The 72089-nt window shown below is 36.3% G+C and overlaps 2 protein-coding genes across 2 annotated transcripts; both read right to left on the reverse strand.

The window, feature by feature from the left end:
- Positions 1-33277: 33277 nt before the first annotated feature.
- On the reverse strand, positions 33278-33928 carry LOC107009810 (uncharacterized protein K02A2.6-like). Its single transcript, XM_015209138.1, has one exon. It carries the CDS (start codon positions 33926-33928, stop codon positions 33278-33280), a length of 651 nt encoding a protein of 216 aa, XP_015064624.1.
- Positions 33929-33943: 15 nt separating this feature from the next.
- On the reverse strand, positions 33944-34560 carry LOC107009811. Its single transcript, XM_015209139.1, has 3 exons — positions 34444-34560; positions 34121-34296; positions 33944-34079 (listed from the first exon to the last, which is right to left on the reverse strand). Exons 1-3 carry the CDS (start codon positions 34558-34560, stop codon positions 33944-33946), a joined length of 429 nt encoding a protein of 142 aa, XP_015064625.1.
- Positions 34561-72089: the final 37529 nt, after the last annotated feature.

Raw genomic sequence — 72089 nt, forward strand, 5'->3', positions numbered from 1 at the left:
TTTATTGACTTATTTGAACATGGTCATAGTTCCTAATTGATTCTGAAACATATATCGCTCCCAGTGGGATTCGAGCCAAACTGATTTAATTGGGTTTTCTACTAACTATAAATCGTTCACACTTACAATTGTATGAAGTGTCCTTGACAAATTGATCAAAAGGCCCTAGGCATCGCCGACTTATGCTGATTTTTGAATAATATTGGTCTAGAACATTCGGTGAGCCATACATGGCTCACCAAACGACTCAGCATGCTTTTCTGCACTTTTTACACTTTGAGATTATTTTTGCACTAAGTCTAACATATTCCACTCTTTTTTGCAGGTTTTTCTAGACAAAAAGTGCGAGAGAGAAATCAACCCCCTACCCAAAGCGGGCAAGAGGCATTGTAATAAACGAGGGGGCTAACTCGTCTCAGACTTCACTGACTAAACTTCCTTGGACTAGGAGAAAGGGAAAAGGCAAGGGACCCTTAGTGCAAAAATTGGTGGTGGGTAGCTCTGATAGTGAGGGCACATATGCCACCCACCCTCTTTAAGTGAGTGTCATTCGAGTGGTAGTTCTCCCCTCTCTGCATCTGAGTCAGAGGTGTGGAACACCATTAAGTTCCACAAGATCAAGATTTATGTTGGGTTCAGGCATTTTATGTTGTGTATGGGAAACTTGTCCCCAAAAGAAAGAAGTAGTCCAGCTCCTTCAAGCTGGTGGACCATGTGGTAGAGCGGTGGAGAAAAGTCAAATGCATTAGCACTAACATCAATAAGGTTTTAGGTAGTACGATGAACATGATACATTACTATAGAGATAAAATCCAGAAACGTCCGGGTATGACTCCCCAAGGACCACCCTAAGGGTCCTTGGAGAAGACCCTTCTAAGTAGACCCAAAAAGCTGTCAATTGGCAGTGTGCATCGATGAGCCAGGAGACAAGTCGTCGATACATCGATGCTCCATCTATGTCTCCATCAATTCACACTTACCAATTTGTCCAAAAGGGTCCTAAAATTAGTATATGTACCAATCGAGGCCTTTCCAGTATGGGACGTCTATAAACCTACAGGCCGTAGGACGGGATCTCGTAGGTGAAAGTTTGTTTGGTCTGTCCAATTTTTAGTTAAGTGGTTTACTGGGTTAGTTTGCTAATTAAGGGTTAATCGGTGGTTAATTAAGTTATTATAGGTATTATTTAACATTGAACCCTCATTAAACTAGCCTAACACTCTTCAATTCCCAAACTCAAATTCCTCCACCTTCTCACTACTTTCTCTCTAGAGACCAAGCTTCAAGGGCATTAGTCCTGCAAGAATTCAACTTTATCTCCATCAATATTAAAGAATTTTTAAGGTATGGAAGCTCTTAACTCTTGTGAAACCTTTCCCCAAGAGGTTCTTCAAAGTTTATTTCCAAAGTTGATAAAAAAAAACATGGGTTTCCTTCTTATTACGAAATTAAACTTTCAAATTGGATTGTTGTTGTCTTCCTTTGACTATTATCAATATAAATTTATGGATTATTCTTAAATTATGGTAGTTCTTGGTATTTGACTTAGTTCCGTTGAAGAAATTACCATTTGACCCTTTTCCCCTAACCCTAGGTTATTAATTGAAGTTGAATTGGTTAGGGTGGATACAATTGACTTAGTTATTGTGTTGATACTGTTGTATAATGTTATTAAGTATATTTATGGATGAATAAGGTTAAATTGGTGGTAAGATGTTGAAGGTAGATTATGAAGGTGAATTAGTAAGACTTTGGGATATTGACTCCTTACTTCAATGATGGTGGTTTATACTTATTATTGGTGTTCGATTGAAGTATTATATGTATTAGATTGAGACTAAGGTGATGGGATTATTATGTTGCCTTGATATGCATAGGATGGTTGTGAAGGTCTTGATAGGGATATGATCATGAAAGCTTGAGTGTGAACTACTTGTGTACCTTATTATGAATTGATGATGATAACTTCACTAATGATGGTGTCGATGAAAGGCATGTAGTTCTCATTCTATGCCTAATTAGATAATGGCATGTCTATAGAAGGGGTTAGTCTGTATGACCTACACTATGGTTGACTTAAAGGCATATAGAAAAGGACTTTAGCATAGCACCGAGTGAACTAGTTGTGAGATGTGTCCCTTCCCAAGTAGGGAAGGTAGGTTCACCATATTCTCATGAGATAGAGATCACAATGCTAATGGCATAAAGAGGGTCTCTACTATGTCTCATAATTCTTGAACTATGTTACCCCCATAGAAATACTAGCAAGTGGACCCACTTAGAATGCTATATTCATGTTTTAGTTCTACCTTGTGTCGCGCCCCATATTTCGCAAAAACAGGTTTTGTACACGATCTAACAACTCTTTTGGGATTTTGAGGGTATGGGGTGTGAGGGTATGGTGGTGGGTTTGTTGTCCTATGCCTCAAAGGGGTCTTGGTTCCATGAGCCATCATTACAGAACCTTTTTTCGTTCGATTTTCTGTCATTCCACCATATTGCAAAGCTTTGTTGGTTGCTTTTAAAGCCTCCAAGTTGATGATAGTCCTATTCTTTATGCCTTCTTCAATTCTTTCTCCTAGTTTGATGATTTCAGTGAAGCTCTTTTCAGCCACCAGCATCATTCGGTCATAGTATTATGGTTCCTGGGCACGGATGAAGTAGTCTTTCATTTGAGATTCCTCTATAGGGGGTCTGGACCTAGCCTCTTCAGACCTCCATCTTATAGCATATTCTCTGAAGGATTCACTCGGTTTCTTCTTCAAATTTTTAATGTAAAACCAATCAGGTGCATTTTCTATATTAAAACCAAACCTGTTCATGAAATCCGTTGCCATATCTACCCACTCTACCCATTTTCGTGAGTCTTGCTCAATATACCATGCTAGGGCCTCCCCAGTAAGACTCCTCATAAACAACTTCATGAGTATCCTCTTGTCTCTTCTCACACCTACAAGTTTGTCACAGTACATTCGTAGGTGGGCTTTGGGATCCCCAATTCCATTGAACATCTCAAATTTTGGAGGTTTGTATCCTTCGAGCAGTTCTACATCAGGGTGCATGCACAGATCCTCGTAGCTCAATCCTCCTAACCTCTTGTTTCCTTCAACATGCTACACCCTGTTGGTCAAGCTGTCTAATCTCTCAGTCAGGTTTTTTATTAGAATGTCCTTTTGGTGGGACTCTGATTCATGGAGGTCATGGGTCAGAGGAGCGTTTTCCACGTATATTGGATTGAGGTTGTTGTTTCCAAGAGTATATGGGAGATTTGCATTTGGGGTTTTTTGTGAGAAGGTTGGCTTGGTTTGTTGGTAATAGTGGTGGAATGGAACTTTGGGATTTTGGGCGTGGGTTGGAAGAAAGGTATTTGGACGAGTGGGTTCAGGTCGGGATATATTGATTGGAGGATTATTTGGCATGGTTGTTTGGTTAGTGTGAGGGGGATTGTCTATGTTTTCTCAAAATTGGGTTCCAAGAGAGATAGACAGCTTGGCCAAATTGTGCATGTGCACTACCTTTTCTTCCAATTCTAGAATCTTGCGCTCAAGTCTTAAGATAAGATCATTTTGAAGTTGTCCTCCCTCAAAAGCTTCTACCCTTTCATAGTGTTGTTGTCGTCAACCATTTTACCTTTATCTTTGGAGCTTGCTCTTTGAGAAGAAGGAGAAGGGGGGTACCTTTTGATCGTGTATGTGCCAGGATGAAGGACAGATCAACCTTGGGAAATGGGAAAACAATAGAATCAACAGAAAAGAGTTATAGGGTTAGTATAATATCATAATAGCAACATGTTTTTAGATAAACGCCCTAAATGCGCGGGACCTCGTTGAGCCAGAGGTAGGCGTAAGTGACACATAAGTGATACATAATAATTAATTCAAGCCTTATTTGCCAATTTGGTGTTTAGAGTTAGACAATAAAACGACTTTCAATTATTGTATTGAAACAAATTCTATTTATTACATAAATCTAGAGATAACTAAAGTGATAGGGATAACACATGGGGAATAAAGAAAAAAAAAGACTTCATTTATGTTGCTCTACAATGTTAGGCACAATCTGCTTCCTCATTTCTAGGGTAATGTCATAATCGGTGTTGAGAAGGTTGCGATCCCATCTTCTCTCCTTTTCATTGCCAAAACCAGGAAGATCTCCTTCGCACAAATATCTATGATCTGCGTCTTCTAAAAGCCATACGTAATATTCAGGTGTGCAGATGGTCGGTGCTCTTGAATATCGATAGTTATTACATTCTCCCATCTTCGTAGTATAGTGTTCAGTTGCGGTGATTCTGACCCAAAGTCATATCTATAGAGGCTCATGTAGGATCGCAGAGGTATCATTTGGATCTGTCTGAATTGTCGAAGTACTCGAAGTGGTGCGTATGGTTGCACACCGTTCAAACCGATAAGCTCGATAAAGTAAAGTTAATTTCCTCTTATGATGGCACGTCGTGGCTTCAACCAATAATACCTCCATTAGATTTCAACGCCTGAACGCTATTGACACCCAATTTTGACCCACGTCGGCATAAATTAATTATCAAGCTTCGTGAGTTTTTCAAATTATTTAAGTTGATTAGTGTTATAAATCTTGCGAAAAAAAATATAATAATATATATATATATATATAGTACATGTATTTTATGCTTTTGCCAAAACTTTTAGGTAATATACATATTTATATAATTATGTATATAGTTCGTATATCCCATGATTGTTCAAAAAAAACCAAAATATACATAGTTTAGTTTAGTAAGTGTTTTATTAAACTAGTTTAATTTGAATTGTAATTATACTTTGAATCGCTTTTTGCGATTATATCACTAAGTAGCGAAGCTCGTTAATTAAATAATACAAATTCATTTTTGATTTAAGGTTTAGCCTTTATTTTATTTTTATTTTGTTATTTTTGTTCAATTATTTTGGCCATCCCTTAAAACCAATTTTCAGCCCAAACACATAACCCCACTTTAATGAGCCCACTTCTTTCCTAAAACCGGCCCAAATTCCACTCCAGCCCACTTCAAACCTTCCCTTTAAATTCCCAAACAATCCCCAGGCCCAAATTTCCCTCCAGCCCATTTATCACTTACCCATACCCAGCCCAATCCAATTCCCTTCAGACAGCCCACCTCCCTTTAACCCCCGACCCAACCACATTCAACCCGACCCCCTCCCTTTTCCTTTTTCCCCTTCCCCTCTCACGCCCCAAACAACGAAACAAAATCCCCAAAACAGAAAAAACGCAGAAGGAACAGCACCCCAAAAATGGAAACGCGACCCCCCCACGCTCTCTCCCCCTCGCGTCTCTCCCCGCGCTCTCGCCCTCTCTCTCCTCCTCTCTTTTCCTTCCCTCAGCGAACTCCCTCTCCCACGCTCTCTCCCTCCCAATGGACCTCTGCAGCCCTGCCAAGGTAGTACGACCTACAGCACAAAACGACGCACGACGCGGACTCGTCCTTGGCAGCGTGGGATTGAGCCACGTCGCTTGCCGAGGACGAAGGATCAATCTCCGCCCTCAGCCTCCCCTTTTCCGCGATTCTTCAGCTTTTGGAGAGAGATTTCGAATTTCAAAATTCGAAATGGGCTTGAAATCCCGCCCTCGAATCGAAACCCTAAACTCTCCTTCTATATAAACCCCCACCTCTCTTCAAAATGGGGGTTGGAATTGAGGTTGAAAATTTTAGGTCGAAGATTTTCGGTTATAATTTTGAGGCTTGAGGAATCGTTGGCTGTTTCTCTGTTTTTCTTTCCTGTCATTGTCGCCTGAAAAAGAGGTTATATAGGTTAGAAGGTTGGGATTTTGAGAGGGGAAAAAATTTCTTTTGGCTTTCTTGTTTGTTTCGGAAGTGCTAAGGGAGACTACAAGGAAAGTTTCTTGAAGTAAACAGCTCAAGCGGTCCTAGTCGTTTGAGTTTGTTTGGTGATTCATATTCTGTCGAAGCTGTCCGGTTTGCCGTTGGAAGTCGTCACTCCTCTGCTCCGCTCGTTCTTGCCCTGTTCGCTGCACTTAAAGAGGTAATGTCCATCTCGACCCTCGACTCTTAGTTGTATCTGTTGTTCACACTTTATCGTTTAGGTTGGTCCTAGCTGCTGCGGATTTGTTGTATTGCGGAAGTTTGTTTGAAATTTATAGTTTTGTCGTTGTCATCGCTTGTGTTCGTTGCAATTTCTTGCACATGATAATGCTTTAAGGGGATGAACGACGTGTTCGAAGTTTTGATTCGTCGAATCCGTTTATGTTTCACTTCCTGTCTCCCCTCCCCTGTTTATGCTTATGTATGAAAAATTCGTTTTTTTTGGAGCCCTTTTATTTCTGCTAACATGAGTTTTGTTACTGTTTCTTTGGTTGGAATGAAGCCAAGTTTCCTTTCATGTCCTCACTGTTATCTTCTTGGTTATCTGCATTTGATATTAAGTTGATTTAATGATGGGTTGGGCATCAGTGAGGTATCATATTGGACGATAATGATGATGTTTTCTCCCTGGAATTTTGTCGTCTTTCTTTTGTTTTGGTTGACGGCTCAAGTTTTGGAGTCCTGGTAAACTCAAAGATTGTCATATTCCATCGTGTTTGTGCAGCTGAAATGCCACCATTTTATTGAAATAAATGAAATCTTCAAAAGAATTAAAAGTGACTATATGACTGTTTTGTACTCGAATATTCCGTCAACAGGCCTCAAGATGATCGTTTTCTTTAGATTGATCCGAAGCTTGTGATCGCTCGATCACCCTATTGTCCTCTTTCATGTTATGCTAGCTTATCTTTCTTGCTATATGTTGTCTCGCATTTATATGATTCAACTAGATATCGGCTGTGGATCTACTTTGATGTGAAACTCAGCTTACGCATATGTACTTCGTTGAACTGAATATCTCGCATTATAGCATGCTCCATTCAATTTATTCAGGTGTATTGTCATGAAAATGTCGCTTGGATTTGGTTTCCTACTGTTTTCCTCATCTCAGTTTATTGCTATGGAAAGGTTTTAGTCTTGTCATATGTGCTAAAGTTTGGTGTCCTAGCTTTGGTTTTGAACATAATAATATTAAGAGGTCTGTTTTAAGCTTCTTTAACTATCTTTGGCATATAGCTTATTTTGTCTTCATTGCATTGATTTGGGTGGGTTCTCTCGTTATTTTATTTTATTTTGTTCTGTACCAACTTCCTCTGACTATTCCTTATTTGTATTGCATGAATTTGACCTCGAGTTCATTATGAACTCCCGTTCCCTTCTTGGCATTCCTTGAGAAATCCGTAAAGGCTCAATTCTTTCGTCGAGTCAAGGCAAGCGTAGAAGGTTCAAAGGCCTCGAAGATTGAAGAGCTTGAAGAAATGAATTAGAAGATTCATTGATTTTCTTTATTTTGTGTTGTTATTTGTAATGGGCATAAGCCCCTTGTTGTTTCTTCTTTTTATTTCCTCGCAATTATATTTGTATGTTTACATTAGGACAGGTACAAAAATGGATCAAATACTCAAAGGCAGGTGGGTCCATGTTTCGGTCAAGGCGAACAGAACCCGAAACTTGGACCCAAATCTCTCTCTCTCTCTCTCTCCCTCTTTACTATTTCTTTGCGTATTTTGTTTGAATGCCGTTAGTTTAGGGTTAGAAAAACTCCAAACCCCTTCGAAACGTCTATCTATTTTGTCAAACCTTAAAACTAAAGTGGAATCTCAAAACGATAAATATTTCAAACTTATGAAGTTGTCTAAGTAAAACTCTAATAACTTTAATTTTAAACGGAATTTTAAAGCAATAATGTCTTATTAAGTTCGTTTAAGATTTGAGAAATCGAACTTTAAAAATTCAGAAATCGTTAACAAAAGTAGTCAAATAAGTTAATCGCCGGAAAACCGTAAGTTAACGGAGTGTCTTAGGTGCCTTACACCTTCCTAAGACACTAATAAGAATCCCGAACCCCTAAAATATTTCCAAAACGAATTTTTCTGTTTAAGTTGTTTTGGAAATAAATTTTCTTGATTTTTCTTAAAAAATTAAGTGGCAACTCCTAAAAGTCGAAAATCCTTTAAAATAAAACAAACTCTTTTCGAAATCATTTTTTGATAAAACAGAAATGGCGACTCTGCTGGGGAGGTTGGAGGATTCTAACCCTAGGATTAACATATTTGATTATTTGTGATTAATTGTTTAAGTGTTTAAATTCTTTAGATTTTTTAACTATTGCATGCATAACATACATATTTCCGTCAAACGACACTTATTACATTTCCACTAAAGGACAATTATGCGGGTTCGCAGTCGTTCGTTAACCAAAAATCTTTTCGGGGCACCCTGACGAGTGTAGTTGACTACTTGACAGTCAACGATCGTTAATTGTCCCAGCCCAAGTAGTCCGCTTGGGTTACCCATTCCACTCTAAATACAACCCACTCTTAGTCAAACTAGGATAGAGCGAACCCAAATCCCGAAACTAGCGCATTGGCCTAAGACGACCCAACACCCAAGGCGTGTTGGGCCCATTAGAAGACCACCTTGAGTCCAAAACGGCCCACGGCCTAAATGGACGTTCATACTTATGTGTTTAAATTTGAAGGATGTATACGGTGTTCGAGAAATATTTCAAATGACGTGTACAACCCTCAAATCGCTAGGCCCACCCTTGGCAGGAAAGGGTCACATATCTGTTTAGAACGCGCAATATTTGTTTATAACTGCTTATGTGAATATGTTGTTTTATCTGGAGATATTCTAGCTCACTCTTCTTCAAATACTTTTAGAACTCATAAGCACAAATATCAAGTCACTATCAAAAGTGCATCCAAATATTCTTCGAGTCTTTAGTTTCCCAAAAAAAATAAAATAATAATAAATAAATAAATTTTAGTACTACTCTCATATCAGAAAAAGATTCATCATTTCAATCCAAAAGAATCTTGAAGATTTTATCTTTTCCAACTCTTACAAGGAAATTGGAGTTACATCTCAATCAAAAATCAAAGTACGGTAATGAAAGATACCGCCAACTTTGTCTCGAATCCAGTCGACATTTTTATTCACTAATCCCAAAGTCAAGTAGACAAATTCCTGTCTATTTAACCATTTCTTTATTTTGGTGAGCAAGTTTATCTCCGAATAAAGCAACTCTTATGTGTTAAAACCTATACGTACCACCTCCAGGCACTAACATATTGGTCTTTTGAGTTTTTTCATTTGTGAGGTATTTAAAACTGATTTGTGTTGATAAGGCCCACTAAAGATTCCTTCCCCGATCAAATTTACAAAAAGAAAGGACAATAATGGGGGATAACAATGATGAGGTTGAGATGAATGATGTTGTCGTGGCTCAACCCGTCGTCGCTGATAAAAATGAATTGATTATGCAGTTGATGCAACAGATTACCGAAATGAGGGTCGAAATGCAAAGAATGCAAGATTTGCCTAATCCAACTTCATCCTTCAACCCTCCAAGAGATGGAAGACCTCCACTCCGCTTTCCTCCCTCAAACACGGAACAAGTTCAGAACCTTCTCTCTAACCCCACTAAAAATACTCCAACCATTGACTTAACTACCCCCAATCCCCGTCACGACACATCGTGTGAAGCACCACAACATCCTCAAAATACTAACCTTCAAATCCTCCATCTCCCTCAAAACCAAGATACAAACAATGCTCAAACCTTCCCCCATCTTCAAAACCAAAATACTGATCCTCAAACTTTTCCCCAAAATTATCAAGCCACTCAAAATACCCAGAATCCTTACATTGTTCCACCCATACCTCAAAAGACTACCTTCCAAATCCCAACTTCAAATGAACCTTATGCCAACTGTTCCGAGCTTGATCACTATAAGGGACAGGAGAGAGAGTGGAGGTCAAAAGAAGAGCTAGTCAACCTGAATATGAAAGAAGAGATCAGGAAAGCCATGAAGGAGTTGCACTATATTTCCGAAGTCGATGGATTGAGCTATAAGGATTTATGCGTCCATCCGAATCTCGACCTCCCAGAAGGGTTCAAAGTGCCAAAGTTTGTCACTTTTAACGGAACAGGAAATCCTCTAGCACATCTGAAAGTTTATTGTGATAAACTCGTGGGAGTTGGCAAAAACGAAGCATTATTGATGCGTCTCTTCAGTCGAAGCCTAAGTGGAGAAGCTTTGGAGTGGCTTACATCACAAGAGCTGAAACAATGGAAGAGTTGGAATGCACTCGCAAAGGATTTCACAGAAAGATTTGGACATAACATAGAAGATGCCCCAGATCGCTACTACTTGGAGAAGATCAAACAGAAGTCTACAGAAAATTATCGAGAGTACGCTTTTCGTTGGAGAAAAGAGGCCGCAAGAGTTCAACCTCCAATGTCCGAGCGTGAGATCACTGAAATGTTCATTCGTACTCAAGAGCCTGAGTACTATGAAGAATGTTGTGTATGATGGGACAAAAGTTTGTCGAGATTGTCAAAGTTGGAGAAGCTCTAGAAGATGGTTTCAAGACCGGAAAGCTCACCAAATTTACCGCATTGCGATCTAGTGGAAAATATGCTAGAATCACTGATATGGATAAATCAAAAGGAAAAGTGGAGGAGGTAAGTATGATCACGGCTACTCATATGAGGTCAGCTTCTCAAAGGAAATATCAAAACCATAATGTCAATCAGGAAAAATTTCATCGCCCAAAATTCAGAAAGGCTCCTAAAGTATTTACACCATTAAGGGAATCTCAAACTCAACTTTATGAAAGGTTGAAAGCAATGGGTATGCTCTATCCTATGGAAGGAAGACCAGCCAATCCTTTGGGGAAATTTTACAGAGCTGACCACAGATGTGCTTATCATTCAGGAGTCGTTGGACATGACACAGAGAATTGTTCAACTCTGAAGCACAAGATACAAAACATGATCAACAACAACTTGATCAATATTGAGGAAACCACCTGAATGGATGACATATTGGATGCTCAAGAGTGAGTACAAGACATTTCTGAAAAGAGTCATTCGAAGATATTCATTCGAGGAAAAGAATGCCCAATATTGGCCAAAATTTATCATATGAAGTTTTGGTACCTTTCTTTTGAAAATGTATCGCACATTTTTTGTCTGAACTACGTTTGACCTGATTCCTGCTCCAACGGGATACGTAGGCGCCACAATGGCTCGGTCATATTCCCAGTGAAATTTCCATTTCTCTTCATAATGGAAACTGGGACAGAATTTCTGAGAGGATCTCAAAAATTCATTTGAAGTGAGACTTCTTTAATGAGTCAAAACAGAAAACCAAAATTCTGCGGTTGGAACTACGTTCGACCTGAATTCTCAAGAATGAGATACGTAGGCGGCCTATGTCGGCCTCGGTCGTTTTTTTTATCAAAACTTCCTATTTTCGTTAACCCTTGAGGGGGGAACTACGTTTGACCTGCTTCCTGCTCCAACGGGATACGTAGGCGCCACAATGGCTCGGTCATATTCCCAGTGAAATTTCCATTTCTCTGCATAATGGAAACTGGGACAGAATTTTTGAGAGGATCTCCAAAATTCATTTGAAGTGAGACTTCTTTAATGAGTCAAAACAGAAAACCAAAATTCTGCGGTTGGAACTACGTTCGACCTGAATTCTCAAGAATGAGATCCGTAGGCGGCCTATGTCGGCCTCGGTCGTTTTTTTTATCAAAACTTCCTATTTTCGTTAACCCTTGAGGGGGGAACTACGTTTGACCTGCTTCCTGCTCCAACGGGATACGTAGGCGCCACAATGGCTCGGTCATATTCCCAGTGAAATTTCCATTTCTCTGCATAATGGAAACTGGGACAGAATTTTTGAGAGGATCTCCAAAATTCATTTGAAGTGAGACTTCTTTAATGAGTCAAAACAGAAAACCAAAATTCTGCGGTTGGAACTACGTTCGACCTGAATTCTCAAGAATGAGATCCGTAGGCGGCCTATGTCGGCCTCGGTCGTTTTTTTTATCAAAACTTCCTATTTTCGTTAACCCTTGAGGGGGGAACTACGTTTGACCTGCTTCCTGCTCCAACGGGATACGTAGGCGCCACAATGGCTCGGTCATATTCCCAGTGAAATTTCCATTTCTCTGCATAATGGAAACTGGGACAGAATTTTTGAGAGGATCTCCAAAATTCATTTGAAGTGAGACTTCTTTAATGAGTCAAAACAGAAAACCAAAATTCTGCGGTTGGAACTACGTTCGACCTGAATTCTCAAGAATGAGATCCGTAGGCGGCCTATGTCGGCCTCGGTCGTTTTTTTTATCAAAACTTCCTATTTTCGTTAACCCTTGAGGGGGGAACTACGTTTGACCTGCTTCCTGCTCCAACGGGATACGTAGGCGCCACAATGGCTCGGTCATATTCCCAGTGAAATTTCCATTTCTCTGCATAATGGAAACTGGGACAGAATTTTTGAGAGGATCTCCAAAATTCATTTGAAGTGAGACTTCTTTAATGAGTCAAAACAGAAAACCAAAATTCTGCGGTTGGAACTACGTTCGACCTGAATTCTCAAGAATGAGATCCGTAGGCGGCCTATGTCGGCCTCGGTCGTTTTTTTTATCAAAACTTCCTATTTTCGTTAACCCTTGAGGGGGGAACTACGTTTGACCTGCTTCCTGCTCCAACGGGATACGTAGGCGCCACAATGGCTCGGTCATATTCCCAGTGAAATTTCCATTTCTCTGCATAATGGAAACTGGGACAGAATTTTTGAGAGGATCTCCAAAATTCATTTGAAGTGAGACTTCTTTAATGAGTCAAAACAGAAAACCAAAATTCTGCGGTTGGAACTACGTTCGACCTGAATTCTCAAGAATGAGATCCGTAGGCGGCCTATGTCGGCCTCGGTCGTTTTTTTTATCAAAACTTCCTATTTTCGTTAACCCTTGAGGGGGGAACTACGTTTGACCTGCTTCCTGCTCCAACGGGATACGTAGGCGCCACAATGGCTCGGTCATATTCCCAGTGAAATTTCCATTTCTCTGCATAATGGAAACTGGGACAGAATTTTTGAGAGGATCTCCAAAATTCATTTGAAGTGAGACTTCTTTAATGAGTCAAAACAGAAAACCAAAATTCTGCGGTTGGAACTACGTTCGACCTGAATTCTCAAGAATGAGATACGTAGGCGGCCTATGTCGGCCTCGGTCGTTTTTTTTATCAAAACTTCCTATTTTCGTTAACCCTTGAGGGGGGAACTACGTTTGACCAGATTCCTGCTCCAATGGGATACGTAGGCGCCACAACGGCTCGGTCATATACCCAGTAAGATTTCCATTTCTCTTCATAATGGAAACTGGGACAGAATTTTTGAGAGGATCTCAAAAATTCATTTGAAGTTGGACTTCTTTAACAAGTAAAAACAGAAGATCAAAATTCTACGGAGTTATCCTTGGATGGATCTCAAAAATTACGACAATCTAGTTTGCAACTGGGACAGAATTTTTGGGATGATCTCAAAAATTCCACAAATGTCATTTGTTACTTATTGAGGTAAATTGGGACAAATTTTGAGGAGGGGCCTCAATATTCCAGAATGAGCAACCTCAGAGTTAACAGAGCAAGTTATGAGAATTCTTATGTATTGTAGACCGGGAGAAACTATTGAGGAGGGTCCTCGAAAATTCCATCAAATGTGTCATATAAAGGACGGGCGAGCGTATAAGCCAGCTGCAAGAAGGAGCATGGAGACAAGACCAACACAGATCAGTCCTTCAAACTAAGAATTTTTCTTTGGATGCAGGAACATTGAAGTCACAAAATAGCTATATAAATCTATCAAGAATGACAAAAGGCGTCACTGCACCCATCGTGGACTCATCAACAAAACCTTGAAAATCTTCCATCTCATTTTATCTCTATTTCTTTATATTGCCTCGGGTGATTTATAAACAAGTTTTTTTATCTTGCAGGAATATCAAGGCCGAACATTAATGGATTCTTTCAAAGTTGCAAGAAGCAAAGTGCGAGAGGATCGCTAGTTTTGAGTCATGATCAAAGATTACCGTTGGACTCATCATAGCCTAATCTGGATAAGCCAAACGACTCAATCTAGTTCCTCAACTTTACTTTTATTCTTTACTTCATCATCGATACTAATGTTTGGTGTCGAGCTTTGCAGGTGATAGTATTGATAAAGTCGTATATTAAAGCGACATCAAATTCTGAAGATGATCAAGGTGATACTACCTTAGAAGTGTTGCAAGAGAATTTGCCGAGTCCATCACATCAGAAAGATGATGATGACAATATCTCCTTGATAGTCAAAATTATCGAATTGTTACAAGTTTTCGATAAATGATTAAAATGACTGCAACAAACTCAAATTCTGCTGAGTTTGTCAAGGAAGACGAGAGTGTCTTTATTTTTCTTGTGAATGAATTAAGTCATTCACCTCGATAATTCTTTCTTTTAAAGAACAGGATCATAGTCGCGACGTGCATAAATGTCAATTTAGTTTTTAGTATGTTTGTCGCGTAGTAATTTCGGCGTACTTCGTTTCTTGAATATGTCAGAGTCATAATTTTTGTTTGTTGGGTATCTACCCCATAAGTGGATTATGTGTTTTGATTGTCCAATCAAAGACTTTAGCATATAGTTTGTTGGGCGATCCACCCCATAAGTGGTTCGTATATATGCTTTTCCATTTCAGGTTTCTATTTTGAATCAGATGGAATATTATCGAGCCATCCACCTTGTTACAGTCGGACTATTATCGAGCATCCACCTCGTTACAGTTGGAATATTATCGAGCATCCACCTCGTTACAGTTGGAATATTATCGAGCCATCCACCTCGTTACAGTTCGACTATTATCGAGCATCCACCTCGTTACAGTTGGATAATTATTGAGCCAGCTAGCTCGTTACAGGGAACTCCAAAGAGGAGAAAACTATCCCCAAAATCAGTAATTTTACTGAGAACGGGAAGCATTTTATATCGCTCATGTCAAAGACTTGGGAATATGAATTGTTTATTTCAAGCATTCCTAACAATATGAAATTTACAAAGAGAGTCTAGCCAGATTCAAACGTGAATCAAACAGCAATCTCCAGGAAGAGTTTACGATTTTCGTAAAGGACGCTATTTGCATTACATTATCAAACAAGATAGTTATTGTCAATAAAGACAATGCATTACCCCAGAGAGGATAGTTATTTTATTATTATTATTATTATCGATCAAGGCGATATATTATCTGGAGGTAGTCTTGCCGTTATCATCAACAGAGACGATATGAGTATTCATGCATTGCGAGATAAAAGTCATGCATTGCGGAAAATCATGCATTGCGAGTCAACAATTATGCACGACGAGAAGATTTCATGCCTCGTCAAAATTTATACATCGCGAGAAGATTATATGCCTCGCTGAAATTTAGACATCGCGAGAAGACTTCATACCTCGCAGAAATTTATGCATCACGAAAAGAATCCATGCCTCGTTGAAATTTGCACATCGCGAGAAGACTCCATGCCTCGCTGAAAGTTATGCATTGCGAGAAGATTTCATACCTCGCAGGAATTTATGTATCGCGGGAAGACATTCATGCCCCGCAAGAGGACATACCTAGATAAAGAAAGGGAAACCGTGCATCCCGAGAGCAATATTTATCCATCAGCCTCAACTGCATTCTTTTATTTTTGATAAAAGCAAACATCAAAAAGAGCATCAAAGATGACGACAAAAGAGACATCAATATTGCATCAGCATTTACTTATTTATTTCGACATCAAGTATAGAGTACATTGAAGATTATATTGCAAAGCACAAGGCATAAGCTTTATTTGCTGGACGTCAGACCGATCGAGTCAACATCGAATATGGAGGAGAACAATTAAGTGTCGACACGGTAAAAAGACACTGTCTCCCATCCTAATTGCATTTTTAAGCTGACGAGTTTTATCTCAGTCTTCGTCGAGAGCATCCAAAAGGATGAATTCTCCAAAAAACCACAGATGCAGACGACATCAAAAAGGATGCAGCACAACGTGGAACGTTTTCTTAGAATCGAACTGGGACACAGTCCAAAGAGGAATGTCAAACTCTTAGGACGCGAGCAGAGGAGCGACTTCCACCACAATCGAACCACCCCTCTCGAAGCACGCGTTTTTTCCTTAGTTCTGTCAGTTTCTGTCTCGCATCCGGAAGTTTAGTTTTATCGGAAGCAAGTTTCCAATCTGAGTGACAATGCTTCAAGAGCTTTGGAAGTTATGTCCGTGTGAGTTCTTAATTATGGGTGTGAAGAGCGCCACATTCATGGCTAAGAGGTTACAAGCCTCCTTTTATACTCGTTACTTTGTCACTTGTCTAAAACCAAAGGTTATCTAGCATAATAGATTTCTTTTTCCACCGATCGAGTCGAACTACACACAGCCTGATTCCGAAAAGTCTAAGGATATGTATGCGGATTCAATGTTGAAAACTCGGCTGTATTCCAACATTCGCTCTCGAATTCTATTCTCGAGCATTTCGATACCTTCATAATTTGGTGTCGAGGCGGCTTTTGATTCTTTCAAAATCATGCGGTAAATTAAGCTTATCGAACTACAAGTGGCCTGAATTCTCATATAGCCTGAGATATGTAGGAAACCCGTTCAAGGGTTGGGCCATAATTCCTAAACTCTTTGTCAAATCCTTCCTTTAAAATGAATAGGGTTGGTCAAAATTGGTTTGGTCAATTTCATTTTCCTCGAGTTGTTTGCATCAACCCAAGTAAAATGAGGGACAGTTGTTGACACCCAATTTTGACCCACGTCGGTATAAATTAATTATCGAGCTTCGTGAGTTTTTCAAATTATTTAAGTTGATTAGTGTTATAAATCTTGCGAAAAAAAATATAATAAATATATATATATAGTACATGGATTTTATGCTTTTGCCATAATTTTTAGGTAATATACATATTTATATAATTATGTATATAGTTCGTATATCCCATGATTGTTCAAAAAAAACCAAAATATACATAGTTTAGTTTAGTAAGTATTTTATTAAACTAGTTTAATTTGAATTGTAATTATACTTTGAATCGTTTTTTGCGATTATATCACTAAGTAGCGAAGCTCGTTAATTAAATAATACAAATTCATTTTTTATTTAAGGTTTAGCCTTTATTTTATTTTTATTTTGTTATTTTTGTTCAATTATTTTGGCCATCCCTTAAAACCAATTTTCAGCCCAAACACATAACCCCACTTTAATGAGCCCACTTCTTTCCTAAAACCGGCCCAAATTCCACTCCAGCCCACTTCAAACCTTCCCTTTAAATTCCCAAACAATCCCCAGGCCCAAATTTCCCTCCAGCCCATTTATCACTTACCCATACCCAGCCCAATCCAATTCCCTTCAGACAGCCCACCTCCCATTAACCCCCGACCCAAACCCATTTAACCCCCCGACCCAACCACATTCAACCCGACCCCCTCCCTTTTCCTTCTTCCCCTTCCCCTCTCACGCCCCAAACAACGAAACAAAATCCCCAAAATAGAAAAAACGCAGAAGGAACAGCACCCCAAAAATGGAAACGCGACCCCCCCACGCTCTCTCCCCCTCGCGTCTCTCCCCGCGCTCTCGCCCTCTCTCTCCTCATCTCTTTTCCTTCCCTCACGCGACCCCTCACGCGAACTCCCTCTCCCACGCTCTCTCCCTCCCAACGGACCTCTGCAGCCCTGCCAAGGTCGTACGACCTACAACACAAAACGACGCGGACTCGTCCTTGGCAGCGTGGGATTGAGCCACGTCTCTTGCCGAGGACGAAGGATCAATCTCCGCCCTCCGCCTCCCCTTTTCCGCGATTCTTCAGCTTTTGGAGAGAGATTTCGAATTTCAAAATTCGAAATGGGCTTGAAATCCCGCCCTCGAATCGAAACCCTAAACTCTCCTTCTATATAAACCCCCACCTCTCTTCAAAATGGGGGTTGGAATTGAGGTTGAAAATTTTAGGTCAAAGATTTTCGGTTATAATTTTGAGGCTTGAGGAATCGTTGGCTGTTTCTCTGTTTTTCTTTCATGTCATTGTCGCCTGAAAAAGAGGTTATAGAGGTTAGAAGGTTGGGATTTTGAGAGGGGAAAAAATTTCTTTTGGCTTTCTTGTTTGTTTCGGAAGTGCTAAGGGAGACTACAAGGAAAGTTTCTTGAAGTAAACAGCTCAAGCGGTCCTAGTCGTTCGAGTTTGTTTGGTGATTCATATTCTGTCGAAGCTGTCCGGTTTGCCGTTGGAAGTCGTCACTCCTCCGCTCCGCTCGTTCTTGCCCTGTTCGCTGCACTTAAAGAGGTAATGTCCATCTCGACCCTCGACTCTTAGTTGTATCTGTTGTTCACACTTTATCATTTAGGTTGGTCCTAGCTGCTGCGGATTTGTTGTATTGCGGAAGTTTGTTTGAAATTTGTAGTTTTGTCGTTGTCATCGCTTGTGTTCGTTGCAATTTCTTGCGCATGATAATGCTTTAAGGGGATGAACGACGTGTTCGAAGTTTCGATTCGTCGAGTCCGTTTATGTTTCACTTCCTGTCTCCCCTCCCCTGTTTATGCTTATGTATGAATTTTTTTTTTGGAGCCCTTTTATTTCTTCTAACATGAGTTTTGTTACTATTTCTTTGGTTGTAATGAAGCCAAGTTTCCTTTCATGTCCTCACTGTTATCTTCTTGGTTATCTGCATTTGATATTAAGTTGATTTAATGATGGGTTGGGCATCAGTGAGGTATCATATTGGACGATAATAATGATGTTTTCTCCCAGGAATTTTGTCATCTTTCTTTTGTTTTGGTTGACGGCTCAAGTTTTGGAGTCCTGGTAAACTCAAAGATTGTCATATTCCATCGTGTTTGTGCAGCTGAAATGCCACCATTTTATTGAAATAAATGAAATCTTCAAAAGAATTAAAAGTGACTATATGACTGTTTTGTACTCGAATATTCCGTCAACAGGCCTCAAGATGATCGTTTTCTTTAGATTGATCCGAAGCTTGTGATCGCTCTCCCACCCTATTGTCCTCTTTCATGTTATGCTAGCTTATCTTTCTTGCTATATGTTGTCTCGAATTTATATGATTCAACTAGATATCGGCTGTGGATCTCCTTTGATGTGAAACTCAGCTTACGCATATGTACTTCGTTGAACTGAATATCTCGCATTATAGCATGCTCCATTCAATTTATTCGGGTGTATTGTCATGAAAATATCGCTTGGATTTGGTTTCCTACTGTTTTCCTCATCTCAGTTTACTGCTATGGAAAGGTTTTAGTCTTGTCATATGTGCTAAAGTTTGGTGTCCTAGCTTTGGTTTTGAACATAATAATATTAAGAGGTCTGTTTTAAGCTTCTTTAACTATCTTTGGCATATAGCTTATTTTGTCTTCATTGCATTGATTTGGGTGGGTTCTCTCGTTATTTTTTTTTATTTTGTTCTGTACCATCTTCCTCTGACTATTCCTTATTTGTGTTGCATGAATTTGACCTCGAGTTCATTATGAACTCCCGTTCCCTTCTTGGCATTCCTTGAGAAAGCCGTAAAGGCTCAATTCTTTCGTCGAGTCAAGGCAAGCGTAGAAGGTTCAAAGGCCTCGAAGATTGAAGAGCTTGAAGAAATGAATTAGAAGATTCTTTGATTTTCTTTATTTTGTGTTGTTATTTGTAATGGGCATAAGCCCCTTGTTGTTTCTTCTTTTTATTTCCTCGCAATTATATTTGTATGTTTAGATTAGGACAGGTACAAAAATGGATCAAATACTCAAAGGCAGGTGGATCCATGTTTCGGTCAAGGCGAACAGAACCCGAAACTTGGACCCAAATCTCTCTCTCTCTCTCCCTCTTTACTATTTCTTTGCGTATTTTGTTTGAATGCTGTTAGTTTAGGGTTAGAAAAACTCCAAACCCCTTCAAAACGTCTATATATTTTGTCAAACCTTAAAACTAAAGTGGAATCTCAAAACGATAAATATTTCAAACTTATGAAGTTTTCTAAGTAAAACTCTAATAACTTTAATTTTAAACGGAATTTTAAAGCAATAGTGTCTTATTAAGTTCGTTTAAGATTTGAGAAATCTAACTTTAAAATTCAGAAATCGTTAACAAAAGTAGTCAAATAAGTTAATCGCCGGAAAATCGTAAGTTAACGGAGTGTCTTAGGTGCCTTACACCTTCCTAAGACACTAATAAGAATCTCGAACCCCTAAAATATTTCCAAAACGAATTTTTCTGTTTAAGTTGTTTCGGAAATAAATTTTCTTAAAAAATTAAGTGGCGACTCCTAAAAGTCGAAAATCCTTTAAAATAAAACAAACTCTTTTCGAAATCATTTTTTCGATAAAACAAACGCTCCCTAAGATATGTGAACCAGTCCTCCGTTTCCACAGGGGAGATGAAATATTTCATCCTTAGGCGGTGGTTGATAATTTTGTTCCCCATAGTCCCTCTAACAATGTCTACTTTATTAGCTCTTTGGTAGAAATGTTCGATGGCCCAAAGTTGCAGCAGAAAGTTGTACCCCTCAAAGTATCTTTTGCCTTTGGTGCATGCAGTCAAGGCTCTTAGAATTTCCGCAAGTATCATGGGGACTAAGGTCCTCCCACCTTGAGACAACATACGAACCACGTAACACAAGCCAGTGTGGATTTTTTTCTTTCTCTAGGAAAACCAATGAGCCTAATAGGGCGACGACGAATGAATTAAGACAATATCTTTCCCATTTTGCAGAAGAGCAAGCAAATTCTCTGTGAATGTTTTGATGACCTTCCTCATCCCCAAAGCGTGAATATAAGAACTCCAAAGAAATCCAACCTTCTTTCAGACAAAGTAGACTTGGATCATGACGCATACCCATTTGCTTCAGAATAGATCTTGGACTTGGCTTGTGTGGAACAATCATTTCCCGCTCTTTGTATGCGAGACCAAGGAATCCTCCAACCTCTTCAATTGTTGGGGTTAGATCAAAATTCTTCAATTTGAAGACTAACCTCTCAGTGTCCCAGAATTTCTAAAATGCCTTGATTAAATGACGATATTACTCTACGAAGATCAAAGAAGTGAGGCCGCCTAAAAGTTCATTTGCTTCTAACTCTAGATTTTTTTTGAATATCTTCCCACTAAATCTTCAAAATGGGATTAACTTTGATCACCATTTGCGTGTTGGGAAAATGAGGGTGAGCCATGACTCTGCAAACAAAGTAACAAACGACTTCTAAACTCTATTTTTACAACGTTGTCTTGATTTAATTATTATGATCACGTTGACACATAAGTATGCAATTTGTCTAAGGGTGTTGGGGCCCTTTAGACGAGAGGGTGGCTACAAATTATGTGGATTGACACCAAGGGTCAAATGACCTAGGCCTTATGCAGCATGTATGACCTAACCAGGATTTCTAAGAGTTGGCTTGACACGAACTTGAAAGGGATTCTATGCGAGAGGCTCGTGGTTTCGCGGTAGTAAAACTATCTATTACGTCCACGCATATGCCGACTCTCTATAATGGGTATTTGAATAGAATTGGAGTACTTATGAGAGGTGCAGAGGCACGACATCACGAGAACAAAATAAAAAAATGAAGAGGGTCCCAATTGGGGGAAGTATGAGCGGAATGCCAGTTATCAAAGCAATAAACATTTAGCATTTAAATTGGAAAGCGGTAACATATAGGCAATTTATAAAACAGTAAATTAATAAATAAGTATAAATAAATAAAGGAAATTAAACATATAAAGGTGTTAAAAAAATACGCAAATAAGGAAAGAGGGTATGGGCTTACATGTATAAGTAAAAAAATAAGGGAAATGGGAGAGTGTGAAATATGGTAATAAACAAATAAGGAAGGTGGAAAGGGGTGGAACACGAAAAGAACGCAGTAAATAAGGCAACAAAATGATAACTAAACATAATAAACACCTAACAAATAATGAAATAATCAAAATGAAGTAAACCCCATATAAATAAGCATGAAGCACGTAATGGTAAGAACCTAATATCCCCAGCAGAGTCGTCATTCTGTCGCGCCCCATTTTTCGCAAAAACGGTTTTTGTGCACGACCTAACAACTCTTTTGTGATTTTGAGGGTATGGGTGGTGAGGGTATGGTGGTGGGTTTGTTGTCTTGTGCCTCAAAGGGGTCTTGGTTCCATGAGCCATCATTACAGAACCTGTTTCCTTTCGATTTTCTGTCATTCCACCAGATTGCAGAGCTTTGTTGATTGCTTCTAATGCCTCCAAGTTGATGATAGTCCCATTCTTTATGCCTTCTTCAATTCTTTCCCTAGTTTGATGATTTCAGCGAAGCTCTTTTCAGTCACCAGCATCATTCGGTCATAGTATTGTGGTTCCTGGGCACAGAAGAAGTAGTCTTTCATCTGAGATTCCTCCATAGAGGGGTCTGGCCCTAGGCGCTTCAGACCTCCATCTTATGGCATATTCTCTGAAGGATTAACTCGGTTTCTTCTTCAAATTTTGAATGTAAAATAAATCAGGTGCATTTTCTATATTAAAACCAAACCTGTTCATGAAATCCGTTGCCATATTTACCAACTCTACCCATTTACGCGAGTCTTGCTCAATATATCATGCTAGGGCCTCCCCAGTAAGACTCCTCATAAACAACGTCATGAGTATCCTATCGTCTCTTCCCACCCCTACAAGTTGGTCACAGTACATTCGTAGGTGGGCTTTGGGATCCCCAATGCCATTGAACATCTCAAATTTTGGAAGCATGTATCCTTCGGGCAGTTCTACATCAGGGTGCATGCACAGATCTTCGTATCTCAATCCTCCTAACCTCTTGTTTCCGTCAACATGCTGCACCCTGTTGGTCAAGATGTCTAATCTCTCTGTCAGGTTTTTTTATTAGAATGTCCTTTTGGTGGGTCTCTGACTCATGGAGGTCATGGGTCAGAGGAGCGTTTTCCACGTATATTGGATTGAGGTTGTTGTTTCCAAGAGCATATGGGAGATTTGCATTTGGGGTTATTTCTCGGAAGGTTGTCTTGGTTTGTTGGTAATAGTGGTGGAATGGAACTTTGGTATTTTGGGCGTGGGGTGGTGGAAAGGTATTTGGACGAGTGGGTTCAGGTCGGGATATATTTATTGGAGGACTATTTAGCATGGTTGTTTGGTTAGTGTGAGGGGGATTGTCTATGTTTTCTCCAAATTGGGTTCCAAGAGAGACAGACAGCTTGGCCAAATGGCGCATGTGGGCTACCTGTTCTTCCAATTCTAGAATCTTGCACTCAAGTCTTAGGATAAGATCATTTTGAAGTTGTCCTCCCTCAGAAGCTTCTACCCTTTTCATTGGTGTTGTTGTTGTCAACCATTTTACCTTTATCTTTGGAGCTTTCTCTTTGAGAAGAAGGAGAAGGGGGTCCCTTTTGATCGTGTATGTGCCAGGATGAAGGACAGATCATCCTTGGGAAATAAGAAAACAATAGAATCAACATAAAAGATTTAGAGGGGTTAGGATAATATCATAACAGGAACATGTTGTTTTGAGATAAACGCCCTAAATGCACGGGACCTCGTTGAGCTAGAGGTAGGCCTAAGTGACACATAAGTGATGCATAGTAATTAATTCTAGGCTTATTTGCAAATTTGGAGTTTAGAGTTAGACAATAAAACGAATTTCAATTATTGTATTGAAATAAATTCTATTTATTACATCAATCTAGAGATAACTAAAGTGATAGGGATAACACATGGGGAATAAAGAAAAAAAAGACTTCAATTATGTTGCTCTACAATGTTAGGCACAATCTGCTTCCTCATTTCTAGGGTAATGTCATAATCGGTGTTGAGAAGGTTGTGAGCCGATCTTCTCTCCTTTTCATTGCCAAAACCAGGAAGATCTCCTTCGCTCAAATCTCTATGATATGCTTCTTGTAAAAGTCATACGTAATATTCAGGTGTGCAGAATGGTCGGTGCTCTTGAATATCGATAGTTATTACATTCTCTCATCTTCGCAGTATAGTGTTCACTTGCGGTAATTATGACCCAAAGTCATATCGATAGAGACTCATGTGGGATCGCAGAGGTATCATTTGGATCTGTCCGAATTGTCGAAGTACTCGAAGTGGTGCGTATGGTTGCACACCGTTCAAACCGATAAGCTCGATAAAGTAACGTTTATTTCTTCTTATGATGGCACGCTGTGGCTTCAACCAATAATACCTCCATTGGATTTCAACGGCTGAACGCTGCCTTATATATGTGAACCAGTCCTCCGTTCCCACAGGGGAGATAAAATATTTCATCCTTAGGCGATGGTTGATAATTTTGTTCCCCATAGTCCCTCTAACAATATCTACTTTATTAGCTATTTGGTAGAAATGTTCGACGGCCCAAAGTTGCAGCAGAATGTTGCAGTCCTCAAAGAATCTTTTTCCTTTGGTGCATGCAGTCAAGGCTCTTAGAATTTTCACAAGTATCATGGGGACTAAGGGCTTCCCACGTCGTGCCAACATACGAACCACGTAACACAAGCCATTGTGGATCTTTCCTCTTTCTCTAGGAAAAAACAATGAGCCTAATAGGGCGACGGCGAATGCATTAAGACGATATCTTTCCCATTTTGTAGAAGAGCAAGCAAATTATATGTGAAAGTTTTGATGACCTTCCTCATCCCCAAAGCGTGAATATAAGAACTCCAAATAAATCCAACCTTCTTTCAGACAAAGTAGACTTGGATTATGACGCATACCCATTTGCTTCTGAAAAGATCTTGGACTTGGCTTGTGTGGAACAATCATTTCCCGCTCTTTGTATGCGAGACCCAGGAATTCTCTAACCTCTTTAATTGTTGGGGTTATCTCAAAATCCTTGAATTTGAAGACTAACCTCTCAGTGTCCCAGAATTTCAACAATGCCTTGATTAAATGACGATCTGACTCTACGGAGATCAAAGTAGTGAGGCCGCCTAACAGTTCATTTTCCTCGAACTCTCGATTTTTTTGAATATCTTCCCACCAAGTCTTCAAAATGGGATTAACTTTGACCACCATTTGCATGTTGGGAAAATGAGGGTGAGCCATGACTCTGTAAACAAAGTAACAAACGACTTCTAAACTCTATTTTTACAACGTTGGCTTGATTTAATTATTATGATCACGTTGACACATAAATATGCAATTTGTCTAAGGGTGTTGGGGGCCTTTAGACGAGAGGGTGGCTAGTAATTATGTGGATTGACACCAAGGGTCAAACCACCTAGGGCTTATGCAGCATGTATGACCTAACCAGGATTTCTAAGAGTTGGCTTGACACGGACTTGATAGAGAATCTATGCGAGAGGCTCATGGTTTCGCGGTAGTAAAATTATCCGTTATGTCCACGCATATGCCGACTCTCTATAATGGGTATTTAAATAGAATTGGAGTAGTTGTGAGAGGTGCAAAGGCACGACATCACGAGAACAAAATTAAAAAAGGAAGAGGGTCCCAATTTGGGGAAGTATGAGCGGAATGTCAATTATCACAGCAATAGACACTTAGCATTTAAATTGGAAAGTGGTGACATATAGGCAGTTTATAAAACAGAGCATAAATAAATGAAGGAAATTAAACATATAAAGGTGTTAAAAAAATCACACAAATAAGGAAAGAGGGTATGGGATTAAATATATGAGTAAACAAATAAGGAAAATGGGAGAGTGTGAAACATGGTAATAAACAAATAAGGAAGGGGAAAAGATGTGGAACATGAAAAGAACGCAGTAAATAAGGCAACAAAATGATAACTAAACATGATAAACACCTAACAAATAATGAAATAATCAAAATGAAGTAAACTCCACATAAATAAGCATGAAACACATAATGGTAAGAACCTAATATCCCCAGCATAGTCGTAATTTTCTCGTGCCCCATTTTTTTGCAAGAACGGGTTTTATGCACGACCTAACAACTCTTCTGCGATTTTGAGTTTGGAGTCGTCACCTAACGAATTAAGGTGCGTAGGGAACCTATCTAACCTAACTAAGTCTAGCTAAGGTAAACGAGCCAGAGATCAGGGTAAGGGTTCCAATTACCTCGAGGGGAAGGTGTTAGCCATCCCTCGAGGTCCACAAATGTGGGTCCCGACCGTATCTCATGCAATCTATTTGGGGGTTACAAGTAGCAAATAAGGTCACTTCATTTATTAGTTCATTTAAGCTTGCTAAGTGATAACAAATCTAAAACAATTAAGACTATTTTATTATTTTTATTAATTTAAACATGCAAGGCTAGGTGATAGCAATAAATAAACAATCAAGTTTATCTTTATTTATTTAAACATACGAGACTATGTGTTACACAAATCAAACAAATAGCTCATATTATTATTTTAATTAATACTAAACATGCGAGTCTAAGTGATCAAAAATTAAACAATTGAGAAAAAAATTTATTATTATTTTTTTATGAATTATTTAAGCATGAAAAACTAAGTGATAACAATAAATAAAAATTGAATAAAATATTAAAGATAAGCGAGGGGATAGAAAAGAGGCAAATAAATAAGCAAATAATTTTATTATTTTTTATTTTAATATACCCCAAATAAATTACTAAACAATTAAAATTACTTCAATTTTTTATTATTTGAGCATACAATCTATGTGATAAACAAATATTGCAAATATTAAGCAATTAATAAAGAGATAAACAAGAAGACATAATATGCACAAAAGATATAGAAGATGGCTCGATTTAAATCATTATGGTACAGCAAATAAGAAGAAAAATGTGCGAAAGTAAAGTTTTGAAAAATTGAGCAAGTTTTGAATAGAAATTTATTTAGAAAATGTTTGTTTCTCTATAGGGGTGATACCACGATATTGTTAATCGTTCTCCTCCACCATAGAAATAATTTTGTTTTGAGGTTGGTCCTAAATAAATAATATTAGTTTATATTTTTGAAAATGATTTAAAAGATTTAGTTTGCATATAGGAACATAAATACTTACATATAAATACACATAATTCCTTTTGAAAATCATGGGTAGGTGGTACTTCCGGGGAAGTGTCGGTTTAATTTAAAAATTGGAATTAGACCTCGTAATTCCTTTGACTTTCCCACTAACGATAGGTTAGGAGATAGTGCTTATAATTTATTTTTAAAAAAATGTCATAATCAATCCAAAGCTTTAAAGAAAGATTAAACAATGACGTTTTTATAAAAAAAAAAACATGTTGCAAAACTTTGTAAAAAAAGGAAAACTAGTAGAACATTAATGTAGTAAATTTATTAAATGCAAAGACTTTACTATGAAATATATTCAAAAGCCAAGTAATTTCTTAAATGCAACAAATGATTTTATTTTGTTTTGTTTTTATGGTTAGATCTAAAATTACTTTATCAAAAAAATTTGTCAAATAAATTACGAACCTATTGGCATACTTACTAATCACATTTATTTAGGCAAGATGAGACACATATGCAATCATTTAATGAAAAATTATACATATAGAAAAGAACAGAAAAAATAGCTTACACAAATTTGTGAATGCAAAGATAATGTAAATGTTAAGAATACTAACTAGTTAAGCAAAAGAAATGGTAGCACAAAAAACAAGTTGATCCAACTTTTACTCGAACAAAATCAAAGTAGCAAAGTAGCGAAGAAGAACACTTGAATGTTTCCCGAAATCTTAATGTATTTTAAGAGTAGAAAGAGAGCAATGAGAGAGTGAGGAGTGATGAGAGAACTTGTGATTGAGAGTGAATGAGTGTGTGAATGAGTTTGATTTAATAATGAATGGAATGGGTCTTATTTATATAGCAAAGAGGAGTGCACTTAATAAGGGAAATAAATAAATTAAGGAATTAATTATTATTATACCATTTTCCTTAATTTAGAGAGGAGCTAAAATCAGAAAATTATAAGAATATTTCATTACCAAAAATAAAATAATTAATAACAAAGTTAGGAAGACAATATTCTTTATCTTAAATAAAGAAGCACCAAAATAATATTAAATTATTATTATGCTACAAAATATAAATAAATAACAATAAATTCGGAAAAGTAATATATTCATTGAATAAGGACAGCCCAAATCAAATTTATTTTATCATATAAAACAAGTAAGAAAATAATTTACAAATAGGGAGAAATATTATTATTATTTTTTATAAAGAAGAGCTAAAAAAAATTAGTTTACCATATATAAACAAGTAAGAAAAGTCACTTTCAGAGCAAGGAAAAGAGGATAAGTTAATATTAATTTCCTTAATTACGAGGAAAACAAAATATGCTTTATTTATATATTATTTATTATTATTTTACCAAATAAAAGAGCAAGAAATTGTCAATTTTTTGAATAAGTCAAAAGAAATCCATCACAATTTTTACTATTCAAAATTACGGTCAATCATGATTTTGCATAAAATCAGCACAAGATTTTTATCAATTCAAATTAAGCAAATAAGGAATCAATCCACTATTAAAGTCATGTATCACCATAAAATCACAACATAATCTTCCATTGACTCATTAGCTATGTAATTATCATATTTATTTATTTATTTATTTTTTAAAAAATGACCTATTTCACGACTTAATTAGACAAGAAAAGTATGAACTGATTTAACATACAATCTTACAAATTTAATCAAGAGATCAACAGGCATGATATGATACTACTAGAAATAAAAAAGGTCAATGTTTTCACACGACTTACTCGTGAAGTAAACAAAGTAACCGATCAAACAAGCTAACAAGCAAACATGGAGAGAGCTATAATGACTCAAAACAATGATATTGTAGATAGAAGGTGACCAAACATAATTCTTGTATCGGAAAAATTTCAAACTATTGGTTCGAACTCTAACATGAAAATGATTTTCACCTTTTTGGAGCAAGCAACGCCTTAATTCATGTAACAATCATGTTGAGAAAACTGTTCTGGAGATTAGTAATGTTTAAATAAAAGGACGTACCATGGATGGATCTAAAATTTTAGCAAATTACCAGAGCTTTTTGCTTGTTTACTTTTTCTCATAGCTGCACCATCATTGCTCGCCGTAGTCGGAGTTGGAGCCACTAGTTGTTGTCTAAAGTTGCAGCTGCTCGGAGATCTCTCCGGTGTTGGAGTTGAAGATCCTCAAAATCGGAGAAGGGAGGGGGAGGGTCGAGGTCGCCTGTGCAGCTGCTGGTCGCCTGGCTGCTCGCTGAGGCTGTCCCGTGGCTGCTGGAACCTGCAAAAAAAAAGAAGAGGAAGGAGAAGGAAGGGGGAAGAGAAGAGACGGGAGGGGAAGAGAGGAGGAGAGAACGATGGGAGAGAGCAAGGAAGAAAGGGAGGGGGAGGAAAGCGGAGGAAAGAGGCGTCACCGGTCAGAGCAGCCTCCATCTCTGTTGTTTCTTGATGCTTAGTCTGGAAAAAGGAGAAGAGGAGAGCGAGGGGATGGCGATGCCTCGCGCCGGTGCTGCTGCTGCGGGGTTCCCGCTGGGAAAGAAAATTAGAGAAGAGGGAGGGTGGCGCTGGAGAGACGGGAAGAGGGAGGCGGCTGATGCTGCCAAGGAGAGGGAGGGAGAAGAGAGTGAAAAAAATTAGGGATTAGGTTCTTTTAGTTAGAATAGGTAGATTAAATTTGAACCATAGGATTAGTTTAGATGGACGGCTAGGATTTATTTTAAAGATGGACGGCTAGGATTTATTTTAAAGATGGACGGCTAGGATTTATTTTAAAGATGGACGGATGAGATCAAAGATGAAGTCTTGAAATTCCATTGGGAAAGATATAGAATGGCTAAAATTGCAATTAAATTGGCTAGAATTTAAATAAAAGAGTGGCTATGATTGTAATAAAATTTGAATTTGAGTGGCTCTGATTGGAATAAAATTATAATAGAATAGGCTAGATTTAAATAATTTTAAGGAAAGTGTAGGAATTATTATTTAATTAAAATACTACATTAAAATATTTTTATTTAATTGAAATCCATTAAATTTTTAAAACATTTGAAATTCATTAATGATTTTTTAAAATATTTAATAATATTTACAATAATTTTATTAAGTGAACCTACTAGAATATATAATTGATTAAAATTCTAAGCTTTAAATAGATTTTAAAATACATATTTAATCGAATAATAATCCTAAAAAGGTCAAAGGTTGGTTAAATTGGGTGTCAACAGCTGCCCCTTGGTTGATTGAGAATGAAGAATGAATTGTTGGGCAACCAACGTTGACTTAGTAGCCGATTTTGTCCGACCGACGACAGATGTCAGTGGGATCAACTGAAGCGATGTAGAGTTGAAAAAGGGTACGACCGAGACCTTGGTATTAAGCCGCCTACATATCTGTAGTTATACGAGAATCAGATCGTGTGTAGTTCTAGATTCAAGAGCAAATGAAACTCTTAAAAATTGAAAGAGCGCTAAGGTATTTGAAAGGCACGATATCGGCTTGAATGGATAAGATTAGAGTAACGAGAAAAGAGATATTGTGAGTCTAGAAGAGCATAATAGAGAAGCAGGAAGAGCATGATAGAGTGAGGTTATCAGCCTTTGAGCAAGGTTCGGAGTATGAGTACCAAAGAATTGATAGTGTCTTCGTTGCGATAGATGATAGCATGATAATTGTAATGAAGGGGTGATTGATCATATCTGCAAATTCTAGATAAAATGTTAGCTTCTAAATAGGTAAATTAAGACCAATAATGATAAAATAGAGTTCTAAATAAATGACCAGAGGTGATAAGAAGCGTATCTGCTTTGAGATGCCCTCGTAGACTTTGGCTTAACTTGTTGGAGAATTGCAACCCATCTCCAAAGGTTAAATTCAACCTCCAATAGATCTTATAGTATAGCGATATAATAATATAAGGAAAATGTCTGGTTGTATGGTGGAAGTACATAAGCATCCTATTGCAAGGCAGAATAGTCTAAACGTCATTTTGAGGCGGACGAGCCTAAGTGTCATTTTAAGGCGGACGGCCTAAATGTCTTATAAAGCGGACGAACAAATATCCTATGAGGCGGACAAGCCTAAATGTCCTTTTAAGGTGGACGACCTAAATGTCCTATAAGATGGACAAACCTAACTGTCGTTTTAAGGCGGACGGTCCTTAATATCCTATAAGTAGGATGAGCCTAAATGTCGCTTTGTAAGAAGGACGAGCCTAGATGTCGCATTTGTTAGGCGGACGAGCCTAAATGTCGCGTTGTAAGGCGGACGAGCCTAGATGTCGCATTGTACGGCGGACTAGCCTAGATGTCACATTGTAAGGCAGACGAGCCTAAATATTGCATTGTAAGGCGGACGAGCCTAAATGTCGCATTGTAATGCGGACGAGCCTAAATGTCGCATTGTAAGGCGGACGAGCCTAGATGTCGCATTGTAAGGCGGACGAGCCTAGATGTCTCATTGTAAGGCGGACGAGCCTCACAGTAGTGAGTTGAGTCTGACAATATCTCTATGGTAGTCTGAACGGTAGTTGAGTAGCCGAACGATAATGCGAGTAGCCAAGAATAATTTGACACTCTTTGTTTGTAAGCTTAAGAACAGTCGTTCAGAAGGCGTCTTTGTCTGTAATATGCACAGTTGTAACTTATAATATGACTTAAGAAGAGTGATTAGAGTAGATGTATCAAAATAAGCGGTAATGTAAATATGATGCTATTCCCATGTTGACCATGAATGTTTGCCTTAAGACCATGAAAAATGACGTCTTAGGCTATGATGTCTAGGGACATGATACGCAAAATGTATCCTCAGGTCATGAAAATGTTGTCTGCAGGCCATGAAAATGACGCCTTTAGACTGACACCTTCGGATGATGATAGACAGAAATTAAACCCTTAGGCTATGAAATGAAGTCGCATGCCATGAAAGATGATGCCTTTAGACTATGACGCCTTAGGAACATGAAATGATAAAATAAGTCCTCAAGCCATGACATGAAGTCCGCAGGCCATGAAAGATGATGCCTTTGGAGGATGACGCCTTTGGGATAAAAGTAATGAGTAAAGAGAGCGTATCTGTTTTTGGCATCTGTTGATACTTGTGACTTGATTTGATTCGGGCACATGCAAACTTCGAGCACGATGCAATCTTGGGCTTATGCAAACTTCGGGCACAATGCAGTCTCTGGCACAATGCAATGATGCATTTCTTTGGGCACATGCATTATCGGGCACATGCAATGATGCGTTTCTTCGGGCGCATGCAATATCGGGCACATGCAATGATGCATTTCTTCGGGCACATGCAGTATCGAGCACATGCAATGCATTTCTTTGGGCACATGCAATGATGCAATTCTTCGAGCATAAGTCAATCTCGGGCACATGCGATGATGCGATTCTTCGAGCATAATGCGTTCTCGGGCATAATGTAGTCATGCAAGCCTAGATCTCAAACATAGTGCAACTTCATAGTTGAATGAGCAGGGTATGTAGTAGTTTGAACATCCTCCTTGTTGGAAGGGTCGAGTGCCATTTTTCGGGCTCAAAAGTGGTATGTTGATTGTTGAAATTCCCTTTGTATATGTACCTGTATTTTCTACATTCAAAGAAAAATAGTTATTTTTAAAAGGGGGAGGTTGATCTGTATCCATGATTTGGTGCAGCGTGATCCTTTGGCTCGCCATCCGCACCTCTTCGAGCGTCTGTTTTTAATAAAAAGGGAGAGGAAACTTTGAAAGATTTTGAAATTATCATTTAGTAAAAGCTGATGTCGAATCTTTGACCATGGCATAGGTTGAGACTTTACAACGTCTGACTCAAAAGTAGAGCTATCATTTAATCTTCGTTGTAAGCTGACTGCTTGTTGAGAAGAAACTTTTGGCAAAATTTTTGAGTTTACTCTAAAATTCTGCCCCAGTATGAAGATGTGCAAGGAGAAATCTTGATGGAATTTTTGAGATCCTCACAAAAACTCTGCCCTAGTTATCAATAGAAGGGGAAATGAAAGTTTTATTTATAATAAGACCGAACCCCATAGGAGCGCCTACGTATCCCCTCTTAAACGGGAATCAGGTCTGACGTAGTTCCAAATTACCATAGAGCATGAATCAATCTCTAGATGTAATTTTTTTTACAGAATCGAAATTGATAGGTTTTGGCCAAACTTCTCCATCCATTTCTGCAAGTATGAGGGCCCCGCCTGTCAGTACTCGAGAGACTATGTACGGACCTTACTAGTTTGGTGAAAATTTATCCTTTGCTTTGTCTTGATTTGGGAAAATCCGCTTCAAAACTAGTTGCCTAGGTGAGAATGTATGGGTTTAACCTTCTTGTTGAAAGCTATGGCCATTCTATTCTGATAGAGCTGACCATGACAAATGGCGTTAATTCTTCTTCCATTTATTAATGCCAAATTCTTTGCCCGACCTTGTATTCAGTCAGCGTCATTCAGCTTTGCTTCTTGGATGATCCTTAGGGAAGTTATTTCTACTTCGGCGGGTATCACAGCTTCAGTGTCGTATATTAAGAAGTAAGGTGTGGCCCCTGTGGAAGTTCTGATTGTGGTACGACACCCCAGCAATGCGAAAGGTAGCTTTTCCTGCCAGTGTTTGTGGTTATCAATCATCTTGCGCAATATCCTTTTGATGTTTTTGTTTGCTGCCTCAACAGCCCCGTTCATCTGTGGCCTGTATGCTGTAGAGTTTCGATGACTGATCTTGAACTTCTCACACATTGATCTCATTAGGTCACTGTTTAGGTTGGTGTCGTTGTCAGTGATGATTGACTCAGGAATTCCGAACCTACAAATAATGTTATTTTTGACGAAGTCATCCACAACTTTCTTTGTGTCTGATTTGTGGGAGGTGGCCTCAACCCACTTGGTAAAATAGTCAATTGCGACAAGAATGAATATGTGCCCGTTGGATGCTGTTGGCTCGATTGGACCAACGACATCCATGCCCCACGCTGCGAACGGCCAAGGTGAACTAGTGACATGGAGTTTGTTGGGGGGTACTCGAATCAATTCTGTGTGAGTCTGACATTGACGACATTTCTGGATGTAGCGAATGCAGTCTGTCTCCATAGTTAGCCAATAATATCATGATCTCAGAATCTTCTTTGCTAATGTAAAACCGTTCATGTGAGGGTCACAGGTGACTGCACGTATCTCTTCGACCAGCCTTCGAGCCTCTCCTGCTTCGACGCATCTTAGCACCCCCAAATCGTGAGTTCTCCTATAGAGGATTTCCCACTTAAAAAGAATTGGGTTGCTAACCTTTGAATTTTACGCTTTTGTACATTCGTTGCATCTTCTGTGTAATCGCCCCTCTTCAAATATCCCCTAATGTCATCGTACCAGGGCTTTCCATCAGGCTCTTCCTCAACATGTAAATAATAATCTGGTTGTTCATGTATGTAAATGTGAATAGGATCAATGTAATTGTGATTAGGCTGTCGAATCATGGAAGACAGAGTGGCTAAGGCGTCTGCGAATTCATTTTGGACCCTTGGTACATGTCTGAATTCTGTTTTGACAAACCTTTTACATAGCCTAGGCACGCACTCTAAATATGGTAACAACTTTCAATTTTTTGTTACCCAATCACCTCGAACCTGATGGATCAATATGTCTAAATCCCCTATTATTAGCGTTTCCTGGACATCCAAGTCAATCGCCCATCGGTGACCTAGTATGCAAGCTTCGTATTCGGCCATATTATTTGAGCAAAGGAATCAGAGTTTTGCTGATACCGAATAATTTTGCCCGGTGGGTGAGATCAAAACAGCCGCGATGCTGGATCCGTTCAGATTTTTAGCTCCATCAATGAACATTCTCCATCCATCATATTATTCAGAAATGTCCTCTCCCACAAAGGTCACCTCTTCATCTGGGAATTAGGTCTTCAACGGCCTGTAATCATCGTACACGGGATTCTCTGCTATGTGATCTGCTAATGCTTGTGCTTTCACTGCTTTTTGCGTGGCATACACTATGTCGAACTCGCTCAACAATATCTGCCATTTTGCCAGTTTACCTGTGGGCATGGGCTTTTGAAAGATATAGTTCAAAGGATCCATCCTTGAAATCAGATAAGTAGTATGCGATGAGACATAATCTCGTAACTTTTGGGCAACCCATGTTAGAGCATAACAGGTGCGCTCTAATAGAGAGTATCGGGCTTCGCACGATGTGAACTTCTTGCTCATGTAATATATTGCATGTTCCTTCCTCCCTGTTTCATCGTGTTGTCCCAAGATGCAACTGAAAGCATTATCCAATACTGAAATATAAAATAGTAATGGTCTACCTGACTCTGGTGGAACCAACACTGGAGGATTGGATAGGTAGTCTTTGATCTTGCCAAATGCCTGTTGACATTCGCTTGTCCATTTCACCGCAGTATCCTTTTTTAACAGCTTGAAGATAGGCTCACATATGATAGTAGACTGAGCTATGAAACGACTAATGTAGTTAAATCGCCCTAAGAAACTCATTACCTCCTTTTTGCTTTTTGGCGGGGGAAGGTCACGAATGGGTTTGATCTTTGATGGATCCAATTATATACCTTGATGACTGACAATGAAACCTAAAATCTTTACACCAGGCACGCCAAAGACACATTTCTTCGGATTCAGTTTCCGATTGTACTTGCGTATCCTGGCAAAAAATTTCTGTAAGTCCTCAAGATGATTTGAACTTTCCTTTGATTTGATGATGACGTCATCCACATAAACTTCAATTTCCTTATGGATCATGTTATGAAACCAAGTAGTCATCGCCCTCATGTACGTAGCCCCAGCGTTCTTTAATCCAAAAGGCATCACCTTGTAGTTATAGATGCCCAACGGCGTGATGAAGGCAGTTTTCTCAGCGTCGTCTTTGTGCATCTTAATTTGATGATAGCCGGTAAAGCAATCCACAAATGATTGAGTTTCATGCCTACCACAATTATCAATCAGTATGTGTATGTTTGGTAATGGAAAGTTTTCTTTAGGGATAGCTTTATTGAGATCCCGGTAATCCACACAACCTCTTACCTTGCCGTCTTTCTTGGGCATTGGAACAACATTTGCAAGCCAAGTTGTGTATTCTGTCACTTGGAGGATCCCAGCATCTAATTGCTTTGATACTTCTTCCTTGATTTTCAGACTCATCTCGGGCTTGTATTTTCTCAACTTCTGTTTTACCGGAGGACATGCTGGATCAGTGGGCAGTCGATGGGCTACGGTTAAAGTACTTAGCCCTATCATATCTTCATAGGACCATGCAAAAATATCCTTATTCTCTATGAGAAACTCGGTATACTTTTTCTTGTCTTCTTTTGTCATATGGATGCTTACTTGGGTTTCTTGTATCACCTCTGCATTTCCCAAATTCACCACTTCTGTCTCTACCAAATTTGGATTGGGTTTTCCTCGAATTCCTCAACCCTTTGATTAATTCCTCGGGAACCGCATTGTCTTGGACTTCTTCTAAGTCATTAATGTTAAGTTTAGCAGTCTTATTGTATGCCATAGTCTCAGATTCAACATTTTTATAGTGGATTTTGCTGGTGAGAAAGCAAAATACCGAACAATTAAATTTAAGGTAAAAATAGATAAATGGGGAAAAGAACTTTATTGATAAAAATTTGAAAATTTCATAAGTTATCATTTGAAAACAATACAGGGGATGGGAATTAAAACGTCTATTAAAAACTCTTTTTATTTAAATTAAAACTTGATAGAAAACATCTTCCAGGGCTACCCAGATGCTCGACGAGGTGTGAATGGAGTCGAGGTCCAGTTGCTGATGCTGATCTTTGCCTCCTTGCTTCGACTAGGGGCCCCTTTCTCCTCCTTGTTGATCACGACGTTGAAAACTTTCCCCTCTTCTTTGGTTAGCGACAACCCCTTCAAGTCGTCTGAGATCTCATCAATAATGCCTCTCATGAAACCTGCTGATCGAAATGATTGATGCAATGGCGGTATGGGTTTCTTGAATGGATAGTAGTACCCATCTCTAGGTGGTTGCCGATCGAGCCATTTTTCGTTAGTGTACTTATATCTCAAGCCAAAAGTAGTGGAATGTCGAACAGGTTGTATTGGTTCGACTATCCCTTGCAATTCAACGCCAAACCTTTCCCAAGCTCAAAACCGAACTAGGCCATCATATCTATGATCTTTTGGCTAAACCAAGGTTGCAACTTAATATTACCAACAAGCTCCACTGTATGGTACATTTCACCATCCATATGCTTTTTTCCTTCAATCGTGTATACAGGATGCCCTTTCTCTCCATGGACTACAACCTCTTCATAATCCTATTCAAACTTCAAGCATTGGTGAAGAGTAGATGGGACCGCTCCATCCATGTGAATCCATGGACAACCCAACAATAGGTTATATGACAAAGGGATGTCCAAGATTTGGAAAGCTATTGGGAAAGTGACAGGACCAATGAGCATGTCCAAGGTTATCTCCCCAATAGGCCTCTCTGAGAGACGTCAAATGCCCTCACATTCATCTTCCATGTCTGAATTTTTGCACTATCCACGCCCAGCCTCGTCAGTGTGCTTAGAGGTCAAATGTTTAAACTTGAGCCTGCATCAACTAATGCTTTGTTTATCACCTTATCCTGATACTAAACCGAAATGTATAGAGCTTTATTGTGGGTTGTTCCTTCAAGTGGCAGTTCATCTTTGTGAAAAGAAATTTTGTAAGCCTCAAAGACCTTCCCCACCATTTGGGATACCTCTCCATGAGTGATGTTAGATGGGACATAAGCTTCACCAAGGATCTTCAGAAAGGCATTCAGATGAGTTTCGAAAGATTGTAGTAACGCCAAAATTGATATTTGGGATGGGGTTTTACTCAGCTGCTCAATGACAGAGTATTCTTTAGCTTGAACCATTTTCTAAATACCCTAATCTTCAAGCTCTCGACTGGTGCTTTGGATTTGCTAGAGCTTCCCTGAACCAAATTTGCAGAAGTGTAAATTCTTCCAGATCTAGTGACCCATGTTGCAACAACTGTCTCTTCCACTTTCGTTTCTCTTTTGTTGTAATCCCAAGGTACAACATGTGTATCACATTGTATTGGGGAAAATGCCCTATACAGTGAACGGTGGTCTGGGTGCGGCAACTTCTACTTCAAATGGGGCGAGTCCTTGAACTATTATCGGTGCTTGGGCGGTGGTAGACCTGGCTTCTTCTGTTTCGAGGGTCCATATAGATTCTTCCCAATCCTAGACATCACCAACTTCCACCATGTTGACCTGATGATTAGGAAGAGGATTATTTGCAACATTCGGTGTAGGATCCTTGAGTTGGATGGTTTTTGTATCAATCAACATTTAACCTTATCCTTGAGGTCTCTGCAAACTTTGGTGGTGTGACCCTTCATCCCAGAATGGTAGGCGCAGACCTTGTTAGAGTCGTACCATTTTGCGCGAACATCCACAGGTAATGCAGGAATGGGGGAGATGTACCCAGCCTGTTTCAGTCTTTCATAAAGTTGTGTTATGGGTTCAGCCAAAGGGGTATAATATTTTGTAGGTCTTCTTTCATAGGGAGGTCTGTTTCGGTAATTTAGTGTCTGAGTGGGTGGTGGAGTTTGGAAGTGTGTTGGTTTAACATTATAGACAGGATATGAGGCATTCAAATACTGAGGGGGAGTGTTTTGGTAATAAATTGGCATGGGTTGGGGAGATATAGGGGGTGGAGCTGAGGGATGTTGAGGGTATGGTGGTCCTTAACCAAGGCTATTCGCAAAACCGGGTTTTGTGCAAGACCTAACAACTCTTTTAGGATTTTGAGGGTATGGGGTGTGAGGGTATAATAGTGGGTTTGTTGTCTAGTGACTCAAAGGGGTCTTGGTTCCATGAGCCATCATTAAAGAACCTGTTTTCTTTCGATTTTCTGTCATTCCACCAGATTGCAGAGCTCTGTTGGTTGCTTGTAAAGCCTCCAAGTTGATGATAGTCCCATTCTTTATGCCTTCTTTAATTTTTTCGCGTAGTTTGATGATTTCAGCGAAACTCTATTCAGCCACCAGCATCACTCGGTCATAGTATTGTGGTTCCTGGGCACGGAAGTAGTAGTCTTTCATCTGAGATTCCTCCATAGGGGATCTGGCCCTAGCCGCTTCAGACCTCCATCTTATGGCATATTCTTTGAAGGATTCACTCGGTTTCTTCTTCAAATTTCGAATTTAAAACCAATCAGGTGCATTTTCTATATTAAAACCAAACATGTTCATGAAATCCGTTGCCATATCTACCCACTCTACCCATTTACGCGAGTCTTGCTCAATATACCATGCTAGGGCCTTCCCAGTAAGACTCCTCATAAACAAATTCATGAGTATCCTCTCGTCTCTTCCCACCCCTACAAGTTTATCACAGTACATTCGTAGGTGGGCTTTGGGATCCCCACTGCCATTGAACATCTCAAATTTTGGAAGCTTGTATCTTTCGGGCAGTTCTACATCAGGGTGCATGCACAGATCCTCGTAGCTCAATCCTCCTAACCTCTTGTTTCTTTCAACATGTTTTACCCTGTTGGTAAAGCTGTCTAATCTCTCAGTCAGGTTTTTTATTAGAATATCCTTTTGGTGGGACTCTGATTCATGGAGGTCATGGGTCAGAGGAGCGGTTTCCACGTATATTGGATTGAGGTTTTTGTTTCCAAGAGTATATGGGAGATTTGCATTTGGGGTTGTTTCTGGGAAGGTTGGGTTAGTTTGTTGGTAATAGTGGTGGAATGGAACTTGGGTATTTTGGGCGTGGGGTGGTGGAAAGGTATTAGGACGAGTGGGTTCAGGTCGGGATATATTGATTGGAGGATTATTTGGCATGGTTGTTTGGTTAGTGTGAGGGGGATTGTCTATGTTTTCTCCAAATTGGGTTCCAAGAGAGATAGACAGCTTGGCCAAATCGTGCATGTGGTCTACCTCTTCTTCCAATTCTAGAATCTTGCGCTCAAGTCTTAGCACAAGATCATTTTGACGTTTTCCTCCGTCAGAAGATTCTACTGTTTCATTGGTGTTGTTGTCGTCAACTATTTTACCTTTATCTTTGGAGCTTGCTCTTTGAGAAGAAGGAGAAGGGGGGTCCCTTTTGATCGTGTATGTTCTAGTATGAAGGACAGATCAACCTTGGGAAATGGGAAAACAATAAAATCAACAGAAAAGAGTTAGAGGGGTTAGGATAATATCATAATAGCAACATGTTGTTTTGAGATAAACGCCCTAAATGCACGGGACCTCGTTGAGCCAGAGGTAGGCCTAAGGGACACATAAGTGATGCATAATAATTAATTCAAGCCTTATTTGCCAATTTGGAGTTTAGAGTTAGACAATAAAACGACTTTCAAGTATTGTATTGCAATAAATTCTATTTATTACGTCAATCTAGAGATAACTAAAGGGCTAGGGATAACACATGGGGAATAAAGAAAAAAAGACTTCAATTATGTTGCTCTACAATGTTAGGCACAATCTGCTTCCTCATTTCTGGGGTAATGTCATAATCAGTGTTGAGAAGGTTGCGAGCCCATCTTCTCTCCTTTTCATCACCAAAACCATGAAGACCTCCTTCCCTCAAATCTCTATGCTCTGCGTCTTCTAAAAGCCATACGTAATATTCAGGTGTGCAGAATGGTCGGTGCTCTAGAATATCGATAGTTATCACATTCTCCGATCTTCGCAGCATAGTGTTCACTTGCGGTAATTCTGACCCAAAGTCATATCCCTAGTGGCTCATGTGGGATCGAAGAGGTATCATTTGGATGTGTCTGAATTGTCCAAGTACTCAAAGTTGTGTGTATGGTTGCACACCATTCAAACCGATAAGCTCGATAAAGTAAAGTTCATTTCCTCTTATGATGGCACGCGTGGCTTCAACGAATAATACCTCCATTGGATTTTAACGGCTGAACGCTCCCTTAGATATGTGAACCAGTCCTCCGTTCCCACAGGGGAGATAAAATGTTAGGCGATGGTTGATAATTTTGTTCCCCATAGTCCCTCTAACAATGTCTACTTTATTAGCTCTTTGGTAGAAATGTTCGACGGCCCAAAGTTGCAGCAGAAAGTTGCACTCCTCAAAGTATCTTTTGCCTTTGGTGCATGCAGTCAAGGCTCTTAGAATTTTCGCAAGTATCATGGGGACTAAGGTCTTCCCACATCGAGCCAACATACGAACCACGTAACACAAGCCAGTGTGGATCTTTCCTCTTTCTCTAGGAAAAAACAATGAGCCTAATAGGGCGACGGCGAATGCATTAAGACGATATCTTTCCCATTGTGCAGAAGAGCAAGCAAATTATCTGTGAAAGTTTTGATGACTTTCCTCATCCCCAAAGCGTGAATATAAGAACTCCAAATAAATCCAACCTTCTTTCAAACAAAGTAGACTTGGATTATAATGCATACCCATTTGCTTCAGAAAAGATCTTGGATTTGGCTTGTGTGGAACAATCATTTCCTGCTCTTTGTATGCGAGACCTAGGAATCCTCCAACCTCTTCAATTGTTGGGTTTAGATCAAAATCCTTGAATTTGAAGACTAACCTCTCAGTGTCCCAGAATTTCTACAATGCCTTGATTAAATGACGATCTGACTCTACGGAGATCAAACCAGTGAGGCCGCCTAATAGTTCATTTTGCTTCTAACTCTCAATTTTTTTGAATATCTTCCCACCAAGTCTTCAAAATGGGATTAACTTTGACCACCATTTGCGTATTGGGAAAATGAGGGTGAACCATGACTCTGCAAACAAAGTAACAAACGACTTCTAAACTCTATTTTGACAACGTTGGCTTGATTTAATTATTATGATGACGTTGACACATAAGTATGCAATTTGTCTAAGGGTGTTGGGGCCCTTTAGACGAGAGGGTGGCGTAAAACTATCCGTCACATCCACGCATATGTCGACTCTCTATAATGAGTATTTGAATAGAATTGGAGTAGTTGTGAGATGTGCAAAGGCACGACATCACGAGAACAAAATTAAAAAAGGAAGAGGGTACCAATTGGGGGAAGTATGAGCGGAATGTCAGTAATCAAAGCAATAAACACTTAGCATTGAAATTGGAAAGTGGTAACATATAGGTAGTTTATAAAACAGAGCATAAATAAATAAAGGAAATTAAACATATAAAGGTGTTAAAAGAATCACGCAAATAAGGAAAGAGGGTATGGGATTAAATGTATAAGTAAACAAATAAGGGAAATGGGGGAGTGTGAAACATGGTAATAAACAAATAAGGAAGGGGAAAAGGGGTGGAACATGAAAAGAACGCAGTAAATAAGGCAACAAAATGATAACTAAACATGATAAACACCTAACAAATAATGAAATAATAAAAATGAAGTAAACCCCACATAAATAAGAATGAAACACGTAATGGTAAGAACCTAATATCCCCAGTAGAGTCGCCATTCTGTCGCTCCCCATGTTTCGCAACAACGAGTTTTGTGCACGACCTAACAACTCTTTTGGGATTTTGAGTTTGGAGTCGCCACCTAAGGAATTAAGGCGCGTTAGGGCACCTATCTAACCTAACTAAGTCTAGCTAATGTCAACGAGCCAGAGATCAGGGTAAGGGTTCAAATTATCTCGAGGAGAAGGTGTGAGCCATCCCTCGAGGTCCACAAATGTGTCCCGGCCATATCTCATCCAATCTATGTGGGGTTACAATAAGCAAATAAGGTCACTTCATTTATTAGTTTATTTAAGCTTGCTGAGTGATAACAAATCTAAAACAATTAAGACTATTTTTTTATTTTTATTAATTTAAACATGCAAGGCTAGGTGATAGCAATAAATAAACAATCAAGTTTATTTTTATTTATCTAAACATACGAGACTATGTGTTAAACAAATCAAACAAATAGCTCATATTATTATTTTAATTAATATTAAATATGCGAGTCTAAGTGATAAAAAATTAAACAATTGAGAAAAAAAATTATTATTATTTTTTTATGAATTATTTAAGCATGAAAAACTAAGTGATAACAATAAATAAACATTAAATAAAAAATTAAAGATAAGCGAGGGGATAGAAAAGAGGCAAATAAATAAGCAAATAATTTTATTATTTTTTATTTTAATCTACCCCAAATAAATTACTAAACAATTAAAATTACTTCAATTATTTATAATTGAGCATACAATCTATGTGATAAACAAATATTGCAAATATTAAGCAATTAATAAAGAGATAAACAAGAAAACATAATATGCACAAAAGATATAGAAGATGGCTCGATTTAAATTATTATGCTACACCAAACAAGAAAAAAAATGTGCAAAAGTAAAGTTTTGAAAAATTGTTCAAGTTCTGAATAGAAATTTATAAAAAAAAATGTTTGTTTCTTTATAGGGGTGATACCACAATATTGTTAATCGTGCTCCTCCACCATAGAAATAATTTTATTTTGAGGTCGGTCCTAAAAAAATAACAATAGTTTATATTTTTGAAAATGATTTAAAAGATTTAGTTTGCATATAGGCACATAAATATTTACATATAAATAAACATAATTCCTTTTGAAAATCATGGGTAGGTGGTACTTCAATTTAATTTAAAAAATTAGAACTAGACCTCGTTATTCCTTTGACTTTCCCACTAACGATAGGTTAGGAGATAGTGCTTATAATTTTTTTTTAAAAAAATGTCATAATCAATCCAAAACTTTAAAGAAGGATTGAACAATGACTTTAAAAAAAAAAACATGTTGCAAAACTTTGTAAAAAAAAAGGAAAACTAGTAGAACATTAATGTAGTAAATTTATTAAATGCAAAGATTTTACTATGAAATAGATTCAAAAGCCAAGTAATTTGTTAAATGCAACAAATGATTTTATTTTGTTTTATTTTTATGGTTATATCTAAAATTACTTTATCAAAAAAAAAATTCAAATAAATTATGAACCTATAGGCATACTTTCTAATACAAATAAGTTTGCAAATAAAAAAAAGTCATACAACTTCCCCTCCGCTTAAGGGGTCCCCAAATATTTCATATGCGAGAGCTTTAGAGTTATACAAATATTACAAAAATTCGAATGAATAAAAAATATATAGATTCAACTATATGAATTAAACGAAGTGATCTCTCTTCATAGCTAATCTTCAACTTGAACTTGAAGTTTGAAACCTGCCAAAGCAATCAAATGGCTAGACAAGTAATCACATTTATTTAGACAAGATGAGACACATATGTAATTATTTAATGACGAATTATACATATAGAAAAGAACAGAAAAAATAGCTTACACAAATGTGTGAATGCAAAGATAATGTAAATGCTAAGAATACTAACTAGTTAAGCAAAAGAAATGGTAGCAATGAGAACAAGTTGATCCAACTTTTACTCGAACAAAATCAAAGTAGCAAAGTAGCGAAGAAGAACACTTGAATGTTTATCGGAATCTTAATGTATTTTAAGAATAGCAAGAGAGCAATGAGAGAGTGAGGAGTGATGAGAGAACTTGTGATTGAGAGTGAATGAGTGTGTGAATGAATTTGATTAAATAATGAATGGAAGGGGTCTTATTTATATAGCAAAGAGGGGAGCACTTAATAAGGGAAATAAATAAATTAAGTAATCAATTATTATACCATTTTCCTTAATTTAGAGGAGAGTTAAAATCAGAAATTATAAGAATATTTCATTACCAAAAATAAAATAAGTAATAATAAAGTTAGGAATACAAGATTCTTTTACCTTAAATAAAGAAGAACCAAAATAATATTAAATTATTGTTACGCTACAAAATATAAATAAATAACAATAAATTAGGAAAAGTAATATATTCCTTGAATAAGGAAAGGCCAAATCAAATTTATTATTTTATCATATAAAACAAGTAAGAAAATAATTTACAAATAGGGAGAAATATTATTATTATTATTATTTATAAAGAAGAGCTAAAAAAAATTAGTTTACCATATATAAACAAGTAAGAAAAGTCACTTTCCAAGCAAGGAAAAGAGAATAAGTTAATATTAATTTCCTTAATTACGAGGAAAACAAAATATGATTTATTTATATATTATTTATTATTATTTTTACCAAATAAAAGAGCAGGAAATTGTCCATTTTTAAATAAGTCAAAAGAAATCCATCACAATTTTTACTATTCAAAATTACGGTCAATCATATTTTTTCATAAAATCAACACAAGATTTTTATCAATTCAAATTAAGCAAATAAGGAATCAATCCACTATTAAAGTCATGGTAATTCAGTATCACCAGGCAATCACAATATAATCTTCCATTGACTCATTAGCTATGTAATTAACATATTTATTTATTTATTTATTTTAAAAAAATGACCTATTTCACGACTTAATTAGACAAGAAAAGTATGAACTGATTTAACATACAATCTTACCAATTTAATCAAGAGATCAACAGGCATGATATAATATTACTAGAAATAAAAGGGCAATGTTTTCACACGACTTACTCGTGAAGTAAACAAATTAACCGATCAAACAAGCTAACACAACAAGCAAAGATGGAGCGAGCTATAATGACTCAAAACAATGATATTTTAGTTAGAAGGTGACCAAACATAATTATGGTATCGGAAAAATTTGAAACTATTGGTTCGAACTCTAACATGAAAATGATTTTCACCTTTCTGGAGAAAGCAACACCTTAATTCATGTAATAATCATGTTGACAAAACTGTTCTGGAGATTAAATAATGTTTAAATAGAAGGACGTACCATGGATGGATCTAAAATTTGAGCAAATTACAAGAGCATTTAGCTTGTTTACTTTTTCTCATAGCTGCACCATCATTGCTCGTCGTAGTCGGAGTTGGATCCACTAGTTGTTGTCTAAAGTTGCAGCTGCTCGGAGATTTCGCCGGAGTTGGAGTTGAAGCTGCTAAAAATCGGAGAAGAGAGGGGGAGGGTCGAGGTCGCCTGTGCAGCTGCTGGTCGCCTGGCTGCTCGTTGAGGTTGTCCCGTGGTTGCTGGAACCTGCAAAAAAAAAAGAAGAGGAAGGAGAAGGGGAAGGGGGAAGAGAAGAGACGGGAGGGGAAGAGAGGAGGAGAGAACTATGGGAGAGAGGAAGGAAGAAGGGAGGGGGAGGAAAGAGGAGGAAAGGGGCGTCACCGGTCGGAGCAACCTCCATCGCTGCTGTTTCTTGCTGCTTTCTCTTGAAAAAGGAGAAGAGGAGAGCGAGGGGGTGGTGATGCCTCGCGCCGGTGGCTTCTGCGGAGTTCCCGCCGGTCAAGAAAATTAGAGAAGAGGGAGGGTGGCGCTGGAGAGAGGGGAAGAGGAAGGCGGCTGATGCTTCCAAGGAGAGGGAGGGAGAAGAGAGTGAAAATTTTAGGGATCAGGTTCTTTTAGTTAGAATAGGTAGATTAAATTTGAACCATAGGATTAGTTTAGATGGACGGGTAGGATTTAATCTAGGATTTATTTTAACGATGGACGGATGAGATCAAAAGATGAAGTCTTGAAATTCGATTGGGAAGGATATAGAATGGCTAAAATTGCAATTAAAATGGCTAGAATTTAAATAAAAGAGTGGCTATGATTATAATAAAATTTGAATTTGAGTGGCTATGATTGGAAGAAATTATAATAGAATAGGCTAGAATTAAATAATTTTAAGGAAAGTGTAGGAATTATTATTTAATTAAAATACTACATTAAAATATTTTTATGTAATTGAAAACCATTTAAATTTTTAAAACATTTGAAATTCATTAATGATTTTTTAAAATATTTAATAATATTTACAATAATTTTATTAAGTGAACCTACTAGAATATATAATTGATTAAAATTTTAAGCTTTAAATAGATTTTAAAATACGTATTTAATCGAATAGTAATCCTAAAAAGGTCAAAGGTCGGTCAAAATTGGGTGTCAACACCTTGGAAAGTACACCACCTTATTTTGGTGTAGGCTTTCATGACACGGATTCCACATTTAGCTCATGTGGTATGTCCATTAAGGAAATTGTTCATGAAAGTAAAATGAATGACTGAATCTAAATAAAGATTGACATTGATTAGGATGACTTGTGGGGTCTACTTAGTATAGGTAGGGGTATGGGACTCTACCTAGACATGGCACAAGTTAAATCTAAAAGGAGTCCTAGGAGATGGTGTTATGTATTATGGTAAAATGTTCATTTTACATGATGACACTCTTATATGAAGTTTACTATGTTTATGAATATGCTATTGGACTAAATTGGTACATGTGGTAATAACTACCTATGATGATATGTTGTATGAATCAAAGCATTACTTATGATATCCTATATTGTTTACACGGTTATGTGGGGTTATGGGGCTTCACATGAGCATTGCACTTGTAGTCTTGGGATGGGATTGTTGGTGAGGGTTTTTTAGGTTATGTTGTTATGAGATATTGATTATGAAAAATGTTGATATTGGTGAAGTTGTCTTTTTCACATCCCGAAACCACACCCTAGAAGTTTGTGGCAATCTCGGATTGCAACCAGCACACTTGACCTCTCTAAGGTCTTGTACTAGCCCTTACATATCATTCATCGCATATACATGATGAAAAGTAGTGCGGAATTAAAACTTTTCATATAACATATCATAGTCTTTAAAAACTCTTTCATATAAAGTCATAGGAAATACTAAGTCTCAATCTCATCACACTTAAGACACGAGAATACTTTGGACACGGCCCATACTTCAAAATATAGAATTTACTTAGTCTATTACAATACTTTGCTAAGAAACATAAAAGACAATCTTTGCCCTCGAACCAAATGAGAACATACTTCGACTTCACTTGAATGATGGTATGATCCAAGTCTTCACTTCCCAAAAGCTCCTCACCTACCAACAACTATACAGATAGATAAAAGCATGAATTAGTACAACCACATGTACTAAGTATGGCATTATTCATAAAAATCATAAAAACGGACATTTATTAGAAATATACATCTTTCCAGTTAAAAATCATATAATAATCATAAGAACAAAATTCAACAACTTAATAACACATAAGATAACATTTAAACAATTTATCATAATTTTTGAGCCAACATTACAGTAAGCTCAACTCACTGTACATTGAAGGAATTCACTGTTACAGTAAAGTTGTCTACTTCTTCCTTAGACACTTCTTAACGTGTAGTCTTCTAACTAAAAGTTATCCTAACACCCACTTAAGCAACACAAAGAGAGACCGCTCATACAATCCACCTAAGCATACCCAAATGACCCTAAAAATACATATAATAAGACACATACACAATTACAAGACATCAAACACATCAACATGAGATAATATGACATTCTCTTACCAAAGGCTATCAAAAGACTTACTTAAGTAAATCAAGAAGATAACGTCCATAAGTGACCTCTTAAAGACTACCTAAATAATCCTTACGACTTCCTAGGTTTAGATCATGTCCACATAATCAACCAATTTCCTTAACTAGAGTCATTCTAAAGACTCATCTAGGTAAGATACAAAGTGATCATTCTTATACCCCCTTCATACCTTAACTAGGAAACCCTTAACTACTATAGATAAGTACTTATTCAATTTAACTTGTTTTCTTAACCTAAGTCAATACATTCATTAGTTCATTTAGGAGACATTCAACACATAAAGGACATTCAAGTAATGGTCTTGAACAAGACCTAGGAACTCCAAGTAAAGCCTTCAAAACCTATTGTGCAATCTTGATAGCATCTCATACCACCACCTAAACCTCATAGAACTTATCTAATGCTAATAGGTATTCCATATGATGAGAATAGGCAATAACCGACATAGACCATGATAGCAAGACATGGAATCCGAAGTTTTAACCTACTCGGATGAGTGTGTTCTACTTTCCAATGGTAGAACTTAGACACATCTCATGTAGGCACATGGTTAAGGAATATGAAGGGCATGCTTTGTAATCTAGTCTCATTCTTTGACTACAACTACTTCCCATACCATTCTCACTCGGCGCTATCCTTTGTTATCATAGAGTAATTCACACATAAAGTTCATATAAAAGGGTTCCATATCAAGTACATAACCCAATCACATTTACCCTACCAAAGAAAGGTCCACTAGGGATACCTCACAATGGCCACAAGAAGCTCATCATCATTTTTCTAAGGATTAATATGATGCCGTTCCAGCAAGTTAACCTTAAGACTATCATTCTTTTACTTTGAAGGATAACTTTACGGCTTACGACTTCAAGATTCATAACTTCACCACTAGGTTCAAGGTTTCACATAAAAGACCCTCTTAACTTCATTTGAGGTCACATGTCATTCATACATTCAAGACTAAGAGATTTTAGCATCCTAAGTAAGGACATCACATATTCACATTCATACATACATCAAGCAAGGGACACAAGTCAACCAAGACAACACACCACATACTTCACTTTAACTCACAATACAAGTCATTCTAGAAGCACATTGAAATAACCCTTATCATCTTCAAGTAATCCTATATACTATCATGTCAACATAATTATGACTAACATAGATCATATAGTCAAGTAGGAATAACATACATTAACCCTAAGACTATACACACAAAGCCACATTCATAGTCTAATATGATCACCTATATAACATCAATAGAGCACATATACTTTTACATTACTTATCATGTAGATAGATATTATCATACTTCACATAATCAACTACACAATTAAGCACATTACTTCAAGTAGATTACCATCAAGGACATGATCATCATATTTCTTAAGATAACACCAACAAGTCCACATCAATTACAAGTAAAGCACATAACACCGCCACCATAAGTGGACCATACCAATCACAACATAATTGAAGTCTAATAAACATAAAATAAAGGAAATAGGGCATTTTACCCACCACAACATCCTCAACACCTTATTCCAATGTCAAATCACCACATTCGATATCACAAGGCCTTACCATGGCCATAACCAACAATTAAATATAATTATCACAATATTGATGAAACTAGGTCAAATTACTACACATTAATCAATCCAATACAACCTAGATATCAATTTACTACAATTATTCCATCAATCAATAGTCTACATAAAACTACATTAGAATTCTTCAACATTAGATCAATATCAAGTAACTCATAGTCAAAAAAAAACTAGGGTTCATCTAATAAATGGGTTCATAGGTTATTTTAGGTTGAAATAATCAATAACATAACAATTCAATCATTGTTCAATGTTTTGAAATCATTAATGCACGAACCCATGAAATAGATATTAAAATTGGACAATTCAACTTGAAAACTTTAGAAAATATCTTTGAAAGTTGGGCTCCTTGGTGAAAAGAGTTTCAAGGATCAAAATACATACCTTGATGAAGCTAATTTTTTGATTTGAATAATAATCTCCACTCAATTCGTCAATCCAAGCCTTTCCTTGATTTTTGACTCCAATAGAGTTCTAGAGAGAAATCTAAGGGATTTGGGTTTTGATTTTAGAAGAATGAAATCTTCTTAGTGTTTTAGGCTTATAAATGCATTCAAAATACCCAAAATACCCCTAAGGTACCGCCAATACTTTTATTTGGAAGTGGGTGAAATCAAAAGTTCACCCCTCAACTTATAGTGAACCTGCGCAATGAGCAGACCCTATCGATGGTTGCCCATAGATGATCCGCCCCTTGACCAACAGACCGTCCTGCTGATCCGTGGTCTGGGACTGAGATTTTTCATGGCCTTCCTCTCCCACACTCCTAAGTCTCAATCGACAAGAACCCACGAACGGGGTGTCGACTGACCTACTGGGAGTCGATTGCCAACCGTTGGTTGGGCTGTCTTGGACAGTTTTGGGCACCACTTTGGGTCCTTCCTCAAGGACCCTTGGATGGTCCTTAGGGATGTTTTCCCGGTTTTTCCAACCCAAACATGTTTTTATACAAGTTTAGCACCTCCCACATTACTTTCATCCAAAACGAACATGTAAAACTCGACAAAACATGCCTAGACACACAAGGTCGTTTCAATGCAACACTTTCGAACGTCATGGACGTTCTTGGATGTTTGACCTCCAAAATTCACGAAGCTTGACACACTGCCTATATATGCTATAATAACTCATTTAAGGACCTTACAACCTCATCAATCACACATAAACACATACAACCACATATGATGCATATAGGTGACTTAGTTGTCGAATGTCTTAGTCGTCCCTTGACGTTTGACTTCCAATGCACCTAAACCCTTAGACACTGCCTCAATACCATCTTATAAACCAATTTAGGACCTTATACCATCATGACCAACATGTTAGGCTATAGTTCACCTAACTTATTTGCGAGGTCTTACATTCTCCCCCACTTAGACAACATTCCTCCTCGAATGACACTTGTCACTCTCCGAACACTTCTAAGAATTGAGATTCAACTAAACAGCTCATGACCATACCATATAACACATAAACAAGAAGAAAACATCAATTTCACATAGTCAAGAGAATCACAACACAACAAGAAACTAGAAAACAATTCTATAACTCATCATGCTACAAAACTCACATGCTTCATTCCAAATAATGAAAACTCATTTTTTATTCAATATTATACTCGTATACATCAATTCTAACCACATAACAACAATTTGACAAAAGAAACAATTAGTCAAATTTTTGAAACTTTTAACAGTGAAATATGTTAATATGCAAAATAACATCATATAAACATATCTTACAACATATTCATAACTTCATAAAATATACGATGCAAGAAGTTAATGAAATTCAATTTCAAAAAAAATCATAAACACAATGCAACATGCAACATTCTTCTATGATTTTATATCCCATCTACTAACCATACTCCCCCGCTTTGAAGGAACTCATATCACTAAAAGAAAAATGCAAGGACTTACCCTCATCATCATTGCCATCCGGCTTCTCTGCTCTAGTCTGGACTACATAGAAACGCCTCTTTGTTAGAGAATTATCTTTTTGAACACTAGGAGTAAATAGTTTACCCTTTTTTCCTCTAGAAGCAATGTTAGGACAATCTCTCACTCTATGTCCTTCATTACCACAACCATAGCAACTCCCGGTACCCCTTAGACACTCACCATAATGCCTCTTTCCACAAGTGACACATGTAGGTTTGACATTTTGAAAACCACTTTATTTCTCCCATTTCACCTTAACACTCCTAGGTTCTTCTTGAGTTTGAGCCCTTCTCTTAAACCTAGATTGCTCTTGGTCACTAGAACCACCCCTTTTCAAGTTTCTAACCATCCTCCTAAGTTTAGACTCTTCAATTGATTGGGCATACGCCATGAGTCTAGCTAGGGTCATATCATCATGTAGCATCACCGTACGACATTTCTCCCTCACTAGATTGGCTACACCCGTCACAAAACAACTCATTTCATCCCTTGGATTAGACACAATAGATGGGGCATATCTAGATAACATTGAGAACTTCAAAGATTATTCCTCAATGCTCATATTACCTTGCTTAAGATTGATAAAATTTTCCACCTTAACTTCCCTCCTCTCTCGGGGAAAGTACTTACCGAGAACAGCTTCCTTAGATTCTTCCCACTCAATAGGAACCGATTCCTCCGGCCTATTATCCTTTCATTGAGTGTACCATATTTGAGAAACATCTCTCAATTGATACGAAGCCAACTCCGCCTTCTCCCTAGATGTAACTCTCATAGCACTCAACACCTTGTACACTCTATACAGGAACTCTTGGGATCCTCTCCCACCTTAGAGCCAAACAAGATAGGAGGATTCATCCTGACAAAATCTCTTAACCTAGACGTCATAGTGTTCTCCACAACATTCACTCTAGACACCATACTCAAATTCACTTGAGTAGTCACGGCTCGGGCTAAAGAAAGCAAATCCTCTCTAATATAGCTATTACTCAACTCCTGGACATCATCACCTCCACCCACAATAAGGAATTGAGCACCTTGAGAAACTTGTTCAACTTCCTCAATTTGAGGCGGAATCTCCTCTTGCAGCTCATTCTTTTCAAATCTCCTAGCCGGTGTCCTCCTCGTATTCATCTTCCTAGAAACACAAGGAAAATCATAAGAAAAGAGTACTCATAAATTTTACTCTAAAGCATGACATAGGAGTATAAAAGATGGAAAACACTATCGTCCTATCGCCTGTCGCCCATAGATGTGTCGCGACTCACACCGATGGTCAAGGATCTACTAGAGGTGACTTGATGAGACTTCTTGATTCCTAAAACTACTTTCGTTACCTACGCTCTGATACCAAGATTGTTACATCCCGAAACCACACACTAGAAGTTAGGGTCAATCTTGGATTGCAACTGGTGTACTTGACCTCTCGGAGGTCTTGTACAAGCCCTTACATATCATTCGTCACATATACATGATGAAAAGTAGTTCGGAATTAAAACTTTTCACAAAACATATCATAGTCTTTAAAAACTCTTTCATATAAAGTCATAGGAAATAATAAGTCTCAATCTCATCAAACTTAAGACACGAGAAAATTTGGGATACGACCCTTACTTCAAAATATAGAATTACTTAGTCTATTACAATACTTTGCTAACAAACATAAAAGACAATCTATGTCCTTGAACCAAATGAGGACATACTTTAGCTTCACTTGAATTATGCTATGATCCAAATCTTCACTTCTCAAATGCTCCTCACCTACCAAGAACAATAGAGATAGAGAAAAGCATGGATTAGTACAACCACATGTACTAAGTATGGCATTATGAATAAAAATCATGAAAATGGACATTTATTAGAAATATGCATATTTTCATTTAAAAATCATATTATAATCATACATAAGATAACATTTAAACAATACTTTTTTAGCCAACATTATAGTAAGCTCAACACATTGTACAGTGAAGGAATTCACTGTTACAGTGAAGTTGTCTACTTCTTCCTTAGACACTTCTTAACGTGTAGTCTTCTCAATAAAGTTATCCTAAGATTCACTTAAGCAACAAAAAGAGAGACCGCCCATACAACCTCCCTAAAAATATAAAAATAACCCTCTAGAATACTTTAATAAGACACATACACAATTACAAGACATCAAACACATCAAAATGAGATTATATGATATTCTCTTACCAAAAGCTATCAAAAGACTTACTTAAGTAAATCATGAAGATAACGTCCATAATTGACCTCTTCAAGACTACCTAAATAATCCTTAAGACATTCTAAGTTTAGATCATGTCCACATAATAAACCAATTTCCTTAACTAAAGTCATTCTTAAGACTCATCTAGGTAAGATACGAAGTGACCATTCCTATGCCCCTTTCACACCCTAACTACTCTAGATAACAACTTATTCAATTTAACTTGTTTTCTAGACGTAAGTTATTACATTCATTAGTTAATTTAGGAGACATTCAACACATAAAGGACATTCAAGTAATGGTCTTGAACAAGACCTATGAACTCCAAGTAACACCTTCAAAGCCTAGTGTGCATTGTCTAGATAGAGTTTAATACCACCACCTAAACCTTATAGAACTTTTCTAATGCTAATAGGTATTCCATATGATGAGAGTATGCAATAACCGACATAGACCATGATAGAAATACATGGAATCCAAAGTTCTAACCTACTCCGATGAGGGTGTTCTACTTGCCAATGGCAGAACTTAGACACATCCCATGTAGGCACATGGTTAACGAATATGAAGGGCATGCTTTGTAATCTAGTCTCATTCTTTTAACTAGAACTACATCCCTTAACATACTCGGTGATAGCCTTCATTCTCATAGAGTAATTCACACTTAATGTTCATATAAAAGGGTACCGTATCCAGTTCATAACCCAATTATATTTACCCTACCAAAGAAAGGTCCACTAGGGCTACCTCACAATGGTGACAAGAAACTCATCATAACTTTCCTAAGGATTAATATGATGTTATTCCAGCCAATTAACCTTAAGTCTATCATTCCTTTACTTTGAAAGATACCATTACGGCTTACGACTTCCACATTCATAACCTTATCACTAGGTTCAAGGTTTCACATAAAAGACCCTCTTAGCTTCATTTAAGCTCACATGTCATTCATACATTCAATGCTAAGAGATTTTAGCATCCTAAGTCAAGAAATAACATATTCACATTCATACATATTCATATATACATCAGGAAAGGGTCATAAGTCAACCAAGACAAGACACCACATACTTCACTTTAACTCATAATACATGTCATTCTACAAGCACATAGAAATAAACCTTATCATCTTCAAGTCATCCTATATACTATCATATCAATATAATGATGACCATCATAGACTCGTATAGTCAAGTAGGAATAGCATACATCAACCCTAGGACTCTACACACAAAGCTACATTCATAGTCTAATATGATCACCTACATAACATCAATAGACCACATATACTTTCACATTACTTATCATGTAGATAGATATTATCATGCTTCACATAATCAACTATACAATTAATCACATTACTTCAAGTAGATTGCCGACAAGGCCATGATCATCATATTATTTAAAATAACGCCGACAGGGCCACATCAATTGCAAGTAAAGAAAATCACCCCGCCACCATAAGTGGACTATACCAATTATAACATAGTTGAAGTCTAATCAACATAAAATAAAGGAAATATGGCAGATTACCACCACAACATCCTTAACACCTCATTCTAATGCCAAATCACCCCATTCGATATCACAAGGCCCTTATCATGGCCATAACCAACAATTCAACATAATTATCACAATATTCATGAAACTAGGTCAAATTACTACACATTCATCAATCCAATACAACCTAGATATCAATTTACTACAATTATTACATCAATCAAAAGCCTACATAAAACTACATTAGAATTCATCAACATTATATCAATATCAAGTAACTCATAGCTTAGTCAAAAACTAAGGTTCATCCAATTAATGGTTTCATAGGTTATTTTAGGTTGAAATCATCAATACCATAACAATTCAATCATTATTCAATGTTTAGAAATCATTAATGCAAGAACCCATGGAATAGATCATAAAATTGGACAATTCAACTTGAAAATCTTTAAAATTTATCTTTGAAAGTTGGGCTCTTTGATGAAGAGAGTTTCAAGGATCAAAATACATACCTTGATGAAGCTAATTTTTTGATTTGATGAAGAATCTCCACTCAATTTGTCAATCCAAGCCCTTGCTTGAGTTTTGACTCCAATGGAGTTCTACAGAGTATTCTAAGGGATTTGGGTTTTGATTTTAGAAGAATGAAATCTTCTTAGCTTTTTAGGCTTATAAAAACATTTAAAATACCCAAAATACCCATAAGAAACCGCCAATACTCTTATTTTTAAGTGAAGTTTCCCCTCAACTTACAGTGAACCTGTGCAGGGAGAAGACCCCATCGACGGTTGCCCATAGATGGTCCGTCCCTTGACCAACGGACCGTCCTGCTGGTACGTGGTCTGGGACTGAGACCTTTCGTGGGCTTCCTGTCCACCTCTCCTAAGTCTCAGTCGACGATACCCCACCAAAGGGGTTTCGACTGACCCATTGGGCATCGATTGCCAACCATTGGTTGGGTTGTCCTTGACAGTTTTGGGTACCATTTTGTGTCCTTCCTCAAGGACCCTTGGATGGTCCTTGGGGATGTTTTCCCAGACTTTTCCAACCTAAAAATGCTTGTATACAATTTTAGCACCTCTCACATGAATTTCATTCAAAACAAACACGTAAAACTCGACGAAACATGCCTAGACACACAAGGTCGTTTCAAGGCAACACTTTCAAACGTCATGAACGTTCTTGGACGTTTGACCTCCAAACTTCACGAAATTTGACACACTGCCTATATATTCTATAATAACTCATTTAAGGACCTTAAAACCTCATGAATCACATATAACCACATATAAGGCACATAGGTGACTTAGTTGTCAAACGACTTAGTCGTTCCTTGACGTTTGACTTCCAATGCACCTAAACCCTTAGTCACTGCGTCAATACCATCTTATAAATCAATTTCGAACGTTAGACCATCATGACCAACATGTTAGGCTCTATTCGACCTAAGTCATTTGCGTGGTCTTACAGTCTTTGGTTATGAATATTGTTATGTTATTGTGATCCTCATTGTATATGCTCTCTTGTATGTGAATTAAAGACTTACCAAATGACTTATCATGTTTTCTAAAAAAATGGTCCATTTCATGCATGCTTCAAATGTTTTACGTGCATTATTTCCATACTTAGTACAAATTGTGTAATAACTAATATTTTTATGTATTCTACAATTATGCTGGTTTCAGCCATTGAGGTTTTAGAAGGTCTGAAGAAGACTTGGACTCTTTTTTCCAATTGTTGGTAGGTCCTTATGTTCAGGGATGTTACCTTTTCCATATTCTAACTTTGTAGTCGTATTGTCTAAGGACATTGGTCATTCCTTTATCATTTGAATCATTGATGTAAGCCTATAATCACATATTGACTTTGTATTGGCTATGTCACACAATTGTACTCGTTTAGATGGTTTTATTTGAGACGATCGTATTAGACTATCTTTCATATATTGGTTATGTTGTTTAAAATAGAAGCCTAAGTAAGCTTCCTATGCTAGGAGTCTATGTAAACTCCCTATATGTAGTATGTGAGATGTCTTTGTAAACCTCATTAGGTATATGTAAAAAGTTTTAATTTTTCTGTGATTTAGCCTATGATATGTAATATAATGATGATGCAAAGGGCTAGTATAGGTCCTCTTCGAGGATGATGGCGCCGGTTACGTATAAGGGGTTCTCCTGGATGTGACATATGGAGTGGTGAAGGTTCTAAATTGAATGTGGTGTTGTTAACATGTGGAAAATGCATGGTACTATTTCGTGATATGAGCTCAAGGTTAGGTGAATATAATCTTAAGGAGTAGTGTTATTGAGATGAGATTTCCTATATAGGTATAGAACCCAAATCTTGTGATTTAGATCAGAATAATCACCCTATGTTAAATACTTTATGATTCTTAGATAGACTTCAATATAATAAGAGTAACCCCTTTCAATCCTTAGACCATCGACATTCGAGGATAAATGGTCCGAAGGGGGAGATATTGCAACACCCCAAAAATTTTTAAGTTATGACATGAACCATTCTTCATTGACTTGTACGATCATATTGGGTTATTATTAACTTTCTCATATGTGTTAAGATAAATTATATAGTGTAAGAATGATTTTGAATATCAAATAAGGTCATCAATTAAGCTTTGATGTAAGATTCTACTTGGTTCAATTGCAAACTATCATAACTCTTAGAATATAAAGAATTGTGTGGCTCATATCCCATCATATTATAGGTATCCGAATATTCTATTCAACGCAACAAATTAAACAAGAATCTAAGGTTTGAATAAATGTTATGACCATTTTAGTAACCTTATATAGTGTTCTAAGGAATTAGCCGACGAGAAAACAGTAACAAGGGTCATTTTGTATTTACCTCTAAGAAAACCCCAAACGAATTTATTGAATAATTGACAACCTGAAACAGTCAAATTTTCATCACTTAATACCTCAGTCTCTTCTCTCGCAAATCCTAAGACAAATTCCTAAGAAAAAAATCTAAGTAGAAGACTCCATTCAATATTGTTTCAATATTTTTCAAGATATTTCTTAAAGGTAGGTCTTTCTCCATTAATTTCAATCTTTGCAATTCAAGTTCCTCCATACAATTATGAATCAGTAATGGAAAATATAATTTGTGGTCATAGAGATTTCAAGAAACTAATTTAGGAATCTTAATCAAGAATTTCTTGATTATTTACCTTCAAGCTATGTTTCAAGGCTTCTAATAAAGGTCTTCTTCAAGAAACTTATTCTTCCATGTATGTAAGGAAATCATAGTATTGTCATAATTCGTCCTCACACCCTACAACTACTTTCAAATCAGTAAAAGAGTAATCTAGGATTTTATCTCTAAATTTCATTATTCTTTAGATAAGTTGATTTGAGATCTTGAATTCCTATTTCTTATTGAAATTATAATCCTAATTATTAAATTTTTATGTGTAATGCATAAAAATTCTTGAGTTGACTCCTATGAATTTAGTGTTCTTAAGATGAGTAATGTCGTTGAGTTTGAGTTCTTGAATTCTGAGTATTGAATTTTCTTATTGATATTAATATCCATAAGTTGAATTGTTCATGTCCATATTCTCACATGAACCCTATGATTTGAGAAATAAATTTTGCAAAGCTTTTTAAAGACAACACTTGAGTTCTAAACTGAGTTTTGAGAAAATAAAGATGAGTGCTTAGAAAAGTGTTTCTAAAACGTGATTAGTATGACAATCGAGTATGTCATGAATGTCTGAGAAATATGGTATCTTTATGTACCATTGGTGCTTATGTAGTATAACTTCTCGAGTCACCAATGATCATATTAAAATATAATTTTGACATATTTTTGAGTTAGATTTTTCAGGTATGAATTGAGTAAGAGTATAAGGGGATTGTTTATTTCTCATGGTATCAATTTTTACATTGACAAAAAAGAAATTCAAATTTACAAATGATTTATGAGTTCAAAGGACATTTCAAATGTAGTAACCTCTTTAAGAGGGTTCTATAAACAATTATCTCAAACTAGAAGAAGAGTTATGTTTAAAAACATATGAGCATGATTTATAATATTGGAAGTAGTATTTAGCACCGATATGGGTACTAGAGTAGACAACTTAAAGTCCTCATAAATTATATATTCAAACGTGGGTAAAGCGTCATACTTTTTAGATGATTTACTTATTTCTTTTTTAGCATAGCTTAGTGAATTTACTTTGTTGAGGTGAAAAATATTTTGGCAAAGTCAAAGTCAGTTCTAGCATTGTGAGCGAGACGTCTTATCATCATATAGCTTAGACGGGTGGTTTTCGGTTAGAAAATCTCCCAATAGAGTTAAGGTATTTTAATATATCGCTTATTATGTTGAGTTAAGCAATTAAAAAATATTTTGTGAAGCTTTAAATGATTTAACTCCATTATTTCTTTACATTCAACTTGAGTACATCGTTATATATTGCAGTCCTTTCTTTTAGTTATTTGTTATTAAGTCATATTACATACACGTACATTCAATTTATTGATGTCATTGGACCAGTTCCTTAAGATCCTCAACAAGAGCCTGTTGAGAATATTTTGTCAGCTTCTTGATACGACCTCATTGCTTTTGGAGGATTCCAATTATATGAGTTATTATTAATAGTTTTGAGGAGTCGTGAATATATTCACAACGTCATTTTGATACGACAAAGGTTTTATATATAGATAGTCTTGGAGTGTCTTTCAGTTTAAAATATTTTTATTTAAAACTTATTTTTCTTATTCAGTATATTCAACCAACTTTTGAGATTCACTAAATTGTTATTAAACGTTTCTATCAATTTGATGCTTATGTATGCTTGAGTTAGTATTCTGCTTGTAGTCACCCAACATTAGGGTTCTTGAGGGCCAGCAATGGTTCTTGATTGCCGGACACTCTTGGTGTATGCTCGGGTCGTGACATTACATCTTGTATTATATTTTTTAAAACTCTTATTAAAAAGTTTTAACAATTATGGATATATTCACAACACTCATTTTTATACGACAAAGGTTTCATAGATAGATAGTCTTGGAGTGTCTTTCAGTTTCAAATATTTTTATTTAAAACTTCTTTTTCTTATTCAGTATATTCAGTGAACTTTTGAGATTCACTAAATTGTTATTAAACGTTTCTATTTTTTTAAAAGAATTGATGCTTATATATGCTTGAGTTAGTATTCCGCTTGTAGTCACCCAGTATTAGGGTTTTTGAGGGCCAGCAATGGTTCTCGAGTGCCGGACACGTCTGATTGTAGGCTCGGATATTGACATTACATCTTGTATTATATTTTGTAAAACTCTCATTAAATAGCTATAACAATCATGGAAAATAAAACATACAAAAGATATGAATAGTATTTAAGTGTAAAAGTTACAAGTAAGATGAAGAGACATGAGTTATAACTTACAAATAATTCAAATGTATAAATTTACATTTAATGCATTAATAATTATGAATTTATTTTTTACAAATAAATAAATGAACAAAATATTATAGTTATGGATGACTGCAGAAAAATTATGAATATATTTCAAACAAAAAAGAATAACATCGAAAAAGATTGTTACATACCAAAGAATGGCATCATGTAAATAATATCTTTATTTTCAATTACTTTTTGTGTGTATAATAATAATTAATCCCCTAATCAATTATAATCTTTTTTTGATTGAAATCAGATAATTATACGTATTGTGTTTCAAAAAACATAAAATTGAACAATAAAGGATCACATGATTAGCATTTATATTAGATATACAAACCAAAATACATTTCAAACAAAAAAGAATAGAGGCGGAACAAAATTGTTGAATACGCAAAAGAATGTCATCATAAATTAATAGTATTATTTTTAATCACTTTTTTGTATGTATAATAAATTGGAACTCCTGCTCATCATAATTTTTGTTGTTGTTGAAATGAGTAATTGTATTAATCCTGATTGATTAAAAAAATTGAATAGTAAAGGATAAAATGATCAGCATTGACACTACATATTCAAATCAAAATTTAAAAAATTCTAGAGAAAAAGTTGCTAGTTTCTAATACAAGTCAAAGTATAAAAAAAAATATAATTATACTTCATTTTTTTTCCTTCTACCATATTTCTTTGGAACTAGTCTACCACCGTATTTTACGTCATATGTCAAGCTCTTCATCATATGCTATTAATTGAATAAAAATAATTATATGAATAAATAAAAAATAATATACCAATTAAAAAAACTATATCAAAAGAAAAATAATTTTAACAATGTAGAATATATTTGTATATTATTTTTTCAATATTACTAACAATACTAAATTATAATTACATTGTTAGAAAGAACATTGCATACTGACAATATATAATTTATTATTAAAAAGATATTTGGCTTTATCATACTTTCTTAGTGAGTAATAATCAAAACATAAATGAAGTATTAAGAAAACATGTCCAACTACATAAATATAAAAAGAAAGACTTCAAAATAAAATATATTTTACATATACTTATTTTTTGTTGCATGTTAATTAATTTACAAATAAATAGGATGAATAAGATAAATGGTAATGTTGAACGTGAATCTTCATGAAACTAAATATGAATTTATATAGGCAAAATAGAGGAAACTAGAAAATAAAGAATTGAGAATAAAATATTTCTTATCTTTATGTAATTCTTTTTTGTTACATGTTATTTCATTTACAAACTAATATGATGAATAAGAGCAATGAAAATCTTGAATGTGAATATTCATTAAACAAAATATGAATTTTTAGATAAAATAGAAGAATATCATAAGACATCATAAACTTACAAATTTAAGTGTGAAGGTTATGGAAATACAAATTATAGGAATTATGAATTTTATTAAAAGAAAAAAGTAAAGAGGTATAAGTCATGTGCCATACTGCATTGTGAATAAATTAAATAATATTATCATTTCATCATTAGAAGGGAGGCAAACAACAAAACAATGTGAAGAGTTTTTTTTTTTAAAATATTCCTCAAATAGTAATATTATTTATAATAAATTAAGTAATTTACTTTTACAATAAATAATTAATTTACATAGTAAGAAAAGGACCAGAAAGAACAAGAAAAGATAAATACAAATGAAGGTTATAGAGAGGTGTCACATCATCTTCTCATGTATCTCCTGTACTCTTAAACTTCAACATTTAATTTACTATAATACTCCAACTAAAAACCATAATTTAATAAATTAATTAATTTATTAATATATTACATTAAAAGTTGACACCTTTTCACATTGACAGATTGTGTCATTTTCAAAAGGTTGTAACTTTTTCAATGAGTTATTTTTTTTTTTTTGAGATGATGAGTTTTTTTCAAATAATAGGGAATTTTTCAATAAGTAGTGAATTTTTAAAAAGGTTTTGACTTTTATAATAAGGCACAATTAACACCTATTCATACTAAAATTTGTTAGCTATAAATAGCGGGATTTCCTCTAATTTTTACACTAGATATGTTTGAACTTTTCTACTCTACTTCTTGAAAAATCTCAAGTGTGATTTGCAATATCTCAATAAGTTCAAAGTTCAAGGAACATTGAAGTAATATACAAGGAAGAGTTCGTGAATAAATTGTACCTAATCATTCAACAGTCACACTCTTATTTTCGTCACATACATAATTAAATATTATTTATATCATTTTAGAACGTTATTACTAAAAACATGAGATACATGTGCAACACACATATTCGAGAACTAGTATATATATGAGTCAATTTGAACTATTATGTGTGTATGTATATATATATATATATACGTATGTATATATATATATATATACATACATTATGTATATATATATATATATATATATATTGGTCAAGTTGAATAAAAAATTGGAACATATATCTTAAATATTAGTGATAATATTTTGAATGATAACTTTTAGGATTTCGTTGAAAAGAAATACCTCCAATCTAATTTGATGGTGCATTATATGATTTCTAACAACATAACTTTAATTAAATAGCCTTTACTATGATTGTCTCGAAAATTTTATTAAATGGATGAATAATTAAACGACTGATTATTCTTTATTCGCTTATTTGTTTTTCTTATTGTAACATCCCTAACCGTCGTTCTTTAAGAAAAGGAAAACATTAGGAAAATTAAATGTCATTATCCCGTCTGGGTAAGCCAGATGCCACTAGGGTCGTGGTGCTACAGTGGGGTAAGTTGGCACTAGAGAGGAATGGGTGAGGAATAATGTAAATAACACGAAATTTTAATTTTTCCTTCTTCCTAAAATACCTAATTTAGACTTAAACAACCCCCAAAAACCTGCTCTAAGCTTGGGAAGGCGAAGGAGATTTCTAGCTTAAGGAGCGTGAGGGATGGTGGATTTCCAGTCAAGATCATTGTTGAAAAATAAGAATTGAAGCCAAAATTCCATGCAGAGGCTTGGCACCCAGGTAGGCTAGGTTTAATTAATTGAGCAGTGATAAATATGTGCACATTGTGTATTATAATGTAAATCAATGATAGGATTTCTGCATAGACCTTCGTGCATCGAACAAAGATGATTAATCATCAAAAGAAGCCTTAGTTGATGAACTAGGGTTAAGTTGTTCGAATTATTGTTAAGTGATATATGTTGATGTCATGACCAACCCACCAGGCCATGCGGACACATAGTCTAACACCTAAGTAGGAGAACCTTTATATCCCAACAGAGAAAACATTCAGAAAATAAAGAAGAGTGAAAAAAAATTAAGGAGATTTAATAGATATTACTTTTAAATACACTCTTTTTAAATTTGAAAAGTAATTTAACAACCCCAAAGATCTAGTCTACAAAGTACAAGAGCTACTTAGAGTATTGATTGGACAATAAGTAAATAAGGACACAACTCCCACATGAAAAGAGTCGAAGCTGTTGGAGAATTTCTTCGTCTTCACCTAATGAAACATCAGCAATCCTGCATCTAGACTATGTGAAAAATACATAGAAAGAGTAGTATCAGTACAACCACATGTACTGGTAGGCATCATCAGTCAACCCGACGCCCACCTCTTAATATAAGAAAAGAATAAATACCATCATGAAAGTACTACTCGTGTCTCCAGCCTTGCACCTTCTTACAATACCCTCAACTTATGCCAATACTCTAACTAATAACCATTTTCTTCTCAACTACTAATACCTCGAGTTCTATTAAATCATAGTCTAAAAATTGCTAACCCTATTAGAAAATCTCAACCACCGTTAACATCCTTTTCTATCAATTAATCTTGTCACATTCTTATAGTATCGTCACCTCATCTACCCCAAACTATAAAGTCTCTCCTTGCCCCAATCTCTAGCAATTTCTCCAGTTCTCCTTGGTTACTTACCTAGACAAACACCTTGACATATCACTCCTTCCCGACAAGTACACTTCATAAGATATCTACACATCACACCACACTTATATAGTGACACAGAGTTCCACCAACACCCTATCATCATTAGATAAAACGCAATTATCACAACTGTAAACACATCACAATACCAAAATATAACATTCTTTTCGCTTTAACTTATAACAAGTAGTTGGTCCTCTAACAGAATCCAAACTCAAACTATTATTGCACCGGTGTGGTACCCTATCCAAGTTAGCTTATCGGAACATGGAAATATGATTCAATAGTTGTGCTAAAACGTAGCAACCTGACCCAATTTATCTTGTGAAAATGTGGAAATCTGATCCCAAGTATGTCATAACGTGGCAATCCAATACAAAGTTAGTTTGCCAGAACGTGGCAATCCGATCCCCAATCACATACCGCAAATAGAATCAGAAGTACATCATGAAGATCATACATTTACAACATGATTCATAGATACATCATTCATGTATCTTAGTTACAATAAACGTGTCCAATAGTGCAATATTCATGCACATACAAGTATCATAATGGACCAACACCATTTATACATCATACAATTAGGGATTCACTGCTATCACCTACTAATTTTCCCTAATTTCTTATGACAAAAGAGACCAAGTTTAGCTCTAGCTCTTCGTTAGGGTCCGTCATTAGGGGTTTAGACCTTAAATTACTAATCATTCGACAACGAGTTTGTCGCGATTCATTTTTCGCAAAAACGGGTTGTGTGCACGACCTAACAACTCTTTTGGGATTTTGAGTTTGGAGTCGCCACCTAACGAATAAAGGCGCATTAGGGCACCTATCTAACCTAATTAAGTCTAGCTAAGGTCAACGAGCCAGAAATCAGGGTAAGGATTCAAATTACCTCGAGGGGAAGGTGTTAGGCATCCCTCGAGGTCCACAAATGTGGGTCCCGGACATATCTCGCAATCTATGTGGGGGTTACAAGTAGCAAATAAGGTCACTTCATTTATTAGTTTATTTAAGTAGCATGCTTACTAGGTGATAAGAAATATGAAACAAATGAGACCATTTTATTATTTTGATCAATTAATTAATAAAGGCTAGGTGATAGCAAATATTGACGATTAAAATTATTTCTATTAAATCTAACATGTGAGACTAGGTGCTATAGCAATAAAATAGATATACTAAACAATTAAAAAGAGATAAGCGAGAGGATACAAAAGAGACAAATAAATATGCAAGCAATTTTATTATTTTTATTTTAATCCATCCCAAATAAATATAATTTAAAACAAACAAGTAAAGGGATAAAAGGGAAGGGAGACTCTAAGAGACTTTTTGCATCAGCACTCGACTTTTCTTTTTATTTTCCGATAGGCTGCCGTATAGGGACAGACAAAACCAAAGTTTTTCTTTCAAGCCTGAGTCGATGTCATCATCTTCGTAGGGCCAACTACCCCTATCCAACCACCACATGCATTTCGTACCTGAAAGGTGCCTAGTCGTCCCAGTTTAATGTCCAAGAGGCATTGGACTCTTAAAGGGTGGGTTTAGACAAAATAAATATAAGGCCCTCCTAGACACCAAGCCAAACAAACAAGGTGAACAAGACGGTCATTTTAGCAATACAAGTCTCAATTTGGCCTCTAAAACTCAATTAGACATGCTTGCAAACAACACATAATTGTGAAAGGTTTTCATGCTAAGTGTGTGACATACAAACATTCAATCAAGCGACGTGATGTTATTAAAAAGGCAAAAGATATTATTTTATTTATTTATTGACTCTAGAATAATGGTGAAGCGGCTAGGATGCAAAAATGTTTAAATACAGTAGCGGATTACAATAAAATCAATAAAAATGATTATTTTAAAGGCTAATTACTTAAAATGGAAAAATAATTAATTATGTTTAAAGCAGAATTAATTGGAAAATCATTTTAGAATAATGTAGAAGCTATTGTTTCTTTAGTGAGCAAAAAATTGTTTTTAACAAGCAAAAAGTTAATAAATTATACCTAATATTAGGATTTCTAGGTGATAAAAGAGCATATTTTATTTGAGATAGTAAACTTTGAAATAACAAAATCCAAGAGGCATACACAAAACTGTTGATTTTAAGCGGTGGGAAATAATTATAAAGTAGAATCTGATTAATCCAACATAATTATTATTGTACTAATTTTAATTTCAAACAACCTTTTTTTTTTACTCAATTATAAATATGCTGAAAATTTATTTTTTAGCCCTATAAGCATACTTTCTAAGTATAAGACAATGATATATGTAACTTCTAAGTGTGCATGCAAGGTTATTATTATTATTATTTGAAACATACAAGCCAAAGATGTCCAATTAAATGAATTAAATATGATGATGCAGTTAAAAGAGTACTTAGTTGAGCTACAATAATCGATATGCTAAAGCCATTTTGACCAATTAAAACTATTAGGGACCAATTCATTTGACTAAATTCTATATGAACAAATATATGACAGTAATATGAATCAATTGTTGAGATATCACTACTTAACCTTAACTTATTATATATGAGAGTTGGTGAGTGAAATAAAGCAAGGAATGGACATAATTATTTTATTTGCTAAAACTAAGAGCGTAATCATGCAAATCGAATAAATAGATTCTACAAGACAATTGGAATCTAAACACATTATCAACAATGATTGAACAAGATTAAATATGAGATTAATGGCAAAAGTAATCTTATTTTAGTTAAACCTAAAGCGATGTTACAAACTATCACATAATCACAATCCTATATGCATGCTTCTAACACAAATAAGTTGCAAATAAAGAGATAATTAGCACATACTTTCTCCTCCCCTTAGACGATCCCCCAAATTCATTTCATAGATAGAGAGTTAAAGAGTTGTACAAACATTACAAGTAAAAATAAAGAACAAATAAACATATATATAAAAATAAAATGAACGGCTTCGTCCACAATTTCTTCTAGGCAACTCTTCAACATCTTGAACTCTAAGTTCAAAACCTGGTAGAAGAGGTATTGTAACACATATTCAATGAGGAAATAGTTGTAATATAAAATACTCGTAATATAGATTATTCTCATATATATTTAAATAACATACAAAAAGATATAATGAACAATCATAGTTATATTATCACACATAAAAGGATATGAAGTAACTTGGATCTTTCCTTGTTGTTTCATTTTCGAACACACACATATTTATAATTATGCAACAATCAAATTTAAACTAATAAACAGTGCTAACCAATTATGCATAAAAGATTATCAATAATATAGACAACATAATCCGAACACAGCAAAGTAGCAAAAGCACTTGAATATTTGCCAAAATCTTAATTTGTTTTTAAGAGTAGAGCAAATATTATTAGTATTAAAGTATGAGCAATGAGAGAATGAGAGAGAGTTAAGAACAAGGTACCACTTGTATTAGAAGAAATGAGTGAATGATGAGTTGAGAGAATGAATGTTTGTATGAGCAATGAGAGAATGAGAGAACTTGTCGTAAGAGTTAGTGGATGAGTGTGTGAATGAGTTAGTCCATTGAAAGAATGAGAAGGGGTCTCTTATATAGTAGAAGAGGGGGGAACAAATAAGGAAAATAAATATTTAAAGTAATCAATTGTAATACTATTTTCCTTATTTCAAAGGAAAGCCAAATTTAGGAAATCTTAAAATATTTTATTAACAAAAAATAAACTAGAAAAAGTTAGTAAAAATAATGATATTTTCCCTTAAATAAAAAAAGAGCCAAAATCGGATTTTAAAATATTACGTTTCCAAATATAAACAAATTAGGATAAATTAGGAAGAATAATATTCTTTTAATCAGGGCGAGCCAAATCAATTTTTTTTCAAAAAGTATTTTATTACCAAATGTACATAAATAAGGATAAAATTAGGAAGAGTAAAATTATATTTTTTCCTTAAATAAAGAAAAGCCAAAATCAAAGTTATTATTTTACCAAAATAAGCCAGTACGAAATCTATCTAATATGAAACAAAGGGAGGGTGATCAATTTACAATACTATGATTTCATTAAACAAAGAGTATAATAAGCCTAACGTTTATTCTCTTACCAAAATGTGAAATCTGCTAAAACTTTAAATAAGGTAATACAAATAAGTTAAACCCTTTTCACATCAATTGAATAAAGCTTACTATACACTAAACGTAAGAATCTTCCCTCCACATGCTAATTTCTAGCACTTCTGTCATATTGGAGCAAAGTTGATAGATGCTAAATAGCAAAACAAATTGTGAACAGTTAAAGAATCAGATGAACAAAAATTATATTAAAACAAAATCATAACTGATTGATTCAATAAGCACCAAAATCATAGCTATGACATCCCATAAGAACAACAATACTATATAGATTAATTCAAGTGTAAAAAATATTCTATGTCAAGGAGAAAAGATATGTGCTAGTGATGATCAGCACTTTAACATTCACAAATAGCAATTTGCGCTATTTAACCATCAAAACTATAAATAACATAATGAACATAATAAAACATTATTGACAAGAATATATGAATCACAAAGGATTGAACAAATGATATAATAAATAATAAAATAAGAATTTTATACCGGGACGGATCTGTTGAGATCCATCTTGAACTTTGCCGGAGTTGAGAGGATTAGAGACACAAGGGCCTTTCTGGTTGCCGGCTACTGCTGGTCGCCGACTACTTCTGCTGGAGCTCGCCTACGCTGTCCCTGCAAAAGAAGAAGAAGAGAACTGGAGAAGGAGAAAGGGGGGAGAAACGAGGGGAAGAGAGGAAGAGAGGAGAGGGGGCGGCTGCTTGGATGGAGTAGCTGCTGATACTGCTGGAAGCTTCACCAGTCACCAGTTGTCCTCGCCGGCTACTGGTGAGACGGAGGGAAAAAGGAGAAGGAGGAGAAGGAGAGAGTGGCGCTGGAGAAGGGAGAGAGAAGAGAGGGGCGCCGGTTAGAGTTGTTGCTGTTGCGCGAGATTGCTGGCCGCAGATGCTGGTCGGAGTTGTTGTTGTTCTTTTCTCCAGTCGCTTCTGTTGGTTTTCCGCCGGTGGCTGGTGGACGGAGAGGAGAAAGAAGAGGCTATGGGAGAAGGGGAGAGGGAGGCGGAGAGAGGGATAAAGAAGAAGAGGAGAAAAAACGAAAGGGGGAGAGAGAGGCGGGAGAGGGGCAGCTGCTGGTGGTGTTTCTGTCCGGCTGCCTCCCTCGCTGGAAAAATGGAGGACAGGGAGAGAGGGGCGGCGGCTGGTGAGGAAGGGAGAGGAAGATAATGAGTTAAATTTTAGTTTTTGGGTCTTTTGGTGTTAAAGAGAGATAGGAAAAGTTGATCTCAACAGTTAGATTCGATAGAGATGGAGGGTTAGGATTTGATTAGAACTTAATTATTTAAATGAACGGATGAGATTAATCGATGAAGTCTTGAAATTAGATTAAAAAAGATATGGAATGGCTAAAATTGCAATGAGATTGGCTAAAATTGAAATGAAAGAGTGGCTATGATTGTAATAAAATTTGATTGGAGTCGTTAGAATTGAAAGAAATTATAATAGAATAGGCTAGAATTTAAATTATTGTAAGGAAAGTGTAGGGATTCTATTTAATTAAAATACTCCATATATTAAAATATTTTTATATAATTGAAAATTAATTGAATTTTAAAACATTTGAAATTCATTAATAATTTTAAAATATTTTAATGATATTTACGATAATTTTATAAAGTAAAACATACTAAAATATATAATTTCCAACAAAAATTGACTAAACATTCTAAACTTTAAATACGTTTAAAATGCATATTTAATCGAATAGCATTGGTCAAAATTGGGTGTCAACAGAGTTACTTCGATATGTTAGACCTAACATATACCAAAATTCATTCTCTTCTACTAGATACCCTTGTCTTATGAAGGAATTCTACTGAAGAAAATAACTAAGAACACTCGATTAATCATAAATTCCCTACATCAAGCACTAACCCCGAATACTCACAGGTTAATAAGTTTTTTCATGGAATTTACTGGATCCACGAAGGTCTGCACATATCTCCTACAATTAGTTTTATATATTACACGATAAGCATGGATTAACAACTACTCAATTCATGAAACCCTAACTTACTGGGAGCCAAGAATTTTGTACAGAGTTTGATTTCTTTTCCAGCTTTTCCAAATTCGCTATGATGAATTTGGTGAAGATCTCACAAGATTCCTCCATTCCATGCTAAAAGCTCGTCCTCCTTTTTCCCAATCATGAAATAACTTTTCTGGGGTTTCCAGGGTAATTTACGACCTATATGTTATTTTTTGAAAGATGAAAAAATAAGGATTTCTTGAAATTGAGAGTTTGCTGTGGTGCCACTACATAACCGACATCTGTCTCATTATGGTGGGACAGGGTCTTGATTTTTTGTGACTCTTTTCTCTTTCTAAATAACGATGGTTTGTGTCATTACAATTGATGAATACTTCATCTTGATAGTTGCGATTTCATGATTTTGTGATATATGTTGTTGTTGCTTCATTATAATATATGTATTTATGCAATATTGTGTTATTGATCACATAGGTAAATGATGAATATCGTGAATCATGACTTGATTGTATGATGGTTTTTCCATGTGTTCTAAGGGCGAAAGGTGGGGGTGGTGTACGTGATGTAATTACTTAGGTGGATCTCAGCTTGGAAAAGGATTTTGAGGATAGTAGTTAAAAGCTTGAAACAATGTAACGTGTTGTGTGGCAAAGGCATGGTAATATGAAGAGAAAGTAAGGGTATGACGTGAGTTTCTAGTTAGAGTGCTTGTAATTATAACTGTTGAATTTCTAAGAGCCAAAATGGTTAGACTATGATCAAGAACCCAGTAAGTAGGTTGACTAGGAAGGTGGTTAGTACTTAGTAATAAGGGGGCTAGTGTAATTCTGAGGTATTCCAAAGAGGGTAAAGATGGAAAAGTGAGTCGTTTATCACATAATCTTTCTAGTTGTGTTCTTATGTTATGTGGTGGGTATAGGGTTAACCAATAATGCATACCAGTACGTGTCTTTTGTACTGATACTACTCTTGTTATGCCTTTTTGCCATAGTGTGAATGCATGTTGGTGATGTTTTATTAGGCGAAGACGAAGAAATTCTCCAACAACTTCTATTTTTTCTTTCGCATGGAGGGAGATGATTCTTTTATTTTATCGTTGAATTTGTACTCTTAGTAGCTCTTATACCTATTTAGATTAGATCCTAGGAGGTGT

The sequence above is a fragment of the Solanum pennellii genome, chromosome 2 (assembly GCF_001406875.1).
Source record: "Solanum pennellii chromosome 2, SPENNV200".
Classification (NCBI taxonomy): Eukaryota; Viridiplantae; Streptophyta; class Magnoliopsida; order Solanales; family Solanaceae; genus Solanum; species Solanum pennellii.

What these genes read in the sequence shown, in the direction of transcription:
- LOC107009810 (XM_015209138.1), bottom strand. Translation starts at nt 33,928, where the DNA reads ATGGAGACAGACTGCATTCGCTACATCCAGAAATGTCGTCAATGTCAG.
- LOC107009811 (XM_015209139.1), bottom strand. Translation starts at nt 34,560, where the DNA reads ATGGCCGAATACGAAGCTTGCATACTAGGTCACCGATGGGCGATTGAC. An exon ending in ATCAGGTTCGAGGTGATTGG is followed by an intron (nt 34,297 to 34,443) that starts GTAACAAAAAAT and finishes ATGATTCGACAG; the next exon opens with CCTAATCACAATTACATTGA. An exon ending in CAAAAGCGTAAAATTCAAAG is followed by an intron (nt 34,080 to 34,120) that starts GTTAGCAACCCA and finishes AATCCTCTATAG; the next exon opens with GAGAACTCACGATTTGGGGG.